The 72,089-nt window shown below is 25.8% G+C and overlaps 3 protein-coding genes and 1 non-coding gene across 4 annotated transcripts; 1 reads left to right on the forward strand and 3 right to left on the reverse strand.

Annotated features, from left to right (window-relative positions):
* Positions 1-1,342: 1,342 nt before the first annotated feature.
* Trnad-guc (transfer RNA aspartic acid (anticodon GUC)) lies at positions 1,343-1,414 on the reverse strand. The gene has a single exon. It is a non-coding gene; the product is annotated as a tRNA-Asp (tRNA).
* Positions 1,415-3,684: 2,270 nt separating this feature from the next.
* On the reverse strand, positions 3,685-18,139 carry LOC132926743 (solute carrier family 22 member 4-like). Its single transcript, XM_060991132.1, has 11 exons — positions 17,869-18,139; positions 13,537-13,710; positions 11,293-11,542; positions 11,100-11,206; positions 9,656-9,810; positions 7,891-8,059; positions 7,615-7,777; positions 7,403-7,497; positions 7,063-7,277; positions 4,303-4,484; positions 3,685-4,205 (listed from the first exon to the last, which is right to left on the reverse strand). The coding sequence occupies exons 2-11, from the start codon at positions 13,674-13,676 to the stop codon at positions 4,059-4,061; spliced, it is 1,623 nt and encodes a 540-aa protein (XP_060847115.1). The 5' UTR covers positions 13,677-13,710; positions 17,869-18,139; the 3' UTR covers positions 3,685-4,058.
* Positions 18,140-26,757: 8,618 nt separating this feature from the next.
* On the forward strand, positions 26,758-32,479 carry LOC132924101 (translation factor GUF1 homolog, mitochondrial). The gene is made up of 10 exons (XM_060988202.1): positions 26,758-27,216; positions 27,699-28,053; positions 28,125-28,393; positions 28,452-28,691; positions 28,759-28,886; positions 28,949-29,086; positions 29,153-29,367; positions 31,048-31,176; positions 31,245-31,328; positions 32,231-32,479. Exons 1-10 carry the CDS (start codon positions 26,942-26,944, stop codon positions 32,363-32,365), a joined length of 1,968 nt encoding a protein of 655 aa, XP_060844185.1. The 5' UTR covers positions 26,758-26,941; the 3' UTR covers positions 32,366-32,479.
* LOC132924102 (uncharacterized) lies at positions 32,399-52,605 on the reverse strand. The gene is made up of 4 exons (XM_060988204.1): positions 52,293-52,605; positions 38,830-38,992; positions 35,210-36,282; positions 32,399-34,442 (listed from the first exon to the last, which is right to left on the reverse strand). Exons 1-4 carry the CDS (start codon positions 52,441-52,443, stop codon positions 34,399-34,401), a joined length of 1,431 nt encoding a protein of 476 aa, XP_060844187.1. The 5' UTR covers positions 52,444-52,605; the 3' UTR covers positions 32,399-34,398.
* Between the last annotated feature and the right edge of the window lie 19,484 nt (positions 52,606-72,089).

The following is a 72,089-nucleotide window of genomic DNA, read 5'->3' on the forward strand; positions in this document are numbered from 1 at the left end:
ATGAATAAAATACAAAATGTACATAATATACCTTAACATAAATATGGCAATGAGATACCTAGGTAGTATTAATATAATTTAATAATTAGGTACTAATTTGAAAATAACTATTTCACCTATCTAGGGTTATATTTTGGATAGGTATTTAATGTTTATAATGTTTTAATCGTTGGCAGTGCGCCAGTACAACGATATGAGTAGAGTACTAGAGTATAGAATACAAGTAACGTCTTTATAGATGCTCTCACTGCTCTAAGCATTGAAAATATTTGAAATCATTAAATCAAGATTCCACACGTCTGTTTTTGCTGTTAAAATCTTAAGACTGATCCCTACTCCTATGAACTACACTAGCGATTATTGCGGTACACGCCATAAGTAAACACCGCGCGGAGCGCTACATAGCGGTACTCGCCATTTAGCGCGTAGCGTATTTTGTACTGCAGTGAGCTATCTATAGTATTTATAATCAATGGTATTATGTACAAAATATATAGAATGTATATGCTAACATTGCTAACACAAAAAAAGTATAGAAAACCAGCAACCATCGTACTGTTAATAATAATAAAATGGCCAGTTTATATTATTAAGAAATAATATCCTGGAATGTTATTAGAAACTGTATGGCTGTATTAACAATTGAATGTTGATATATTGTAAGATGAGTTTACTGTACATATTACTGGTTTGTATTATTGTAGGATATTTCTACCGGACACAGTTAAATACCATGTTTATAATCAGAGCCGTAGCAATGTTCATTTGAGCTCCTGGCCATTTAACATCTTTCCGCCCTTGTAAAAATGATTTCATTCGATCTGCCTATACTCGGAGCAAAAGTCTATAGTAAATAGTTCAGAACTTCATGGTTGTCGAACCTGTCGAGGTGTTGGGTACTCAAAATTATAGATTTTTTATACATTTTTTGTGTTAGCATGAATTCTATGTATTTTTTAAATAATATATAATAACAGTGAGAAATTAAAATGTCTCTAAATATAACAATTTTGACTATACTCTACTCTTTAAATGCTCAAAAGGACCAATCAGACAATTAAAATACGATATTTCCTTAAGTTTATCAGTAGATACCTATAAAAACTATAATCATATATTTTGTAAAAACTGTATTATTAAAAAATACGATATTTCCTTGTGTATAAGTAGATAACTTTATCTACATTTGATAAACTTGTAAAATAAGTAATATTTTAAAATTACAAATAGTGTATTGAAAAATTAAAAATTGTATAAAACTTAATGATAAACTTTTTTTTTAATTTCATTAAAATAACAATTTTATATTACGAGAAAAGTCTTCAAATATAAAAAAATTCTCCTCCCCGGCGGGGAATCGAACCCCGGTCTCCCGCGTGACAGGCGGGGATACTTACCACTATACTACCGAGGACTGTAACAAGATGAATAAATTTAATGTTATTTATATTTGTTATATTTCGTAATAATGCATAGGTACAATATATGCGTAATATATTTTATTATATTATTTAATAATATTATAATTCTATGATTCTAAATTTCTAAATAGACCTTACTGTCACAATGAATCTTTTGGATTTTTTAATTAGTAATTACTAATTACCGACAGGAAATTAATAATAATATTAATAACATATAAATATAATTACATTATAGGTAGGTGTGGTAAAATCAAAATACATTCAATGCTCCGTTCAGATTCAGAATCTAAAACTTTGTATACAAATTCTAGTTCCATTATTAACGTTTCATAGAATTAATAATTAATAATATTCTATTAAAAAATATCCGTCAATTCAATGATGGATATAAATATAAAATATTGATGATTATTGATGAGCTATGAATTTTGATTTTATTATTTCCTAGACAAATAAAAATGTAGATGATAATAAATAACAATAAGTTGAGTACAATAATATCAATACTATTTCTGTTGCAGGTTATTTTAATATACTTAAATACATATATATGCAGAAACTAATACTTAGAAATAAAGAATGCTTTATGATCTGCTTTTTAATTATAATTTATAATTCATTATTGCGCATTGTTAAAATGAATAGTAATTTGAATCGTACAGAACTTGTAGACATAATTTTGAATTTTCTCTTATTCCTGTACGGTGATGGTACCAACGAGACTTAAATTAAATACCTGCATCAAAAGTCATTAATCTTTTGTGCTCGTTTTGTAAAACTTATCAAAATGAATAAAACTGTGTAAACTTTAATATTAATTCTTATTTACATATTATGATAAAAATTTAAATTAAAGTTGTTATTTTACTGATAATGGTTATAAAATATTTCAACACGCGGAAATGAAAATTGAAAATATGAAAGTACTATACCGCTTCTGCGGTGTTAAAGGCAGAACCGTGCAAAGGGTGAGGTGATTTACAAAAGGCGACAAAAAAGCTCTTGTAGTCTTACTTTTGAATGTGGTACGATACCGGACACGATTTGTTCGTGTCGAATCTATTAAATTTGATCGACGAATAAGCATTTTGAGCAGTACCGTCAGCTAGTTTGCTTAGTTTGTTAAAATTGAATTGATCTTTTTTTAATATTCAAGTTGGAATACCTAAAATGTTCGAACCAATAAATCAGAAAACGATCGATCGGTGACGAACTTATACAATCGTCAATCACGAAAGACACGACGCTGCAAGACGAACGCTATGGAAGAATATTATTATTATATTTGTATATTTACGGTTTAACACCAAATTCCATGCAATTATTAATTATTTACGTAGGAAAGGCCCTGTTTCATCACTTAAAAATGTATATACAATCGGAAAATATAATATTACACGTTAATGCAGAATACATCGGGTGACACATTGATACACTGTAATATATAATACTGTTTGTCTATTCTAAATCAACTCGTCATTAATTTGTTTAGTAAAGGTAGGCTGGAGCTTAAAAAATTGGCAAGCGACTGTCCAGATGTCATTCAACATATTTCTATCGAAAACCAAGTCATGAAGTCGTCATTTGACACGAAAGATAACTTATTCGATTGAAATCTTAGGTCTACATTGGGACCCAGTAGTTATTATGAGTTTCTTTACAATGTAAGATACAACCTAATAATGTGAAGAAGACTCTCAAAAAGGTAAAACGTTACAAATTACGTAGAATTTAAAGTTACATTTATTTCTAAAGTAATAAAAAATAAAAATTGTAAAATAATTGTTTTATCAATTTTTTACAACAATAATTGTAATACATCAAATTTGTAAACAGATGATTTTCAAAAAAAAAGACAGAATGTTGACTAAAATAAAACAAAAATTGTCATTTCTTAAATTAATTCGTACATTTATATATTCTTATATTTATTTAAGTATTCCCTGTATTATAATTATAATGATTAATCAAAATTATTGCTGAAGATAACAATGCAAATTACTTATGTTTAAAGTATTCGTATACTATTAGTACTTGAATATATATTAACAATAAATATTATATTATATTATACACCATATAGTAATACACAACAAACAACGTTGTATTGCGTTTCAAAAACGTGTAATTAATTAATATTTAGTATCACAGAAATTTCAATTTAATCAAAAAAGAACACATGGAAAATGGCAATGAAATTAAATTTTTTGAGATAATATCTTTTACTATTACACAATTCATTCATATAATATGTAATACGTATACATTGAGTTTAATCCATTATTGTAAAATGTGTATGTTTATTGTATATTACCTACATACATAGTTGGTACACAAGAATGATGTGAAATTATAAATTATAATATAAACTTATTTCAATCACTTAAAGTTTATGAAATAAAATTTGCTTAGCACCTTAGCAATAAATTATTAAAATGAGTAATAATAATAATAAATTAAGTTATGAAAAATAAAACTAGTACACCTACTTAATGTCATAAGACATGATTGCAACTGGTGGTTTCTCGTAGTGTATTTTTGTTAAACCATTTAAACTATTTATTTTTAAACTATTACTATTAAATGAATTTTTTTTAATTAAAAATAAAGAATAATTAAAAATTATTAATTCACTCAGATATCTACGACGAATTCAGCTTGTTTTACTGTATCGGGTAATTTTTTATCTTTTGTTTCCGGGAAAAAGAAAGACAACGCCCCAGCCGTAATTGATAAGATTCCAAATAATAAGATTGGTACGTATTGTCCATAATAGGCGCCCTGTGAAAAAGTATTTAAATCATTTTAAATTTCTGACGTTTTATGAGCGTTTTTAATTTTATTAAATTTAGGCATTGAAAATGTATTAAGTACATACCACCAATGTCATCTGTGGAGCAAACATTACACCCAATCGGCCAAACATGCTAGTTATACCGAACAATGTCATACGCATTTCGGTGGGAAACATTTCTGCGGTGTACACGTACATGGCGTTAAATGACATGGTGATTGCAAACTTGCTGCACAAGAACAAAAATAGTTGCATCCACATATAATCTATAAAAATTAATGATACATGAATTATATTGCAAAGGCTACATAAAAATACACAATTTAGTACATTTATAATTTATATATTAATATAATAGACGTTTATAATAATATTATGTTACGCACAAAGTCTGAAATTGTACATATCGCAATGTTTACTGTGGTCAGTGATTTTTCTACACATTTCGAAGGATGCTATTCACAAGTCACAACATGTTGCTGTTCAAAAAAGATAAATTATACAATTTGTCACGAGTACGAAGTACGACAAAATACTATCACAGTATCACCGTATTAATCACAAAATGTTAAAATGCATAGGTACTTTTTACACAAAAAGGTGTATTTACATTTCACAATTTGATTCTTTTAAATGGTTTTTTTTAACAAAAAATAAATAAACGAAAACGATTTTGAGCGGAAATGGTCTGTCAGCTTGTATCACTAAGTATGTTTCATGTTATATTTTTTTATATAGGTACTTATTAGCTATTAAAGTCTTAATTTTATTTTGATAAATATAATATAATAATATTATTTTATTTTCATGATTTTGATAAATTTAGTAAAAATTTGAAGTTGTAGGATAAAATTAAGCTTAAGTTTTTTTTTATACAGATTTAACATGAACTTAAACAGAATTTTGTGTTTGATTTTCAAGAATTTTTAACCAGTGAATAATTTTTTATCGATATTTTTGGAAAAAAAACTAAAAATAAATTAAAACAGTTTTACTATTAAAATAGTAGAAACTATTTATTTTTGTTGTAGGAAACACTAATGAGTAGGGCTCGGATTTTGTAGCAAAAAAATCCTAAAAAAGCAATTATTAAATTTATTTAAAAAAAAACAAATTTAAATTACTCATAAAATTAAATATTAAAAAAGGAATTTACGAGCATAATATATTTGGTCAAGTTACATTCATTAAAACTCATCTTATTGGGTGTTAATATATTTTTATACATAGAAAAAGACCTTTCCACATCATAAGTAATAAGGAATATTGCATTAAATTTTCAAGCAGCCTAGGATAGAAAAATAAAATTTTTTATGAATTCCTAATCACAAAATAATTTTAAAATGTTAGAGATTATACGAGTTTAGTCAAAATTATAAATTTTAACATTTACAAAACAATATTAAGACTATATATTTTTGATATTTTTATTAATCATTAGATTTGTTATCATCCTTTATTAAAAAAAAACTAAAATAAAATGACAAATGTCTATAAATTGCTCCAAAAGATTAAAAATATTTAGAAAATAATAATATATGTAGGAAACGCTAATATAAATATTCTGAGAAAATTTAAAGTATTTAAGCTTAGGTATTAATTTTCGAATTAAAAAATTAAAACAAAAAACCAAATTTGTCGAAATTTAGTTTTGCGTAAAAATTAATGTTTTTCTTTAATGTTTTGTTTCTTTTTCCTAATTATTTAAAAAAATACTATTAATATTTAATTTTAATCTCCAAGTACAAACTAGATTCAATTTTCTATCCAAAACTCCCTTCAAAGTTAAAGATTGAATCACTTTTTCGACTACTTATCGTGTATACACTATACATACTTACACAAAAAATCAAAAAGCACATTGTTTTAATATCAATGGGTATATTAAAATAATATTTCTTCACTCAGAATCTAAAATGTTTTTTTTTATATATAAATGAATTGAACTGTATGAACGTAGTTAAACTAAGATTTTTATACTACGATTTTACATTTTGTGTTAATATGTATTATCTATCTTATTTATATTTCTCAGTAATATGTACTAAGTACAAATATCACTCTACATAATGCGATATATATACGATTTCGAACTATGTACCTACGTGGCTACGTAACAATTTAACTTTTTGTTTTTTAACTCATTAACTTTATTTAAAGTAGAATCATTTTTAATTTATTTTATTAAAAATATATGTTGATGATAATTAAAATACTGGATATGGTTGTAAACAAAAATTGTATTTTTACAAATAACTTATATGTAGGAGGTAGGCGGCGGAGTACGATTGCGTGCGTTTTACCTTTTTAGGTATATTGTATACATATGTATTTGTATATATATATATATATTTATACATATATATTGTATATATATTTAGATGCAGTGAATATCAAAGAACATGATTTTAACTATTCAAAGGCATACGATTGCGCGTGAAATTGGGTGAAATTATATATGAAATTATAAAATTGGGATTTAATTATATAAACAAATAATTTTTTAAACAGAGTTACTTAATTTAAAAACATAAAAAGTTTGTTTTAAATATAAAACCAATTGGTTTATAACTAAATAAATAAAATGTATTATAAAATTAATAAATTAATATATAACATTTTACGTATATTATAATAATCAGAGTAAGTCATAATATTTTCTTGAATTCATTTTTATACGTTTTAGATAAGATAATATTTTTTACTTTATGATTCGATCAATAATATGTAACAAATATTTGTTTTAATATAAAAACAATTATTATTATTATTATTTTTTTTATAAAACCCGTATTAATAAAATGAAGAGAAAATAACTATTTAAAATATTAAATGTTTGCTTACTCGCAGATATTAAATTGACCATAATACATCCAAATCCGCTGAAGAAGAACGAATAAGCTTGAGTCTTACGTCGCGAAAAATTTTCCATGACGTACCACAATGTTAAACTAGCTGGTATTTCTACAGCGTTTACAAGCATAAAATTAAAATGTTTGTTACCGGATAATTCCACAGAAGTCAAGGAAAGGCCGTAATAAACTAATGTAATCGTAAACCTGTATAATTATACAATAAATTATATTAAGATATAATACATTTTAATCACATCGAAACAATAATGTTGAAAGCATTAAATGATGTATAGGTTATATTGTAAAACAAATATTTACTATATACTAACCAGCAAAATGAACAATTCATTATACGCAGTGTAATCGTTTTTGAACTAAATACATCACTCAATAATTTTTTACAAGACAATTGGTTTTTCTTGGGCTGGAAAATCCATTAGGAAAATATTTCATTATACAATTGAGCTTCATAATGTTTAAATGGAATTATAATTTATTAATTATGTATTTATGTATATATATATTATAATATTATCATTACCGTGTCCGTTACATTGGCTTCAGCTATAATGTTGGCGACCAATGCTTCTTTGACGCAATCCGGTAGTATTTTGCCATTGGATTTAGCAACTTTAGATAGAACATTGGCTACTTCTTCAATTCGATTTTCGGTTTGAAGCCATCTTAAAGACTCTGGCACGTACCTTTGTAAAAATATCATTTAGACAAATGCATTTGAATCTTTACGTATATAATAAATTTGTGTAGATATGATTTGTGTACAACCTTAGTGATAATTAATGAAAATCGCATTTACCAAGCAGCTCCTATTACAAGTAGTCCAGGTAAGTAGAGTATCCTAAGGATTATACGCCAATCCTGAATCATGTAAGCCGTGAAGCCCATGATAACTGCACCCATAGGATAAAAACAGCCCACAACAGTACTGATGATAACCCGCGACTTTGGACTGACGAATTCTATAGCTGAAAATAAATACAAATTTTGTTATAAATAATGATTTAATAATAATAATGAATAATTATTTGGTAGTTTAAAATTATTTACATAATAATATTAATATTTTAAAGTTACACTGTATTTAAACATTGATTTTTTTTAAATAATTTAATCTAAACCTTATTCAAAACCTCTATATATTTTTATTTTTAAATTTAAAAAACTCAACCAAATTTAACTCATAATTTTCGAGATGGTCAAATTCCCCTTTTTATCTAAAATAAATGATCGAATGCACTTGGGTTAAAAAAAAAAGGTAATGGTCGAACTACAATCGAGTAAAAAGTAGGTAATTGTCAAAATTCAGTTGTGCAAAAAAATGTTTCAATAAAAGTATTTGAAAAATATACGTATAGCGTTAAAAATCTTCAAATTTTATTTACGAGCACGTAAACGATTTACGTTACGATTCACGTTCATGAATACCATTTAAATAATACGGATAGTTTTTCGATGAAAGGTAATACGAAAAAACTAACAGAACTAAGTTTTTTACTTTAATCAGTAGGGCTAGAATTAAATACGTAATATTAGTATTAAAGTATAAATATTAATTACGATATATATTAAACATGCGTTTTTCGCAATAATATTCATTTTATTCAATAAAATAAATACAATAATATGCATTTTATCCAAAATATGCAAACACGTGCAAAATAAAAACACCACCGTTTACATATCGTACAAAACGTCCACGATCGAATTTTACCAAATTATTATCACCGTACAAAGTGTCCGCGATATACAACTTAAACAATAGATAGTACAAACTGTTCGTTTACCAAATTCGTTCATACCCATAACACCGCCGAACTTGAAAAATATTCATAATACCCATAACACTTATAAAATTATCAGCCTTAATAATTATTTCATTTTATTTTTTTATCGTTCTTTATTTAAGTCATTGTTAAATTATATTCATTGGTTTGACTTTTGAACTAAACACTTATAGCTTGGGTAAACATGATAGATTAAAATTAATTTTTGGTATGTTGTTCAATTGTTCAATATAATTGTTAACACTATATTGTCAATATATTGTACTTTGTACCTATAGGCTATAATTTAAAAACACGATAATACGAGTCGAGGTCATAGGTAATATATGTGTAATAAAATCAGGAAAATGGGCTAAAACTGTGAAAATATGTCCTTAAAAATACACATTTAAACCATTAACCTGCGTAATGAGTTCAATATACAATTTTTTTGTGTACAAGTAAAAAATCAGAATCCGCCTGTTTCAGTTTAATAAGTTGAAGAGTCAATTAATATTATTATATGAGTCTATCAATAAATGAAAAGTATCAACTTATCTATATGAAAAAGTGATACAAATTTATAATTCAGAATTTTTTTTTTATTCAATAATGCGGAAAACTGCTTAAAGCGGAATTGTTGGTTGGTCCCATGCTATTCCGCATTAGACAGTTTTCTCTGTAATATATGTTTACAACCTACAGTTTAAGAAATGTTAAAATTTGTAAAATTTAGTAATTAAAAATATATATTTATTTTATAACATATTTTTTGATTTCAATGGTTTGATTTCTTACCTAATACAAAGGTTGCTGCATACACTCCACTAGAAGCCATGGAATCCAAAAATTCAAAAACGAGGAATGAATAATAATTGGTAGCGAAGGATTTGATCGTGCCAAATATGGCCGACATGAGTGTTCCTGTTATACAGATATATTTGCGTCCATACCTTTATATACATAAAAATAAAAGTATGTATTTAATTATTATATATATAAACTAAATAAAAATTATAGAATTTTTTTTATAAAACTCACATATTATGTTAATAACAACAGTTTTGTTTTCATATAGGTGGATAATAAATTTAAAATTAAAAACATATATCTACTTTAATCATACATTATTATTATTTATTATAAATAATTTTGTTTTTTTTTTTATTAAATTTGTTTGTGGTATTAATATGCGCGAAATTATGTATATAAATTTCGTATAATACAGACAAGTGATGACTTCAGCTGATTAATCTAGAAATTTATAATAAAATAAAAATAAAAAATATGGTATAAACCACTTTCAGATGATTATTTTGGCATAGAACTATTTTAAAATACATCTGTTGTGTAAAATGTAATTTAAACAAATTTACGATTTAGATTTATTATGTGGGTATAATACTATAATACTTAATAAAATTTTTTTTTTTATACAAAAATATCTACTACCCAAATTATCTAATTATCAGTTACTACTTATCTACTTTTTTTATAACTAAGAATAATAACTAGGATAATATTACTGTAAGCCATAGATTAATGTGTTAATTAATATAAGTTTAATAAGTAATATCATTATATCAATATGTTGTAAACACCAAATTTCATTTTTTGTTCAAATATTATTACAATTTACTAGCAAAAATATAAGATCATTACTTTTAACTATTATCAAACATATAATACAAAACAGTGTTTCCTAACCTTTTTTTTACCCAACACCCCTTTTAGGTTTTAAAAAACTCCAATTAATTTAATAAAATTACAGTTTAATTTTTATAATCAGCAATTTAATTTAAGTAAAAAACAAAATTCTACTAACTATTTTTATTTTTATATAGTATAAATTCTATGTAGTGTGTATATATTATATGCATACGCCAAACTTACATAATTCTGTATATTACTTATAACATATTATCTTAAATTGTTTTTCATTGTACGTAGATGCCTAACCTAACCTAACATAACGTGCCCCTAGTCTCCCTCAGCTTTGGCACTGTCTCGAGCCATATGAATAACAATTATATAAAGATCCAAAATGCTTTTAAACACATTCGATTTAATTTGATACATTTTTAAATGTATACAACAAAAATTAAAATTTATAATAACATTAAGAAAATTTTGATTTTATAAATAAGACGCGAGTCACATCTAATTTTGACGAGATTTGCAAGTTTGTGACCGTTGCTATAATACTTATGTAGGTACTTAAATACTTAATAGTTACACTCACTTGTCGGAAATGTATCCTGATAAAGGAATACCGAATAATTGACCAACGCTGTTGATGGTTCCGACCATGCTGAGTTTCCATTTGTTTTCCTCGCACATAATACCAAACTAAGTGTAAAATAATTGGTGTGGTTAGAAAGGTATTGCAAGTAAGTATTACGAAACAATTTATTTAATAAAGGCCGCCGACTTACATCGTTTACTATTGTCCTTTCCACGTCTTCAAACACCCATTTGTCGCATTTTTCTCTACGATTGACATTGAATGCTTCTGGCATACATGTACCATTGGTCGAGATATTAGCCCCTTTAACAGTACGTGGTATATAGTGGTACTTTAGACATTTGTAAGGCTCATTGGACCTTTTGTTGAAAGGTATCGTCATGTTCAACCAGTCCACGTTGAAGGATGGGTTGTCAATGTCACACTGCGGGATTTCGCACCTAAAAGAATTATAGTTGAAAAAATACCTATTCATTCAATGCATTCGATAACAAAGTATTAAATTAAAATATTTATTGTAAAAATTCACACAATGTGGACAATCAGGATTTTGCAAGTAGTATTTCACTTTTAAATTAGTTTATATTTTATTTAGTTTATTTATTGGTAACTTTTCTAATTTTATAATATACTAAATTAAAATAATATAGACATGTACTAGTGGATGTTGACATTTACATTAGGATTTTGGTCAATGTTGGCATACACAACACAGTTTTGGTTAATGTTGACATAGGTTACGTATTCACGCATAATATTATAGTATAGTACTATAGAGCAGGGGTGGCCAACTTTAATAGACTTGCGATCGACCTTCGAGATTTTCTAGGTTGTCGCGATCGACCAAAAAAAAAAAAAAAGGTTGTCAATGTATGTTACAGTTCTTTTATTCGATATCTATGTATAATCACGTTTTATTTATAGCTTTTTTCTAATAATTTTTATATTCTTGAGATATACAAAAATATACAAATTTACAAAAAAAAATAATATATTTTAATTGTTTTCTGAAAAAAATTCAAAATTTTATGAAAATGGGAAAAGGTGTCGCGATCGACTGGTTGGTCACCCCTGTTATAGAGTATAGACAATAATATAAAATGGAAATCATATGTTTAGTTATAAATATTAACAATTACTTTTATTAATTATGATTATTATTATTGAACAATATTATACCTATATTATTAATTTAAATTATAAAACTATTGAATGAAACTATTGGAAATGATACTGATGTTAACATTAAAATAAATGTATAATTATCAACTAAAAGCATCAAACAAGAACTTTAGTTAAAGTTATTAGAAATTATCACAACATTTGATTTCTTCGCAAATAATCAAATTGAGTCTTAAATTATCGATTACTTCAAATATTTTCAAATGTTAAATTTAATTACTGATATAATTCTACGTTTGGTTAAATTTTACTTTAATTTTAAAAGTTTTTAATAGTTCATATTAAATTAGACATTTTAAATTCAATTTAAAATATAATTTACACATACATCTATAACAGATTTAGGATCGTCCGATTTATTGTTATAATATAAGTACCCATTAATAATTACGATATTATAAACTATTTAAATTAATTAATTAAAAACCCTTTTAAAAATGAACCAACAAACTTACTCCTTAATTGTTTTGTAGTTAAGAGGACGTCATACCCGCTTGTGTTGTCTCTGTCTTACGAACGTAAGACATAGTAAATTTGCGTTCAGCAGATTCAATTTTATGCTGTTAGCTTTAATATTAGAGTCAATTTACCTATTATCAAACTTGATGGTATTAATATTATCTTGGGCTTAGCATAGGCTGTTATTGATATTTTAATTTTTAAGCGAGTTACGAGCATTTTAAAGTTTTAATATTTTACATAACCATAACTCACTTAAAAATTAAGATTTCAATAAAAGCCTATGGTATGCCCAAGATAATATTAATACCATCAAGTTTGATAATGGGTAAATTGACTCTAATATTAAAGCTAACAGCATAAAATTGAATCTGCTGAACGCAAATTTACTATGTCTTACGTTCGTAAGACAGAAACAACACATGCGGGTATGACGTCCTCTTAAAAAAAATTATTTATTTATTTATTATTAAGTAGTGCTGGGATAAATGACAGTTTATATTGTGTATATAAAATAATGTAACATTGGTAATAATGGTAGGTAATATAATACAAAATAAGTCATATTATAATATTAAAATTAAACATTTATGTTATATATTATAATAAAATATACTATATCTATATGCATTTAGGTGATTATTTAGTATTTCCAATATAACATTTTCATGTTAGTTCTAAAATTCTAATTTAAAGTTAGTTTGTATAATACAATTATTGTGTTTAGCTCGCGTAAAATTGAATATTATAACTATATATTATAATTAGATCAAATTACTCCAAGTTTACTTACCTGTATTTAAGATCACTGGCTGTAATAGCGTAGCTGAGTGGAGATATGTTTGAGTACATTAGAATGAATCCAATAATGGCACATATGGACACTTGATATGGGCCCAATCCCAATTCACCAAGGACCTCGTCTAAATCCATTCTTTAACCGGAGCACACTCCTTAGTTCTTGAGACTATACATAAAAAGAAGTAATTAAAAACAACGTCATGGTCATTTAAATAATACAATATGATAGGTACATGATTATATGGTGTTAGTGATGAGTGTGATAAATATTTTCTGCCGCGCTAAAATTTTTGACCGTTTAAATACGTAAAACAAAGTGAATAGGAGAGCGACGCGCCAACGACTGACAGAATTATTGGATGCTCCGTTTTCAATAGATACCTACCCTCGTTGCCTCTTTCGTTTTTATGGCGATGGCCGCCGGAAGTGCGGAAGTGCGGAATAACTAAACACGCATTGTTATGCTTACATGAGACATGTTTCGATATTATCAGTGGCTATTATTCCACCATTAATTTTGTATTAAGTACATTATTCATTCCGTGTCAACTAACTCGCATTTTTCGTAAAACGTATTATTGTGAACATCTCTCATGATGACTCCAGTATATTCATTATACTTTATAGTATTTATATCTATACAGGGTCAGCCATCTATCACAAAAATGTTGTACATTAACGTGACCTATAAATACTCAATAAAAGCAATTTAAAACGATAAAATGATAAAACTCAGTTAGTAATTCGAGTTGATTATCCTATAAAAAAGCTTTTCTGTTTAAAATAATAACAATAATATTTTTATTGGCCAAGAGAAAGATACAATTTCGGTAAGTAATTAATGATTATATATATAATATGGTTAGATGTCCCATCTCACCACTGAGGATAACCTCTTATCGGTGATGATGGAGTACTATTAAAACGGGCACGATACGATTGCGCGCGGTCCTTATCGGTGGTATCTTTTTAGGCGTACGATTGCGCGCACTATATTATTTTTACTTTTAAGCAATGTAGCCAAATATATAGGTTTGTGGTAAATCCGTTTACTCAAACATAATAATAAAACACCAGAAAATGTACATATTCGACTATAGTTGGACATAGGTATCGGGGCTTTAAAATTGAATTTAAATATTATATTAAATGTAATTTGTCCACTTTTTTGAATTATTAACTTTTTTTATTTTGTGTTATTTAGATAAATTCAACGAAATATTTTTAACGATACTTTTTTTTAAATAATAATTTTTTTTCTTTTATGACGGTATGATAACATTTTTTTAATATTATATCTTTCTTAGTTTCTGAATGAATGTATTTTATCTGTATTTAAGTATTAAAAATAATTATGATGTACCTAACTTCAGTTTTGTTTAATAAAAATTTGGCAACGTTGCACCCAATTTCATGCACAATCGTACGCCTTTGAATATTTAAAATCATATTCTTTGTTATTCTGGCACTGCGCGGAATCGTATACCTAAAAAGGTAAAACGCGCGCAATCGTACTCCGCCGATTAAAACGTTAGAAAACATTTTTAATAGTTCAATGCAACCACAAACGTAAAAATTGTATTAATGACAACACATTGTTAGTAAATATATAATATATTGCCTATATTATATATTCAGAATATTTAAAAACCAATTTTTAAGAATCTTGATTTATAAATTTATAATACTATAAGAATGTCCAATAATAATAATAAATTTATTTTCATATCTAACAAATCCTTTTTATTAATTATATTTTTTTCAAATGCTTTTTTTCATTTTTATGTTAATTGGGTCATATATTATAAGCGCATATTTTAGTGTATTATAGTAGTACAAGTTCCAAACCCTGCTTATAACTCATAAAATACTCGTTAAAATTTTTATATTTTTATACATCGAAATATTCCAAAAAATATTCTGTTTCAGAAAATAAAATTAAAAAATAGATGAAAAAATTATAGCAATATAAATAAATTTAAGTATAGAAAAACTTATAAAATTTGCCAGAAAAAAAATATTGGTTTATAAATTCTAATAACCAATCTATCATTATTTATGTATATTAATGCATCACAGGACATATGTCAATTGCGCCAGAAATTACGGGTAAGGAAAAAAAATATGAGATTCAAAAAGGTTATCAATTGCGCCGGTCGATATTGAGGTCCAAAAAAGATTACACATTAATTGCGCCGGTGATACTGAAGTTAAAAAATAAGCTGATTACACACTAGGCGATTCGAACGCGCTCGTCTACTTTTTTAATACATACAGACGATTTAAAATCGCGATGTTTTAAACCATGGACGCGCATTTGTGAATATACGTTATCTATCTACATACAAGTTACAAGAAATGAAATTTCTTTTTTGACAAATTTTAATACTTTTCGACAATTTATTTTAGAATATGTATTTTAAAATTTTAATTTTTTTAATTTTTTATATTTTTGAAATCACACTTTATTTTATGTTTGATTGTAATTAAGACTTAATAATTTAATTTAATTTATTATGTACTTTTTAATTAAATTAAACTACTAATATAGTAGTATAGTAATATAACATACCTATTATAGTATATATTAAACAGGGCAATTCTTTTATCATAAATTCATAAAACACTCATTATTTCAAAAAGTATTCATGTTAGATGTTTGAAAACATTTTTTTACATAGTTTCAAATTGTTTGTTTACTACTCCGATACTAAATTTAAAATACGTATAACTCATAACTATATATTAACTATATTATCCTGGCGCGATCGATATATACCAAATTAATTTGTGATAAATCAACCGGCGCAAAAGATGTATACATTTCAGGTAGTCTAGAAAAATCAGCGCAATTGACAAACACTCAATGCACAAGTAGCTTTTTGGCCTATAGATAGTATATTGGAAATATATATATATTATATATATGTATCATTGGAAAGGTGTTGTTGAGTAAATTGCACAAAAAAAAATTTAAAAGTATTATTTCTCAAATTCTAGACTCACCCCATTGATCAAATCACTTGAGTTTTTGCATTAATATAATGTATTGATTCTGACATTTCCATATTGAAAATTTAGTGAAACAAAATTTGGATAGAAGCCAATAAATACTATAGAATATTTGAAAAGATCTAAGTTGGTTTTGTCTCATATAGATCAAAAATTGATTGGGCACTTAAACGACCACTGTCTTAGAATGATTTATGTATTGTTCTTCAAATTACTATTGATAATGTATGTGTTTACTGTTTGTTGGGTATTATATTTTACATTTACACCTGCATTTTTATAGGTAGACAACCTAACATACAACAACAATGATGAGTAACGGCAACTGTATACACACAAATGACTTTGATGCAGTTTAGTAGTGGGTCTCTGTGGTTTGATCGGTTTTGTGCAACGACCACAGAGAGAAATTACAATTAGGGACAATTTGATGTTATTTTAAAAACTACAATGAAAATTAGACGATGGTGTGTTTGACTGGACGGACTACCGGTTGTCTCCGAATCTAGACGTCCTCGGCGGCCACTCAAACAACGTAATGTTGCTGGCAAGCTTGTGCTATCACCTCTGGCACCCGTTCCGCGATCAGGAAAGTTGACGGAGGTGAGCAATTCTAAATAACTGTAAAAGCTTACAGTAAAAGACGTAAAGGTTGAGTCGTATACTTTTAGTACGCTGTACGACCAGTAATACAAGGCAATTTACATAAAAAAAATGTTAGACTGATAATGATCATACAAGATGAAAATCGTGGAGTCTCAGTTATTAGCTGATGACAACAAGGATAAAAAAAATGAGTACAATTATTTTAATAAAAAGCAACTATAGCGGATAAGTGTTCACTTCACTAGCGAAACGAAAAGTACGCCAAAATCATGAAGAATATATGGGGAATGCGAAATATGAGTAAAGAGAATATAATAATGAAATTAATGATAAGTGCGTCTTGTTAAGGTATGACTTATGGTATTAGACATACGGTATATGAAAAATAGTGATAATAATAATATAAAGTGCATTGGCAATTACGATTATCTAACCTAACCAAACTAAAAAAAAGCCCGGGAAGAGCGAGGCGCACCGCGTCATCATAAGTCAGTCGTTATTTATTTTTGATTATAATAATCATAATAGACAGCGGACTGCATCATATAGAACAATGGTAAATCAATTAAAATATGCACCTGGTTAAGAGGGGACAAGCCTAAGTAGATGCGCAAAAATAACGATCGACATGTAAAACAAAAACAGATTAATAATGATGATACAAAATAACTGCAGATATCATATGATTAAAAAGAATACTTCTCACCTTGAAAAATATAAAACAACTTGTAACTCGGGCTCTTCGGCGTGGACTCTTACGACTGAATGGCGGTAACAAGAACGCGATCTCACTAAACGACAGATCGAAAACACGATACGATAGCGTATTACAATATGATTGAACCGGTTATGGTTGACGCTCAAACACGATAGTAAACGGTGTCGGAGAGTATACAACGCGAACGCGAATAACCTAACTATTCTCGATCTTAAACGAATTATAAGCTCGACAACAGCATTGAGAGCAATGTCGGCGAAATCACTACGGCAAATGTGAAGAAAACCTGTAGAGCATGTTACCTTCTTTTATCTACGTTTATGATTAACACTATTAACTACGACGTATACAAATGACCGCGGGTCAGTGGCTTCGCGTAGTACGCAGTGTAGCCAACGCCACTCGCGCGGTGTGATGATGATATCACAATCTAGAAGAAACAAAGAAATCTAGTCTAGAGAACAAACGGTCTAGTCACTGTCAATTAAACGCAGGAGGAAATATGTAGTTGAATACCGTTTGGCGGCAAATGGGTTACACAATTGTCCACCAGGTAGCGCTGTCGGTGTTTTACGAATACCGCCATTCGTAAAATATGAAAATATTTAAAAATTCCTACTTGGATAATATAGTAATAGATATCAGAAGTGTGGTTTAAACGTAAACAAGACACAGTGAAGTTATGGTTTATAAAATATTATAGTCTAAACTTCGATATCCACTAATTGTTATAATACGTTTGTATAATACGTTATATGAGTTTAATGATATTATATTATACTGTTGACAAAAATTGTTACGAAATGAAATGTTACAATTTTGATAAAGTATTATTAACTACACATTATAAAAAAAAGCCTATTCGAATGTTTTATCTTTTATCAATGTAAGGAGATGATTATTTTATCTAGATTTTAAAGGTGTATGTAATACTTATATTATAGCATTGGAAAATAATAAATAATGTAAAAAATATTGCTTAACTTAGATGAGTTTTTAAAAATCAAGTTTTCTTGTAATTTTACTTATAAATGGTTAGCTTTTGCTAGTAAAACTGACTGTTTAAGCAGCATATTTATTGTGAAATTTGATGAAAAAGTTTGTTAATATAAGATACAACCATAAGTAATTATTTTACTTTAAAGAAATAGGCATCTGAAAAGATAAAGTCTTATGAATTGATGTCTACAAGTTAACAAATGATACATGATTTAGGAATTAAAGTAAAATAAATGCCTGGAAATGATATTTTAGATATAGATTCACATCAATTTGACGAATGGATACTTATCACGCACTTGGCACCCCGGATAATTATTATTGTTATGAAAATTGTAGTTAATATATATATTATTAATACTAGCTGTACCCGTGCACTTCGTCGTCCGTACAAAAGGACAGCGGTCGTTTGGGCGAAGGTAATAATTTTGACCAAAAATAATAGTCGTTTGAGTAACTATCATTTGTACCGTTTGGGCGAGTGAAATTATTTTTACCTATATGCAAGATAAAAACCTGGTGACAGATACGGATGATATTATTGCTAATCATTATTAATCATTATTATCGAACATTTAAATAATTAATTGTTGAGTGTATATTATTATGAGCATTTTCATACAAAGCCAATAGATTACTTTAAAATGTACTTATTATATTATATGTAATTTTATTTATAACTCTTTGACTGTAGATTACACTATCTATCTACTTGTATAATATTATTAATATCTATAGGTACCAATATTTTTATTTTTATATAGGACTTGATTAATTATTTATATTTTGTATGACTTTGTTTAATTAATTGTCGAGTGTATATTATAAGCATTTCCATACCACCCAAACAATATTTTAGTTGAATAATCCTCGCTCAAACAGTATACCTATATTTATTCACCCAAACAGACCATAATCTAGGTCGATTCGCCCAAACGGTCTACGCCCGTACAAAATGCACCCGTCTTAAGTTTGGTATTTGGTAACCTATAATACTAACGATGATAACATTTAGCGCATAAGGATAAAAACTATTTTTGGTTTTCTGATTTGGTGTATAGATGATATCTCTGACATATCAATTTTACATAACTGTTCCGTCTAAATTCAATCTAGATTAATCGATTATGTATCATTCGTTAAAAATAATCTATTATTCGAATAATCGATTAAATAATCTCACAGCCTTTAAACATAATAAAGAGGTAATATAATTGAGCTAGTCGGTGTATTACGCCTCAGAACAATTCATATCTACACGGCACACGCCGATAAAATACACACATAAAAAATATTCTAGTAGCCGTGGTAACGCGTGATTATTATTATTATTTTTACTGACTTCAACCCTTTAAAATCAAAATTTTGAAAAATCCTTTCTTAGTGTACGGTGAAATTATAATATTAATCTATCCTCAAAATTTCAATTCGATTACTTAAATAAACTTTAAATTCCTTTGTATATAGAGAAAAAAATAAAAATATTTGTGGTGAGCCACCCTTTACATCTAGTTGTATGAAAAATAGTTTACATTACTATCTGCGACCTACTTAATATACCTACACACAAAATTTCAAAAAAATAGGTCCAACCGTTTCGGAAGTGTTTGGTAGGTTACAAACATTTTCCATTGTGACACGAGATTTTTATATATTAGATATTTAGTTTAGTATAAAAGTAATATAAATTATAAATACTACAAATAACAAACGAGAATTTAGCGTCTCCATTCCGCTGAAGTATTGGTAAGGAATTTTTGAAATTAAAAAAATATGTATATATTTAATCATAAATCTAAGAATAGGATTTATATATTGACTATAAGTAATACTAATCACTAAAGTAAATGTATTCAGTGTTAAAATCGAACCGTTAAGAACAACTGAATTAGTTTACCTTACTAAAATTGAATAAAAAATATCTCATATTAGTGTGCACGATAATGAAAGATTAAAACTTAAATGAAAATCACGGAAAAGGAAAAAAAGTTTACTTATACTGTTCAGATCATTTTGTACTTACGTCACTTACTACTTGCGAGTACTAGGAACTTTTAAAAGTAGTCTAAAATTCTATTATGTACAATGTACGTGTATGATAATTTTAACTCAACTTTTAGTAAAACAATTTCACATTATTGTATAATATATTAATATAATTTGTACATACGTCATTTCAAAAGTCAAAAATCATATTATTATAATATAGAGCTCAATCTGATACCAAGTCCTATTATAATATTCGTGTCATAAGCACCAATATACTGTTTATAGATAGGTACCTACTAGTGGTACTACAAAATAAAATGATACAGATACTGCTTTAACTATCGACATTAATAATTATTAATGATAGAAATTGAAGTGATCGAAAACCTTTAGATGAGGTGTATCTGCCTGTAGTATACTTATTCATGACCATATAATTATATGTCTTTCTAACTAGGTAAGTAAGAAAACATGACTAAGAAATTGTGTTACCTGCATTATTAATAACCACTTAAAAAATTAAAAATAAAATGTTTTACCCAAAAAATCTATGTATTTATTATACACAGTACACACATACATATTTTATTTTCTGCAAACTTTGTGCATGTTTACGCAGTGAATCAGTAAATAATTGACAGCAGACTGCCCCTTCTAAAAACTATGTGCCTACAAGGAAGCAATTTCGAGGGGTAATTCCGGTTTGTTATGAGGAAATTCAAGCCAAGTCCGCGTAAACATAATAATTCTAAATAAATAGTTTTTGATTTCTCACAGACACCAAAGTGTTTCAAGAAAGAAATTCTCCCTTAAACTATTTTTGATTACTCTGTAATACTAAAAAAAATGCTTATTTACTTACACTCTCTATGCTTACTTATAACTAAAATTAACAATTAAAATTAAATTTTATTTTAATACAATTTATTCGAATTTAATAGGCAAACTTTAAAATCAATTAGACAGTTCCATTTTTTGACTATTACATTCCAAATTGTATCAGAATAATCAGATAGAAGTTTAATTTAACAAGTAGTCCATAATTGATTTTGTAATACTTAAAAATTTAAAAATATCGTCATTAATTTAGAATGACTTATACAGGTGAAGTTAACAATGTTAAGCTACATTTATCTATTTTAATAACTAACAAATCATATGAAAAAGTTTATATTTAATATAAATACCATTACTTTATAATAGCATTTAGTAAAAATTTTACCTTGAAAAAATTCTACAGCAAGGTTAATAAACTTTCGGTATAAATTGAATAAGTATTCAAATTTATTCAACATAAAATACAAGTTCGCAAATTTAGTAGCAATTTTATCGGATTATTAGAACTATTTACTCAACAATTAAACAATTCATCATAGCAGATCTAATTCCCTGCATTTTATAAGTAGACTTCCTAACACACTTCAATTTACAAATTAAATTGATTTATTACAACACAAAGAATTTCTTGAAGATAGTGTTACATATTTTACAATATCACTCCATTTAAAATGTAAAATATATAATATAGCATAATTAAGTACCTATTGTTGTGAATAAAGTTAAGTAAATCCAGATTTGAATTATTAACAAATGTTTTTGCAAATGTGTATTTCATTTTTTTTTTTTTTTTTTTTTTTTACTAATCTTATAATACTTTACTATATATTATGATATTATAATTTATAATTAAATATACAAAAAAAAGATAACTATTAAGTATAAATATATTTGCTTCTAGGTAATAGTTATTAATTTAATATTTAATTTTTAATTGATTTAAAATATCATTTTTTTTTTTATAATTTAGTTAAATTTATGTTTAAAGTAATGTCACAAAAATAACATGCTTAACAGTTTAATACAGGACAAACAATTTTATTTGGTATCTTATAAAATAATCTAAAAATCATAGCCATTACATAATTTAGGATTTTCATTTAATAGTTGTTCTAATTTAGGCTAAATCTGTGAAAATTAAATTGATCGCTTCTATCATTTTGATTATAGATACTATTGGATATTTTTTTTCAGGAATTGGGTACACAATCCATTTTAAAATTATTCTTAAGCTATTGAATATTCAAAAATAAATTTTCTAGAAAATTCTCCACTAAAGAAATTACTTAGTTTTGATAATATTTTCATATTTAGAACTAGGATAACTAGTAGAACTTAGCTAATTATTATATTTTATCAAATTAAAAACTAATAAATCCTTAAATACTGTTGTTAAGTAAAATACTAATTGTTATTTGATATTTATATTAAAATGATTTTGCTTTTTCACTTGAAAAATAATCTACACATTTTTGAATTCATGAACCCATGTATAGGTCCCCACATAAACTACTGGTGCTAATATGCACCCACTCAATTTTTCTTCAGTTATAATTTTTAAAACGATCTATATTTGAAGGATTGTAATAGGTAATAAAACAACGATAAAATCAAATCAGTTGATCAACAGTTTAAGTTAATAATAAAGAATTTATAACAATTGACTTAACATTCAAGATACAATAATTTTTAATTTTTATAAAAAATTATGTAGAATCACAGTAGATCATTATAGCACTGATTGTCTTTACTCTAGCAATTAAAAGCTTTTTGTAAACATGCTGCATTGAACTTTGTTGCCATAATACCAAATGTATTCTCTATTAATGTGTCTTGTTTTAAAAATCCTGTATTTAAAAACATTTTATATAATACCTAGCATATTATTACAAAACAATATCAATTTATAATAGCATGTTTAGTGATTACTAGTTTATTAGTTGCATACAGAGGTCCAAGAGTATAAAAAGTATTTAAGGCGTGTACTAATATTACATCTATAAATAGTGTATTGTTGTGCTATGATAATTATGATGATCTATTTGATTTTATAATGTTGATACACATGACACTATTCATGTACTATGCTAATTGTGATGACCCTATTTTGAGTTGTTTATTCAATATTGTGATTAACTTGTTGACTTAAAACAAGATAATTAAAAAAAATTATTGAATTTTTGTCAATTAATTTTGTAAATAATGTTTAGTAGCTACAGAACATAGTTTTTACAGGTAAATTATTAATGATATATTAACATAAATTACTAATAAGATATTAAATACAATTTGAAATAAAACATGTGTACTCATGTGTAATATTAATTATTCCATAAATGTTTTTATAACTGTACATAGTAAATAAACATTAAGATCTCTTAATTTAGCAGTAGCTAAATATTATATTTTTATTAATTAATAAATCTTGTTCTTCAATATCATCCACACCAATAGTACTACTTTTCAAAGTTAAAAATCCTAAACCTATTCTGGATTATTTGAAATATCACTTAACATTTAATGAATTTATATTGAGTTAATAGTCTCTTAAATATGATTTAGTGGTTGGTTCATAAAAATATAAAATGTTATTGAAATTATTATATTACTCAATTTTTCATGTAATTCAGAATTAATCCAAATTATATTTCATGAACACTTCATTAACATTACTAAATGTCTTGAGAGATTGTAATTGAACTTTTTTTTGAAAATATCTTAACATTATGTGTCTATGTCTATAAAACAAGTCATTATTTACAATATATTTTCTGAACCTAATAATTTTAAAAAAACCATCTTCGGAACTCTGATATTACTCTCTAATTCAGTTAAATGTTCATTGAGGACTTTACATTTTGCAATTAAGTAATAATTGTGTTTTAAAAAGTATTTTAGAAATGTCTACTAAGATACTTGATACAGTAGAACTTCGATTAACCGGATGATTGACATATGACAATATATATATTATTAATATGTATATAATATAATTTGAAATTTGTAACAATAAACATATAATGTTATTATAATATTTAACTGGAAAAGAATAAGCTATAAAGTATAAATACAATAACATATTTAAAAAAAAAATAGACATTTTTAAGTCGTTAATCAATTTTCTCGTGCGGTTGATAGGCATTCGAATAACCGGAGTTCTTCTTTATATTGTATCTAAGATACAATTACAAATTATTTTTTTTATATCTAGATACGGATACAAGATAAAAGTATCTAGATATATTACAACACTGACTAAAGTAAATAGTATATTATTATTAATTACACTTTTTTTTTGTACCTGCGATGAACTACTCAATTTTTTTTTAGCTCACAAAACATGACTGGATTAGGCCAGCGGTATGGTTAACCAGTTGGCAGTTTCAAGTAGGACCTATATGGCTATATGGTAGAGCTATATGCTCTACCTGATATTGCCACTTGGTTAATATGTAGCTCATTATATTTATACTTCATATTATACATTTATAAGTATTTTTTAAAAATTATTTAATATATTATTTAAATTATTTATTTTTGTCTTATTTTTTTGACATAAACAATGTAGGTGTGTATTTCATTAACTTCTCAATCCTATTTAAATAGTTATATTACCTTGAATAAAATAATGTTACTATTATAGTGTTTACTATTGAAACTTTATAAAACATCATAAACATATTTTAAATTATTTAAATTCTTTATTTTGTTTAAAATGAATCAAAATACAACTTTTTTTTTTCAAATAAATGATATAATTAGGTGCTTTTAAATGTTTCAACATAAAATAAAAAATAAATTAATAACAATTAATTTTACAGAAATTGGATTTATTGATGACACAGAAAATGTTTGATAATTGATTGATCCAATGATTATTATTTTTTATATGTTAACACTAATAACACTTTACTAAGAAACGCGTAATTTTGATTTTTTTTTAACCCATTGAGAAATTCTGGCTTAGCCAATGTTATTTTGTGGTTCAAGATGTACATATAGGTACATTATAATATTATAATTGTTTATGGTTGGTTTTGTTAGTTAGTTTTCTACTATTTAAATTACATTTATTTAATTATATTATTATATATTAAGGTATTCAAAATATTTAAATAAATAATAAAATTTCTAATTTTGTTGTATCATAATTAAAAATATAATATTGAATACTTTTACGTCCTACATACTCGTAAAATCTCAATAGTATAAAAGCAGTTATGGGTACCTACTATTATGGAACACTTTGATATAATTAAGAACTGCATAGCCTTGATTTTTGTTATAATTGACAAACATTCCAACATCATAATTCTACAATCTACAAACTATGACTGTAGTGATCGACTCTAAAAATAATTAATAAAATAGGTAAGTAGTTTTGATTCATTAAATAATGGTTAAATAGGTACATTGTAATATCACAGATAAAAAATGTTTCAGCATCGAGAATTAACAATATTATGTTTCCTATATAATTTAATGGCGTCCGGAAGACGTACTACCCACTCTGTTATAATATTATGTTTCTGTGTAGTTACTTGCACCTAACGTTTTGCGTTGTCCTTACATGAAATGCATTATACCAAAGGTCACACTTTATATTGTCACTCATTATTTATAATAAATGACTTTTTTGTGATTTATGCACTATTGATGCTGCGCATATCAAATCTACCTAGTTAATTACACATTGATGTACGTTTCTTTTGGTATTATGTACCTATTATTGAAATGGAATGTGTAAGCCGACGTCGCAATAGTACCTACCCATAACATTGTAATATACATAGGATATCAGAGCACATAGCAGATTACGGAAAACACGAACAAATGTTAGCTTCGACCTGTACACCGTTGCAGAGTTACACTGCGCTTATGAACTTTTTAACTTCTTAACATCTTTTCGGAACTGAATGAACTGATAATTAAAATATAGTTATCGTTTTGTAAACACCACAATTAAAGATATTTCTTTAATCGTGGTAAACACTTTCATGCTAGGCATATCACGGCCCACGGGACCGCCTTATCACGAACTGTCCGAATGATAAGCGGCAAATAGTACTACGGCAACTGCAAGTCGGCGAAATGATGAACGTGAACGTTGATTTCCAAAATCCGGAGTTAATAATTCAAATCACTCATGTTAACCATAACTTATTATAATAATTAGTCTTTTGTAATTGTACGGTTTCGTTCTCCCGTGTCGGGTAGACAATCCGTTTTTAAGAATATGAAAGTGATATTTAGGATATTGAGACCCTATGGACGGTTTAAAAAATACGAGGGCAGTTCATCGTTTCTGTTCACGAGCTATCGACGTTATTCAGAGAACACTGAAGGAAAATCAGAAACGCCACTCAAGTATCAGAATATACCAAGTGAAAACATTCGTAACTTTAGCATCATAGCTCATGTAGATCACGGCAAAAGCACATTGGCCGATCGGCTATTGGAACTGACAAATACCATCTGCATCGAAGAAGGAAAAGCACAAGTGTTGGACAGGTAAAAATCATTTTAATTTATGAAATAATAAATCACTTTTGAATTGAAATGTATATTGAAGAAGGTGTTAATGTAGTGTATTAATGATTATACTTGGAGAAATAAATTATTAAAATATTTAATAGATAGGTATATTATTTTTATATCTTATGTTTTGAGCTATCAACATTATACTTACTGTAAGTATAAAGTATGGGTATGGTAAATATTATCTATATTAAATATCAGATAAAACAGTAATCAATAAAAATATGTTTTCTACATCTCAAAAATTATTTATTATACTTGAAAAAAATAACTTTTTGCTAAAGAAATAAATATTTAAAAATTATCACTATTTATTATTATTAATTTTTTTATTTTTGAGCTAATAAATTATGTATGATAAAATTTATTGTGAATAAGAAATTTATGTAGATACCTACATTAAATTTTATATTTTTATTAGAAGCAATAATTTATTATTTATTTATTCATTTCAGGTTACAAGTAGAAAAAGAAAGAGGTATAACAGTGAAAGCTCAAACAGCTTCATTGTTTTATAAAAGCAAAATAGATGACCAAATATACCTGTTAAATTTAATCGATACACCAGGTCATGTTGATTTTTCCAATGAAGTTTCTCGATCGTTATCAGCATGTCAAGGTGTTATACTTTTAGTGGATGCTAACCAAGGTGTTCAAGCTCAAACAGTGGCTAATTTTTATTTGGCCTTTTGTCAGAATCTAATTATTGTACCCGTATTAAATAAAGTTGATTTAAAAAATGCCAATCCAGAAAAAGTAGAAGAACAATTGCGTGTATTATTTGATATTGAGCCAGAAACCGTCTTAAGGGTAAATTTTATGTCAATTAATTATTATAAAATAATTATTTTTTAATCACAAAAATTATAATATATTTATAGATATCAGCCAAGCAAGGGACTGGTGTAGAAGATTTATTAGAATCTATTGTCACACGATTACCACCTCCAGTTGCTAATCGTCAAGCACCATTCAAAGCTTTGATTTTTGATAGTTGGTTTGATAAATACCGCGGTGCTGTAGTTCTAATTTATGTTCAAGATGGGTGTGTTAAAGAAGGTGATATAATAACAACTGTATACTCTCAAACTACGTATACAGTGAAAAATGTTGGAATACTACGACCAACAGAATTTAATACCGGAACATTGTAAGAGTATAATAATTTTTATAAAATATATTTTTAATTATCATTTTTAATTTTATAGAGTGGGTGGCCAAGTTGGATTTCTCACTTGTAATATAAGATCAGCAAAAGAAGCCCATATTGGAGATACTATACATTTGAAAGATGAACCAGTTGAACCATTTCCTGGGTTTAAACCTGCTCAACCAATGGTGTTTGCTGGGTTATTTCCTATGGATCAATCATTACACATGGAAATGAGAAGTGCTTTAGAACGACTGACACTCAATGATTCGGCTGTTAGTATTACAACTGAGTCAAGGTACAAAAAAATAAATAAATTATAAACAATTATTTTTTTTTTTACATAACCTATTTATTTATTCTAGTCCAGCGCTAGGTCTTGGTTGGAGATTAGGTTTCCTCGGTCTGCTCCATTTAGATGTATTTAATCAAAGATTGGAACAGGAATACAATGCTCAAGCCATCATGACAGCGCCTAGTGTAACATATAGAGGTTTTTTTTTATCTAACCTTTTAAAAATATTGATTACATTTTTAATATGTAAAATATTTCAGCTAAAGTAACATCAAAAAAATTAATTGAAAAGTATGGTAGTGATGAATTTTGTTTTTCTAATCCAATGGATTTCCCTGATCCAACCTTTACTGTAGCACTTTATGAACCGTTCATTCTTGGCACTATCATAACTCCTGGTAACAATAAACCGAAATTAATTTATAATATATTTTGTTTTATTATTAATACAATTTAAACATTAGATGAATATTTGGGAGGAGTCTTGTCATTATGTATGGAAAAAAGAGGTGTACAAAAATCATCAACTAATATTGACAACACCAGAATAATGATACAGTGTTATTTCCCATTAAATGAAATTGTCATAGACTTTCATGATACACTTAAATCAATTACATCAGGTTTTGGAAGTTTTAGTTATGAAGATCATGGATATGAACTCTCAAATCTAGTAAAAGTATGATAAATTACAAATATTATATAATAAATTTGAATTGTATAATAATACATTGGTATATTAAATTCAGTGTTATAATATATTAAATATTATCAATTAAAATGTATTTGAGTACATTTTAAATACTATCATACTGTATTAAATATATTCCTTCAAATACTTTTTTTTATTCAATCTAAATTATTTAGAAATGTTTTTAATATAAATATCACCAAAACCTTATCTCTTTACATAATATGCTGCTCCTTATATAACTTATGTTAATTTTGAACAATGTTTTTGAAATGTAACCATATTTTATAATGTTTATTTAATAAAATTGATTAATGATGCATAAGAATTTAAATTTATCTTAAATAATAAAAAATTCATCAGTAGAATATGTTTATCTCGATAATTATCTAAAATTTAAATATATCAATCAGTATCTTTCCAAAACTCATTTTTGGTGAAAATATGTTACACTAAAAATAAAGATTAAAAGATTTTTTTAATTGTTATTTTTAAATTTAACCTTGTGTACTAGTGCATGATGGTTCCAACTTAAAACTTATATTAAATAATTTTATTGGAAGAATTATAAACTAACATTAGTAGCAAAACTTATAAATGAAAAAACTATTAGTGGTTTAATTATACAGTGAGTTATGCTTAATGTGATCACATTGGTTCAGATAATTTTTTATTCTATTAACTGGTTGATTCCATAAAACATTTTTTGATTGTACTTGAGAATCTAATAATTTCATTTTCATATTAACCTGATATTCAGTTAATATAATATATACATGATTTTTAATTATTTAAAATTAAATAAATAATAATGTATGTACATTGTATCTATAACTTTTGGAACAACTGAAAAGTATGATTTTTGACATATTTTTAAATAGCTTTTTTTTAACTTTTTCAAAACAATACTTGTTTCTTTTTAGTGTAAGTTTGAAATACTATTAAAACGATAAGAATGTTCTCAAAAATGATTCAATTATCCGGTACTTGGTGATTCTAATAAAAAGTCACTTTAACATTAGTAACAAAATATCTGGTTTGAGATTTTCAATTTTGATTCCAATCAACAGTTTATTCTATAAACCAATGATCAGTGATCACATTAAGCGGAACTCACTGTATTATTATTATTATTATTTTTTTTTTCATCGTAAAACTTAATAATCAACAACATTTTATTATTTAAATAATAAATATTATGATATTACAAATAAGTTGCCATATAATACTACTATTACCTGTTAATAATTATTTTTAACTGCTATTATTTAAAATTATGTAGCTAGACAACCCCTTTACTCAAGCAAACACACCTAATGTTTAACTTAACCTTTATTTATTTTGTTGTATAGATACAGATTGTTAATATATTCTCTTATAATAAAATAATATAAAAAAAACTTACTAATTTCAATTTGATTTAATTTTAGCTGTCAAAATCCTTAAATAAAATTTTACTGATATTTAAAATTAGGAAATTTATAATTATATATATGTTTATATAAAAAAAAAAAAAGTATTCAAGATTAATAACCGTAATAATAATATTTAAATGTATAAAGTAAAAAAGTAATTGTCGAGTAGTATTTTAAAAAGAATATTAAATATTTTTAACACTTTTTAATATCAGTTTTTATTTATAACATTAAAATATTCATATTTTCTTAGTTGAATATTTTGCTTAATGGAAATGTTGTTGAAGAACTTGGAACAATAGTTCATTCAAGTAAAGCTGTAAGTCTCGGGCGTAAAATGGTATTGAAATTAGTAGACATGGTGCCTAGACAAATGTTTCAGGTAACACTTTAAAATACTAATTAATCATTGAAATGTTTATAAACTAACTTAAAATTGAAATAATATAGATTGCAATTCAAGCTTCAGTCAAAGGGAAAATAATTGCAAGAGAAACGTTAAAAGCTTATCGCAAAGATGTAACATCAAAACTTGTAAGTTCATGATCACAATATTGTACTTAAATAATTATTTCAATACAAATTATAAGATAAAAATTATTAGACTTAAAATTAAATTATTCTATTTTTGTTTTTGTTTTTCATTTACTATGTTAAGTTAATCAAGGATAATGAAATTGTATAAGAATTCATTATTTAACAATTAAATATTTATTATATTGATATTAAATATTGACATTGGTTAAATTCACACATTCACACATGATAATAATATTAATTGTCTTATACTTTATTGATCTAATATTCTAATATAATATTGATGTATTACATACTATCTAACTCTATATTATATTTATTATCTAAATAATTTTTGTTAATACTCTGATTGAACTTAAATGGTTACTTTATATAACTACTGTTTTTTCACACTTTTTTTTATAAGTATTAATTAGAGTTGGGCATCATTCGAATACAATTTTTTTTTTATGATTATTTAGATAATATTTTATTCAAATAATTTTCAGTAATTTTATCTTAGTTAACATATGGTTGGTATTTTTATAATTAAAACATTTATGCATTAAAAAACAATAGTAAGCATTGTATTTTAAGTTCACGATTGTAAATAATCTTCTTTTATTTAAAATATAAATAGAAAAATACTATAAATAAAACAAATAGAACTATTTAAAGAAGAAACTAGAGAGTAAAGAATTTGAATATATTTGTATTTTGTATTAGCATTATGTTTGAATATTATTTAATTAAATTTTTATTTGAATTATTATATTTTAAAATTATTAAATTACATTTTTATTTGAATAATCATATTTTAAAATTATTTAATCAATTATGTAGATAATATTTTGCTCAACTCTGGTACTAATAATTAATGATATTAATGACTTATAATAACTTGTTGCTTTATTTTATAGTGTGGAAAACGTGGTGGTGATATTACGAGAAAAATGAAACTTTTAAAACAACAGTCGGATGCTAAAAAGAAAATGAAAATGGTTGGAAACATAGAAATTCCTAGAGATACATTCATTAATGTTCTCAAACGATGACAATTCTCTATGTATTATTCTATGAACTGTCAATTTGAACTTGTATGAAGTGTTTATTATTGTTATAATTTGCAATTATAAATAGTAGTCAATAAATTTTGTTAAACAATTTAATTTAATTTTTAATTTTCAATCCGAGCATTATATATATATGCTAATGTATATTGGTTGCGCGATAGGTTTTTTTTCTTTCTGTGTAGTTCAAATTACTTTTTAGGATTGAAATGTATAACGTAATATTATAAAAACAGCAATGTTCAAACTTGCTTCTGTTAAAACTTTAAAAGCAAGTTCATTATTTATTTTTAACTACAGTAGAACTCCGATTATCCAGACTAATTAATATCAAGGGTAGTCTGGTAGTCTGTATAAGTAAATATCCAGATGATTGATATATGACATATCAAAAGTTATATAATTGTATGAATATATTGTATGTATGTATTTATTATTAAAATGTGTGTAATATAATTTGAAATTTGTAACAATAAGTAAATAATTTTATTATAATATTTAACTGAAAAAAAAATAAGCTATAAATACAATAACATATTTTAAAAGAAAAAAAGAAATAGCCGACTTGGCACATTATTATGATATTTTAGTTTGCTTCATAGTTCTTTTTTCTCGTCCTGTTAATTGGACGTCTGGTTGATAGGCATTTGGATAATCAGAGTTCTACTGTCTTTAAAATTGTGCAAAATATAATTGTTGTATAGACATTGGACATGCAAAGGACTAATATAACAGATTTCTATTTCTTTTATACATTAGCATATTTTACAATATTATAAGTAATAAATTAAATGTTTACAGATATATTATGCTACCTAACCAATTCACACTGAATTTCATGAATATAATTACATACAAACAATGATAAAAGTGTGATTTATAAGTATAACGTGCAGTATAATAGTGTAAATCCTTGCCTCAGTTACATTTTTCTTTAGTCATTAATAATGAGTAATGACAATCATAATTTAAAAAATAACAATAGAATACCAATTAACAAATTAATAATTTAATACATCACACAAAAAAAATATGCGTATGTAGTATGTTTGAATAACAGCATTACTTAAACATTTAACACATATATTTACTAATACATAATTCAATTAAATATAAATATTATAGTAATTATAATAATATTATAAGTTTAAATAATTTGTATATTATGAGATTGAATATTTTTGTACTGTCGTCTTATTAACTCAGAATTGTCCAATTAATAGTATATTTTGTGAGCACAGTACAACAGCACTATATGGGTTTGGGTATATATCAACCATTACAGCAACACCTACCCAGGCAGACAAACAGACAAGGCATTGCATTAAAATATACTTAAAAATTATTACTTATAATTGCTATTTGCTATTTGCTGGTTATTAATTATAAATTAAGTATTATTGATGAATTTTTTTTTAGTAATATAGATATTGCAATATGTTTATCCAAAATGTCAGCAGCTTGTATAATAATTTTTTTAACTTGATTGATTACTGTAACGATAGTGATGAGGTATTTTTAACAAATGAATAAAAAAAAAATTTTATAGCAAAATCGACATTCAGATATGAAAATACCTATTAAATTATTATTTTTTATTAATAGTATTCTCTTAAACCGTCAAAATTAAACAAAACTAGGTAGATGATAATGTTGTATACTTGGATGGCTAAATTACCCTTTGTTTTAGAGGGAAAAAATTCTAGTTTTGGAACTGGTATCAAAGCATAATTCAACTTAATTTAAACTTATAGCTATTTATTTTATAAATTAATATTTTTTTTTTTTTTTGTTTTGTTTTATGTTCCAATATGTTGTTATAGTAAATAATATAACGAATAAAGCAATTGATGTATAATAATACCGCATAAATACGTGAATAATAAATGAGTAAACTCTAAAACAATATTCTATAATAATGATGAAAACTTTGATCTTCGATGATGGAATGTTGTAGGAGCGTTTTCCGTAAAAATACTTCCAATCCGTCAACCTCTGAACGAAATAAAACGATTTGTTTAATAGCGTGAAGTGTAAATAGGCCGGTGAGGTTGTCTGGTGGCTGAAAAAAATATTGCAAAATAAACATTAGAGTAGCCTAATTCACTAAAATTATTTCATGTTAAGTAATATTGCTATTAAGTAAATTAATTAATCTTACTATTAATAATACAGCAGGTTAGTAGGCTAAATTAATTTTTGCCGAAAACCTAAAAAAATTGAATTCGAAAACACCATTGAAAGTACAAAATATAATAATATACCTACGTAAAAATTTTATTTCCCTCTCAAATAATGTTTTTGAACTAAAACAAAATAGTGAATACTTATCGTTATGCATAGGTAGTTTAAATATGTAATTTCGTCCAAATTTGAACTTAAAATGTCTACAGAATTGTACCTATTTATTTTAATCCTTTTTACAAATGTCAAATCCATAAGGAAATTTGTATCGTTATTTATAGAAATAAAACTAACAAAATGTCTATTAATAGGTAGTTAAAAAGAGGTATAAATATTTTTTAAACCAAAGTATGTATAGAAAATGATCATATTATAAATATTTGATGACAGTTTTAAGTATCTACGACCATTCGTTTTCAAGTTACACTAAACGTTTTTTCGAAATTATTGTTTTTTTAACGACTTAATCGTGTTAAAATGATACTTTTTAAAAGCACATACATTTAACTAGGAAATTAAAAGCTAAGTATGTATTAAATAAGAGTAGCTAGGTAGATAATCTGTACATTTGCATTTGTGTAATATATAGTGCACCTTGGTGGTGTAGTACGTAGACATGCAAGTATAACATAAAAATAAAATAACCAGCAAAAAACTCGTCGTCCAAATCTTCGAACTCGGCCTCGGACATGATTTTGTTGATTTGCATTTTAATTGTCGCTTGTCGTTTGGGCGTAAATGTACTCATCGTCTTAGCCCAAGCCAGAAATATGTGCTCTTGTGCACTAAAATCCGACGGTCCTCTCTTGACCGCCGGCTTGGGTTGTGGCAGATCGGGTAGAACATCCTCCCGACCATCACGTTCGTCGTTTCCTGTGCGGCTTGTATCACCACCGACTCTTTTGCGACCTTTGTCACTGTCTTCATCGGACTGGTCCTGTCGACGCCTCTTCTTAGAACTAGACGGTCCATCATCTCCAGTATCCACCGCACCTTCGTTCGTCGCTACTTCGTCGTCTACCGCGTCATCGCCGTCGTCATCGTCATCATCGGTGTCGTCGTCGTCATCTTCGGTGTCGTCGTCATCATCATCGTCGTCATCGTCATCATTGTTGCCTGAATCATCGCCGGAGAACTGGCCCATGGTTATCATCCTTCGAATGTCTTGAATCATGGTGGCAGTGATACTCCTCCCTAACTGGTCGAAACCATCATCCCGATCAATGGAATTGCGGGACGACGATGACGACCCGGTACTGCTTAAGTTTTCCAAAATCTGCGGCAGTCGCGACGCCGGTATTGCCCGTATGAACTCGGGACCCATGAACCCAATGTTAGACATCGGGATCTCCAAGATTTCGATCGGTCTTGGTTGCGGGAGCTCGATACTGGGTTCCGGAATTGGGTGCACGAATTGTGAGTCTGCGGGTCTCGAAGTGACTGGCGTCTCGTTCGCGGTCGAAGGACTTTCGAAGGTCGACGTAGGTACACAGTGAAGTGCCGGGTTTTGTACGACATGATCATTACCCTGCAGTTCACGTCCCTGCCCAGTGGACCGCGGGTATGGAAATTCGATGCCAGACGCCGCGTCGTCGTTAGACGGTCCATCTACAGCGGATATAGTATGCAAAGGCCGTACAGCCGAAATTGGGATATGTGGCACGTCCGGTTGCATTCCGGCTATCAGCTGTACCGCGGGTTGAAATTCCGGTATTTCGCTGTTAAAAAAACAATTTGAACATTATTATTGTAATGAGTTATTTTTTTAAAATAAATACATTTTTATTAATGTTTAATCATCTCACAATAGTATTTGATAATTTAGAAATAGTTATAAACCGTTAAAAAAGCACAATAATTTTTTCTTATATTCGTGAACATAAAATTTATTTAATCTATATTGATTATAAATAAACCATCAAAAAGAAATATTATTTAAAAAAAAAAGATCATTGAAGGTTATTTATTTTCCTATACTTCCATGTGATTTTTACTGAATATAGCCTGTTATTAATTATCCTTGTCGCTTTATTAGTGATGAAATAGATCAATACAAAACATATAAACATAATAAAAAATACATTTTATAAAACATGTAACAAATATCTACAAACAGGGCTGTACCCAGAACAATTTTCAAAGAGGGGTGAGGCCAAGTTTGAACCCAAAAAATCTCTCTAGGTCCTAGGTGTGGCCTTGCCTATAAATTAAGCCTTCTCTTCTCCTCTCTTAGTTGTGCAGTTGTGCTTATGAATTTATTACATACAAATCAAAACATTTCTACAGACTAACAAATGGTTTATTTGTTTATATTTATGTACAGTGGTTGAAGACCATTATTTTTAATATTGTGTTCAATTTCAGATCATAAAACCAAATAGGTACTTAATAAACCTCAATAATTTAACAAAGAGTCAAATTTTAAGGAACTCTTCGTCCCTTCCATTTTAGATAAAATTATATATTTCCAATTATCGTTAATTTTGACAATACTAGATCATATTTTTTAGATTTAAAATAAAAATCCGAAATAGATTCGACCATTTTATAATTAATTAGTAAACTGATAAATATGAAAATTCATATCAATGGTGAAAATCATTGGTTTATGGCATTTTAAATTCTGTCATTTCACTTTCGACAAAATTACGGTCCGGGATGTTATTGAATATTACAGCTCATGGTATTACTATCCGTGATATTACATTCCACATTTTTGTATTTTCGTAATTTTACGTTCCACAAAATTACATTCCATCATTTTACTTTCCATATCCGTATTATTTTGTCATTCCGGGCATTATTTTCTATATAATTACGGCCCACGGACTTCCATTTAAGTGAAACAATTGTTAGATATAAATTAATAGAGAATTAATGAAATAATTTAATAAAAATTATAACTCAAAATATTTATTTTTATTAACCTACGGACCATGACAAACCAAATTATATATTTAACATTTAAGGACTGTTAGATACGCTTTTTAAATAGTCAATAAAAACGTTAACTATTCCATTAAAGACAATAATAATTTATCGATGAATAACACAAATAAATACATAAAAAAAATTAAATTTATTTAAATAATTATTTGGTAACCTAACTTCTTAACGTAGCAAAATCTTTAAAATGTGCAAAAAAAAATTCTAAAATATGCAAATTAAAATTTTCTATTTGAATTTATTGTAATTAGTGTAATTTGAAATGTATTAATTGTTTATTACTCAGTTATGTTGTACTACTTCCAATATAACAATGTACAATTGCAACTAAGTCCCGCAGATCCGTGATAATTAAGTACATTATATGTGCGTCTATAATTCCACTATTTTTGTTTGTACTCCTCCAATTAAAATGCGGTATTTAAACAGATATTTTTGTCAATTGATAAAAAAAACAGAGTTTCCCATAAATTCGCGATAAAGATAAAAGAAATAAAAAACTATATTATAATTTTATAATAGGTATATATTTTAAAAAAGTGTTTAAAATAAATTGATCGATAAATAATTACATTTTACTGTGGTTGAATTTGGGGTTAAGTTCTGGGTAAATTCTTAACACAATTTTTTATAAATACCGGTCGTAATTGTTTATTTATTTCGTTTAAAATAAAATTTAAATCACACAAAGTGCAATCAATTCCGCTCCCAAATTAGTTTCCAAGGAAATAAACGTTGATTAAAAAATATACATAATTCCATTTGCAGACAGTCTGACCCATTCTCCTAAGCAGGTTATTCTGACAAAAACTTTATAAAATACAATGTCAGTAACTCCAAAGTATATTTTTAATATTGTGAATTCATGTTTGAGTTTAATTTCACCGAACTTTTTGGCAATATCGGTCCTACCAGTGGGGAGTTGGACCATGGGTGGTTCGCCCGCCTCCCCGGAATTTGTTAAGGACAGACGACTGCCTTTTGGTCTACTCAATTTGGGAGAATAAATTAAATATCGTTGTGTCGGAGAATTTCTGTCGATAGTTTTAATTTATTCTTAATATTGCTTTTGCAGATCAACATCGGTACCTATATATATATATATATAATTATTTGAGATTCTATTTTAAACTTTTCAAGAATTTATTAAAACTTTAAATATGAACGTTCGTTAGGTATTTAAAAACTAAAACAACATATACAAGACTCGAATTAAAACAAAAAATAATCTATACATCATGTGTCCATTGTTTTTTATAAATAATGAGTTTTACTATTCTATATAATATTATAATTTATAATGGTACATATATACTTACAATTGTTTGCGAACATATGGTTTAAAGATACGCATGGGTTTTGTCCACGGCCATTTCATGAATCGTTCCAAAATTTTTTCAGACGAATCGTCGTTGCTCAGTTTTCTAATGAAATTAGCATACTTGTTTAATATTTGGTCCCACTTGCGCTGCAGAATTTCACCTGAAAATGAAAATTGTTCGTGCAATATGATATAATATGTATAATGTTTTACAATACATATAATAAGGTGATCAGATTCTCAAAGTTATATGTTAATACAGACAATTTATTTTCAATATTGGTTATATATTCCAATACTTAATAAACAATCAAAATATTTCTCTAGTTTTAACTTAAATTTGCACAAGTTTTATCTAATGCTGAATTTATTTTATTTCTAATTATGTTAACTGGACATAATAATAAGCGAATGAATTATAAAATATATTAAATTAAAATTATTATAAATATATATTCATACATGTATTATTAATCCATGGAAGCTTTTTAAATAGGCAATAGCATCCATGATCGACAATCGTTTAGTTTAAAGATGGATAGACAATTAATTATTTTAACAATTATAAAATACTAAAATAGATAGATACAAGATGTTTAAATAGGACGCTAAACATTTGTAAGTAGCTAATGTTTTTTTAATTATTACCTTAATACCATAAAATATTAAAATGACTTAAAACCAGGATGATAAATGATGCGTTTAATAATTATAATAAAGGACGCGTCTATCTGTCTGAGCAGTGATATACGATATATTTACAGTTGTGATTATTTTGTATAAGCATAAAGCTATAGCTGAAGCTGTAATTGTAAGTCCGAATAGTTTGACCAGAACACCTCACAATTCGAATCTTCAATTTTTTAAATTTTTAAATTTTAAATTACTAGTTGATTTCGAAATTACACAAGAAAAAAATTTAACAATGCCAATGGATAACCAGGTCTTAAAATCTGTTGAATGTAAACTATACACAATTTTTTAACAAAGAAAAGAAATGTCAATAATTTCACCAAAAGTATAAAATATAAGCCTAAAATTATAGTCTATAATTATAATTATGATAATGTTAAGGTAAATTACCGGTAAATTTACCAATTATTTTTTTACAGGTAAATATTTATTTACCGAAAAAAAATAGCTTGTGACACCTCAAATTAAACATCTTAACGAGGTGAATGTTCATAACAATCATAACATATCAATAGAATGGAATAGTTGATAATATAAACTTAAAACTTAAAAGTTCAATATTCCCACAACTAATGATAGTGTATTACCATAATATATAATATATATCTACAACTACATGATATTAATAATTTATTTTCATTATTAAATTATAATTGTAACTATTTATATAGGTATATCTAAAGAAAAAGACACATAAAACTAAAAACTAGAATTTATTTTGAATTTTGATTTTTGGTGTTAATGTTATAGATACCTAATAAATCTGATTTAATTTATTTGCAATGTAGTTTATAGGTACATTTTTAATATTTATGTACATATACAAAATAACTTAAAATATAAATATAAAAGTCAATAATACATTGCAAGGTACATATATAAAACCATTCATTAAATGTGTAGTACCGTGAACATCTTACTATTCAGTAAATAATAAAAATAAGCGTTACAATAATTATAAGTTCATTAAAGAGGTAGTTAAGAGTTTCTGGGGGTGTCCCTATGGTGATATACAAGAATTATCAAAATTTACCAAATTTACAGAATTTACAGTAAATTTACGTAAACTTTTCTCGGTAAATTACCCCAAAAATATGTACGTAAATTTTACATCTCTAAGTAAAACGTGTTGCGCTTAAGTGTTTCCCCAAACGTAACATTATATAGTTAGTGGATATAAAGGAGACAAAAGTCTATGCAGTTGTAGGGCGAAAATGGCTGATTCAGTTTCCGTATTATAACTAAGAGTGAAAGATAACGAATAAAATGAAGAAGATTTATATTTTTTGTATTTTCAATTTTCATTAAATGCACACACTCTATACATAGTAATAATATACTAATATGCGTAGATAAATTAGTGACAATTAAAAATTATTTTTTACAATATTATACTCGTAAATTTTTTATTATACATTATATTAATTGTTGTTCTTTTTATTTAAAGTATATTTATGTGTTGAAATGTAATAATCAAAGCAAAAAGTAGCTAGTAGATAATATTCATCGGCTCATCGCCATATGGTATTGAGAATAACGACCAATGTAATACATAAAAAAAAATTATACTTGCGAACAGCCTCTATTAACTACCTACCTTTATCATAACTCATAAGCTATGCTTAAAGAACGAAATATAAATCTAAGAGAGATTATTGTATTGTATTAATTTACAAATTGCATTATTGTACCTATCTATTTATAATATGTGCAAACTTATTTTTGATTTAAAAATAAATTATAACAAAAAAAAATTGTGTGAGCAAATCTAAACCTATAGATTTAATTAAAAACTATAAACTGTTATAAAAAGTACCGAAAATAAAATATGTGATTTGAGATGTTAACAAGATTGTTCAAAAAATTATAAATTATAATATGAAGTAAGTACCTTAATAAAAAACACAACATGAGAGTATGAGACTAACACATTTTATTTACACTTTTGTGAGCTGTTCCTGTTCGTATTATAACACTTTTTATTGTATATTGGTTATTATAAATATTATAATTTATAGTTTAATACAGAGCTTGCGTTAAAGAAATATTAGAGCTGCACAGTGCACAGAAGTAAAACAATTTGATTCTCGCTTCGCTCGCATATAATAAATAACACGTACTATCAGAAATATTATATATACATATTATACACCATAATTCATAATCTATAGATATTAACGATTTAAATAACAAAATTCCTTAAATATCACTATTTTACATTTGGTGATGGTGATGGTTAATTTGAGCATAAATGCACAATCACAATATTTGACTGCATAACACAATGGTGATGACTAGGACTCAGGAGTTGATGACCTTAAAAACATTAAAAAAAAATGCAAATAAGACATAAAAATGTCCTTAAAAAATGACCTAAAATAATTACAAATATTTGTTTTAAATTAATAAAAATATATTTTTTTTTTAAATTGTACTCTATTTTACTATAAAATTCTATATACATTTATCAAAGCTTACAAATTACCCAAAATATGAGATAAAAATGACAAAAAATGTCTTTAAAAATTAAATATAGTAGACGTGGACGAGCACTAACCGACATTTTAATTATCGGCATTTCCAAGACACTACGAAAATATAATACAATTTAGGTACAATAATATTCACTACAACACAACAACGAGAACTGTAATCGGTGAGATAAAATCTAATAGGTACTAATCTTAGTTCGTTGTAATTTTGAAGTTTTAAGTAAGTTATCGGCACAATGGTCGACAAGAAACAATAATAAGAAGTGACTAATATGAAATCAGTAAAAATGTGAAAAAATTACTTAAAAAGTAATAAACACAAAAAAATGCAAAATGCATTAACTACTGAGCCTTAGTGATATTTAGATTTTAGATTTAATCTCTTGATATTCATAGATTAATGATCAATGTTTCAATCATAATTACTTATAAATTTGGTAAATAAAATAATGTCAAATGATACCTGTGTTAGAAGCTCATAGACATATAGAATTAATTATTACAAATTCAAAATATATTATTTTTTATGAACTATACAACATTTAAATAAGAACTGCACATTTTTTGCACAACTGCGCGTTAGCGCAAGCTCTGGTTTAATATATTCATATGACATTACAAATATTGAAACAAATAGGCACATCTTCTGTTTCTCCGTTTAAAAACGATTTTGGGAAATGTCAAAGACGGAAAATCATTTAAAAGTCTCTTTAAGTTACATTTGTTTGTGTATGTACCATGTACAGGAAATATCTAGGAATATCTTTTATTTTTGTCTCAATAAAAGTATTTATTTTGGTTTATATTTAAGTTCATAAAACCAAAACACATGAAAAGCAAAATACCTATGTCATAAAGACATAATATTACTTAATACATTAATTTGTAATATTGTGTGTATCAAACAGAATAAGTCACCGAGTCAGTTAAGAAATCTTCCTTTTATCTGTTTCAAAATAAAATGAATAATATATCAAAGTTAAATGCCATGGTTAATTATATATATATACAAAATAACGACGTGCGATGGGTTAAGTTATGTTAACTTATTAGTTACTTATATAGTTACTACCTACCTCGGTATGTGTACAACTGCCAAACACTGGCAATTTTTAACTATTTAACGATTTTATATTGCTCATATAATTATATAAAACCTAAATGAATATGTATTTTAACGAATTGTTGGCAATTCGAAAATAATTATGACCATAAATATTTGATGAATATTTAAAATAATTCTATTTGCAAGCTCTAAATTTGTATAAAGCAAATATTTGACTTACAATTTTTGATAATTACGCGATTTCCATAAAAATAAATTACCCAAGGGGTATTTCATTATATTTTGTTTAAATATTCTAAAAAATTCATTCTTCGCAGTAACTTGTAAGGTGATTACGATATAGAGGAATTCCCCTCCATGCACTGAATAAATTATATTTACTCGTATATAGCTATACATATTATTTTCATGAACTTTTTAAAAAATATACTAAAATAATGATGATAACATTTTTTTGAAGAATATTTTTTAATCTTATGTGTATAATAAAAATTAAAAATAACTTTGGTTAATATCAAGTATAATTTAAACTATATCAAGATCCATTATTTTTGGCTTTATGCCTTTATCTCAATCTCTTTGGTACACACGGGTGATTTTAGTCGGGCGTTGTGTGATTAGTATTATATACTTACTAATTGTCATGTTTATTTTTCGTATTTTATGCAGGCTTATAAAATTATTCCTAATATTAATTAAAAAAAAAAAAAAAAAAAATTGTAAAAACGACACTGATTTTTTGTGTCATAAAATATACTGCACGTTCATTATATTGTATAGACCAGTGGTTTTCAAACTGGGTGCCGCGGCACACCAGTGTGCCGCGAGTATCCACTAAGTGTGCCGCGGTTTTTCCATAAATTATCGATTGCACTGAATTATGATATAAGAAAATGCGGGTATGTGTCAACTATTCGTCCAAGAATTAAAAATATTTGTTAGCCCATCAATCACATATTTCTTATTAAATGTATATATAATTATAAACAAATTTGTTCATCTAAAAAAAAGGTCAGTGTGCCGTGAAAATTTTTTGAAGTTTACGGTGTGCCGTGTATAAAAAAAGTTTGAAAACCACTGGTATAGACGTATAGTTATATATTATAATCATAATAATATAGCTACAAGCTACATAATATAACATAAGTTATAGTATATGGGTACATACTACGGGATAAAGTGTACCTACGGTTCACGAAGGTGTAACTATTTAACTTAATATTTTTACTCAATTTTATGTGTACCTATACAGAAAAAATATAAAAGTATTTTATTTAAAATTTATTATTGTATGAACAATCATATAAGTATTATATATATATGGTAGGTAAATATACCTTTTTTGCTGTTTGAAATGACGACGCCCCGCGAGGATTTCTTTTGTATTATTACTTCCGCGACGTCGCCATCGTTTATTAAAATAAATGTACGTACATAATATTGTTATTAAATGTAATATGCTGCGATTATGTCCCTTATGGGCGCACATTCAAATTTATTTGTTACATTTTATGTAAGAAAAAATAAATTTTTGACTTAAGGCCCAATTACTTTCATCCACTTCAAGTGCTTCGGGCTGGTATTCGGATATGGTTTATACAATGCGATTCTTTTATCATTAAATACTCATTATTTTGTCAATTAATGACTTTTTTTTCATTTTTTTTTCAAAATATTTTTATGTCATGCTTTTCTCAAGTTCTATAAAATTATTATTTTTTTCACCCTTTTATTTAATAGTGAATCAATCTTTTATTTTCAAATTGCAACCTATATTAATTAAAATATACTGAACTAACAGAGCTATTTTTTTTATGAATTAGATAGAACTTTTCAAAATTGAGTGGTTTTTGGTTTTTATAATACTTCTTGTTTCTGAAGACCAATAGTTAATAGTTAAGGGTAATAGATAATAAAAGGTACACTTTATTTTCATATTATGTAATAAACTCGTTATCAACTATCAACGCAGTGATGAACTTTGTACCTGTACTTTATAGTTACCAACGCCTCACAGTTCTTAACAACCTATAGGACGAACACCTAAAAACCTCAAACCATCCAACTTTGATCCGCTATAATTCACTAACTTTAACTTTTAACTTTAAAATTCATTAAAGCCTTACTATTCTATGACATTTTAAATATAGGTTGCCATTTGAAAATCAAAAGTTGATTGTGTTTTTACTATTAAATAGAAGGGCGAAAATAATAAAAATGCTATATTGTTCTAGCCTTCTAAGAACGCATGAAACAAAAAGTTTTGAAAAAAAAAAATTGAAAAAAGTTTACACTTTAATGATAAGAGAATCACTCTGCGTTGCACATACATATATGTGTATCGAACAATGCACATACAAAAAGCCTACATAATAATATATTCATAATCTTCTGTCATTTATTATAGTGGACTTGATTGATTTATTAATTTATTTATACAAGCTATAATATGTAAACAACTATAATATTATGTTACTTATTATAAGTTATAAAATAACTTGTTTATATAAATACAATGAAGTTAAATACAATTTTTAGGTGACACTCCACCTTCTACGAGAAAATCATGATTATATGCTTGATTCCTATTGCTATATATTATTGGGTTAAATTTTAAAATCGTATCGAAATTATAATTATAATTTATGTACATCACTTAATTTTTGTAATTTAAAAATAAAACGTGAAATTGAGTAATGAACTGATATATTATGCAATAAATTATATTATTTATATTATTATGATAATATAGTTTTAGGATAGTAGGTCGAATGGCACAAATCAAAAACTTGGAACATATTTATTTAATATATTTCACAAAAGCCCCTTAAGATCCAATTTATTTTGTCCAACTGATTTATGTCCAAATTTAATTGAAGTCGGATTTAAATAAGGTCCAAAAACTTTTTGTTTAAATAAATGATGTCCAACATGTAATATAGCATCTAGTTTAAATAAAGTCTTTTATACAAATACTACTAATATAATAATTAAAATAAAGCCCTATACGTACATGAATTTCACCAACTAGCATACTATTTATAAAAGTGAAAATAGATACTTTTCTATCTCTCTCTAATGTCTTATCCATATAAAATCGAGGAGATAAATTTGTATTAATGCCTTATGCTGTTGGTTTTTGTAAGAATTTAAATTTTTATGAAATTGTATATTGTTTAAATTATAGAGTTTTATTATAAATATGATACAATAATTGTGCAAATAAAAATTTAAATACAATTTCCAATCCATATTTTAATAATTTTTGCGTAGTAATTATAGTAATGATTTTAAGAAAATACATCAAATACTGTTAATATAGTATAAAATGCAATTATAACTAAATTAGAACAAATAATTTAAATTAATTAATTAATTTATATACACTACACAAACTAAATTATTCAGTAGGTAACTACAATATTAATACCTATAGTGCATATTATTTAGTTACTACCTAGATTGCTTACAGGAAAAAAAATGTCATTATAATTGAATACGTTAATGATTTCGATTTATTAAAAATGCTCAAATTAATTTTAATATTCCAGATTTTCAATATGACAATATATTTCAAATTTAAATTTAATAAATTATTAAGTTTATAACTTATAAATGTTGCTGTTATTGTCCTAGTTACTGCAGCCTTAGATAATAATATTGTTAGAAACGAAATTTATAGTAAACGGTTAAACGTTATTAGGTACATTTTTTATATTATCTCTTTTTAAGATAAAAATGTATTTATTTTTCCAATATAACCAGAATTATAACTATCAAACTGTAGTTATTAAAAAACTTTACACTCAGTTTACGGGGATGGATGCCTGACATTAAATAAGTGCTTTTAAGTTTAAGATTTTCTCCGTATTTCTATGTATTATTATTCTGTCCAAAAATATCGTAACACTTGTGTCTTTATGCTATATAAAATAGGTAGTAAAAGTATAAAAACAAAGGTATCACACTGGCAGTAGATGTCGATTGGATCACTATAAATAGATGTCTTAATCCGAATAGTCTAGTTATACCTACGCCCACACGACCCAGTCTCATTATTACACCCCCACGTAGACCAACTATTTTCGGTTAAACCTACACGATTAGATACTTCATACAGTTTCAATAGTATTAATTAGACTACAGGCTATATCAATATATAAATAAATGTGTTCATTAAGAATTTATTAATAACTCTTAACTTAAAATAATCTAGACATTATTATCAAATAAGTCGTCGAGAGATGAACGTTTAAAAACACTGATATTATGTGATTAATTAGCACTAATTTTTCAACAAAAATCATCTAATTCTATGCAGTACTTCTAAACTGTTTTATTACCGATGCATTTTATAAATATACTGACTATAGAGGAATACAGTTGTCCCGCCTTACTTCATCTTACTCCACGTTGAGTAATAAGTATGTATGTTTCCCTATAGTTTCTAGTGTGGAGGCCTCCATATACAGCAGTAATGTAAAATAAATTCTTATCAAATATTTTAATTAATTTTTCTTTAAAATAACCAAAAAAAGATGCAAACTCATTTAATTCATAGCTCTGGTAGGTACTAAAAATACGTCATAAAATGTATTAATACAAAAACTAAATTAATATTTTTTTTATCCAAATATATACAAGTTTTTATAACAAGTAAAAAATGTTGTAAATTTCTATATAAAAATGGATTTTTATGATATAATATAAAAATAACAATTATTTTGGATGCATATTATGAGAAAATATCCATACAAGTGTTATTAACATTTTAAAAGTAAAAATAAAAATCTTTGACTAAAATACAAAGCGGGAAGGGGTATTTTATAAAAAGTATTAATAATTTGTATTTAATGAAAACTTTTCAACTAAAAATTTTATAAGTATATTTTACAGCAACGTACCATCAGCACTTGAATAATGTATAAATAAAAACATTTTTCACATTTTCATTATTCATAGAACTTTATTTGCTTTATATTATAAAATATTCGTAATTTACATACTAAACGAATATGAAATAATTAATTATAAACATGAATTAATTAATAATATAAAATAAATCAAGGTACAAGGTGGTATATTTGATTCAACAATAATTTTACTTTATGATGTAGATAATACTTATTTTTTTGTATATTAAATTCAGTACAAGAAAATCCTTCTAAATCGTATTTTATTTTTTTTATCAAAGAATGTAGAAACATGATATTATTTTTCTAAATTAAAAAGTTTAAAAATGCAATAGAAATTCCTTATATATATAATGTAAATTTATGTTGTTTTTACAGCAATAAAAAAAAAATCAAAAAAACAGAGCTAGCTTTTTTGTTTTTGTTTTTTATAAGTATTTGAAATTAAAATATTGATGAACTTAGATATTCAAACGTATATTTTACGAAATTCTGTTTTAACGATTTTTGATATTTTGTTGAAATAGAAAAAAATGAATAGTAGAAACTTCAAATATTCCACTGTTACTTTTTATTATCAATTGTCTATACCTATACCGGATAATATTTTCGAAATCTCTCTCTTGTGACCTGTGTAAATATGTATAGTAGCTAACTCTATAGGATTTAAAAATTCCCAGGAACACATGGAAATTTACAGAAATCATAAAGAAGCTACATTTTATTGAATTATTGCAAAAAATTACTTAAATGTAAGTAATTTGTATGTTTTATCATGTTATAATTTGTTAATTAAAAGAAGATAACATTTTTTTTTAACTTTTAAACAATTTTCATTTATTAATTGATCAGTTAGATTTTAGTATTAAAGAATCCTGATCATGGATGAATTAATTAGTGTAATATTAATATTGTATAGCCCAAGAGCACCAAATTTTTAAATACGGCCCTGTATTGAGTGTACAATATAGATTATAAGTATTGTCCTAGGAAATTAACACCGAGGCAAACATTAAAAAATCTGTACGTCTAGGTATCCTAGTTCATAATTTAGCCACGTCTAAAATATTATACACAATTTTAAATACAATTTAGAATTACACGTCTGAATTTATGCGGTAAACTGATAACCAAAAAATTAATAAAATTAATGGGGAGCTGATAACTAAGCCTAGGTGTAGTATGTCATATGTATTTTTTGTGGCCATCTCTAGTGTTAACAACAAAACATTTGATTTTTTTCTAGTGTTTTCACCCACTCCTCTCAGAATCTAAATACTAAATAAAAATATTTTACCAGCGGTTGAGAGTAATATATATTATATATATAATATATAGGAACTTAAGTATTCTGAACACAATTACTCTCTTTTCTGTTAATAATATTAATTGTATCGAGTGCATATCGTCTGTATCTAATGATTAATAATATTATCATGCACTATAATACAAGATTTTATATTACATTTCAAAATTATTATTTATATACATATAATAATATAATATTATAAACTAATGTTTCTTAGTTTGTTTTCTATTGACTCATAAACTACTGGACAACTTTCGGTAAACGTTATATCAATACATTTCTTTAGAATTTGAGGGTATTTAAGTACAGCTTATTTTTTGAATCTCTATAGTTTGGTATAGGGTTTTACATACATTAATTTAGTTTTGGCTCACAAACATTGAATATTTTTTTGTTGATTTTAATAATTGTTATAGGTATATAGGAATATAAGAACTTTTAAAAATATAATAAAAACTAATCTTAAAATCAAATATTTAAGAAGGGAAAACTTGAATTGGATCCCGATAGATATTTGATCGTTTAAAATAAACACGAGTAACGAGTTGGGTCCATAGTAATATTTAATAATACTTGAGTTGGGTTCATGGTAGGTAATATTTTATCTTAATGTTATCTTAATTACACAACTCAAGCTTAATGTCGTCCCATAACGACATGACCGGACAGTTGTCATCGGATAACATATTGAAACTAGCTAGTATAGTCAGTAGACCGGTACGTGTCAAGGCTAGAAGTTTGAATTATAGTCGTTTGTAGTGTTTGAGTGTGTTTTGTAGTGTTAAAAACTTAAGTATGGATTTTGTGTCAAACGAAAATTTCGTTTCCATAAATTGTTGATGATATACAACGTTGGAAGTGTTTTCGAAATACGTGCAAGTGTTTTTTTTTTTAATTATCGTGTATTTAAAACATAATTGAGAAATGTGAGCATTGTGGCGAAAAATGTGATAGCAAGGTTCTAGATAGGCAACTCGGTGAAAAGAAAAGCGCAAGAAGATATTTCTACACGGCCTTCGAAGCTCATTAGGTCTGAGTTGAAAAATGTTGATACACCAACAATAAATACGAATGATTTGAAATTAATAAGACATACTCGTAAAGTACTGTATCAAAAATTACCTAAAATCAAACAAAAAACACATAATTTTTCAAATACAATGAACATAACAATCAATAGAGACGAACAATTTTTATTTTGTAAATATTTGGTAGACAATATCATAGGTTTTTCTACTGATACTAACTTGAAAGCTTTGTGTGATTTTATGAGAATATACATGGTTAAAGACGTATACAAGTCCAATAATGATACAAGTGACTAACTTAAGTGTGTTTTTGGTTTGTCGTTTTTTAAACCAGAGAAAGTATTTAATTGTTTTATTGATGATTTAATGGCCATCAAATCAGTAAATGTAACAGTCAAAAAATTTTGAGATTATCTCCTAGAATCATATATTGAGCAATATGTAATATTTCTTTTTAATACTTGGTCTGAGTTTGCAGCGACCCCAAATCGTACCACAAATAGTTGTGAAAGTTTTCATGCAAAACTAAATTTTAGTTTCGGCGCAGCACACTACACACCCCAACATTTTTGTACAAATATATTTTACTTGGAATTTAGAATGAAATTTACATTTTACTTCGGAGCTCAGCATCACGACCGAGCAAAAAAACATCAAAAAAAGAACAATTTTTATAAGAAAAGATGGTTTGTTTTGTCAGTGGAAAACTGACCCGGTTAAATTTTGTGAAAGATGTGTGTTTTAATTTTCTTCCTTAATTTGAAATATATTATAAATAAACTATTAACGATGAAAATAATAAAACAATACATTTTGAGCTAATTTTATGATAATTGTATAAAAAGGTAACAAAAAAAAAAAAATATTGCTAATTGATTAACAATTTTATATTTTAATATTTTTTACATCAACTGACTATATTACCTTTATGTAACAAAAAAAAAAATAATTTAGTATTTCCGAGAATATTTTCATTTTCCGTACGAAATTTCCAGGAAATTTCCAAGAGTGTCAACCCTAATTAACCTAGCGTGATCATAAAACATTTATATTTTTACTTATAAAAATTATTTCATTCTTAGGTAGGTATAATAATGCGTAGGCATAGAACATAAAGTCACTTCACTATCATCGTATTGTAGAATTAGTTACAGTGACTTACTGAATGATGAGATACACTAAAGTCACACTTATACAGAAAATTCAGTTTCCTGGTTTTTTTTCTGTTGTAATTTTGGTCAAAATACATTGTAAGTGATTAGAATGAAAACTATAACTGCGTATTAGATAAAAAAAAAATGTTTTTAACACCGTAATACATGTTGTATGAATCTTATAATATTAGAAATACTTCATTGAATAATTTTTAATGAAAATACTATTATATTTTTGTACTAAAATTATATAGATAGGTAATAATTGCAATTTTATTTGACGTGTAATATGGAAAAATATATAAACAATTAGTTTATAGATTAAAGTCGGACAATTATAATACTTACATCAATAAAGATACTACGAAATCAATTTAAATTAATTATGATATTCTAAAGGTACCTCTGTATTATATATTTAATATTTGATTTAAATAGTTTAAAAAATTACACATTAGTATATTTTTCTGAATGATTAAAAAAAGATCAGATTAGGTACATTTAAACACATCTTAATTAATTATGTCAGATAAAATATTTCAACTTAAAAGTCATGAAAAATACAGATATGCGTAGCATTTAAATTTTTTTACAATATTAATAAAGCGTCTATTATTAAATATTGTATCCAAACAATATTTCCACAAGAAAAAAAATTTTAAATGTTAGAAATAATTGTTTTTGACACTTTATTTGAAGATCAGGAATGCGTGCATATTTTAATAGATTTAAATTATAAACTCCTGAACCTTTTAATTATATAATATAGTTGACTATTACGTTAAAGAATAAAGTTTATTACTCACCTGTTACACCATCCATATCTTTATTGATGATGGTATTAAAAATATTGTTTCTTATTTCTTTATTAGCAAAGTTTGCATGATCTGGATTGTAGATCTCTGGATGTTTGCTGACTTCGTGTATTAATTTCGCTACATCTATTTTCGTGGCCATTTTCCCGTTAAGACTTAGACGAGTGAAGAAAAAATCGAAAAATTCAAAGTACGTATTTGTTGTTACGTAATGTTATTTATCGAAAATTTTACGTAGACTTTATGTTCACAGGAGGTCTGCCGATCAGCGTGTCTGGGAGTATACTGAACGCCAAAAATGTGCGAACTTCAGATGGGGTACCTACTATAATGTAAACGTTTGGATTTGACGCACGCAACTACGCATTTTATTGATTATTTTTGTTCTATCTAACGGGAACTTGATGAACTGTTCGAGCAACAAGCTCGTACAAGAAACCCACCACGAATTGTACAAAAATATAGATGTGTGTTATAATTATTACAATCATTATTGGATAAGTATTATAACATTAAACATTTAAACCAATAATATTATTTCAAATCAATACAATAAAAACTATGATTGTATACCTAAATTTTTTCGTTCTATTTTATATTATTTAATTTGGAAAATGTAATCAAGGTTAGACATTAAAATCAAAAGTACGATAAACATTGTAGTTCGTATAATATAATATATTGTAACAAAAATTATTACCTAGTCAAACTGCAGATTGTTATTGACACGAAATGGATTCATATTATTTTTACAGTGGTACTAAATAAAATTGTTTAATATATATATATATACATAATATAATTATTATATCTATTTGATTATGCAAATTTAATAAGTTCTGACTTTATATTATGTTAGTATATACTATATTTATAAAAAATAGTATTAACGTGTCACATAATTTCATTAGTTATAATAAAAATAATATCTATATCATAGAAGATTTATTATTTTCCCAATTTTATTATTCGTTGATAGAATAAACAATTAGATGTATTTTTACAAGAAAAATACAATTTATCGTATATATGCTGCAATTGTTTTCTTTTCAGGAAATCAAACTTTCATATAGATTTCTTCCACTATATTATGTTTTAAATTCACTTTAAAGGTTCAATATGAAATAAAACTAGAAAGTAAATATATTGGTTTTTAGTTTCGTAACATAGGTTTTGATATTTTAAACTTTTATTTATTTGTACTTATGTATGTTTTCCATCATAAAAACCGTACGTTTTATATCCCCAATAGAATATAAAAAAACTATTGCCTCAACTATTTATTATGATGCGTTATTTTTCAGAACTCTTTTATTGTGTAGTTAAACTGCTTGTGTAATAAATTGATAAAAGTTGGATAAAGATACCTAGAAATTGAAATATTCTATAGTCTATACCCGTATTACATAGTGACGGTTACAACAATAACCAAAATTAAAATGTGATTAAATTACAAAAAAGCCCAATTTTTATTTTAATTTGATCAGGTAAATTTATTTATATCTATTATCATATTTTTTTTTGATTTTAAAAAATGTACTAAGTATACCTATAACCTACCACGCTGATTTGAAAATATTTATAATTTTAGAAAATTAATATATTTATTTTAACTTTTTATGTTAAATTAGTAAAGATAAATGTAAGTTAAACTAAAGTTAAATTTACTTGTATTTTTACTAACTTGAAATATCGCTCAGCTGTATAGTAGAAATGGAGAGTAGGTCACTATAATGGATGTGTTAAATTTAAATACAATGACAGGTATCATTGTATACGAAAAACGATTCTGAACGGAGATGATTTGTGTCTAGGATATGTATTATTATCTATATTTAAATCGTAACATATCGTTATTTTACGTGATTTCGTAAAAATTAAATTTCATACGCTCATCATTTTTTTCTATATTGACGCTAGAATTTTTTTTTACAGTTATTTGAAGAAAAATTTATGGAAAAACTTGTATTGGGTTTTTTATTGGTATAAATCATAAAAATTTTATGAATTTTCAACTTCAATAATTGTTATGATATAAACTATACCACGCATAGGAAATGATAAAATAAACAATTTTAATTAATTGTAATAAATATTTAGTGAAAATTTCAAGTTTTAATGGATATTAATTACACCAAAAAAATAAAATCGTTTTTCCTAGTGATCTTTTTAGTTTTCCGGTGATTTTGAATAGTATTAATAATTCATACTTTTAACTCTTTTATAAAACAAACTAGATCTAATTTTTTATCAGAAACCGATTTGAAAATCATTTCGTGTATAGAGCATAATATTATTATCCATTTATACGTAATAGTGAATAGTTTCCAGATAAAATATGAATTTTATTTGCTATATAAAAAACTTATGAAGCGGAAACTTAAATTTTAAATGTAAAATAATAATATATTATATACATAAGCTATTATTATAATATTTATCAAGTGTCATTAACGTATAAATGCTTTATATATACTGACCTGCAAAATCTGTTACAATAATACAAAATGCTATATTATTATTATGAATAATATTTTTATATTTTTTTAATAAAACCATTGTAGTTATCTGTAAATATCGTAAGAAAGTATTGCTATGAATAAATATCAAAGGATAATTGGTTATAAATCTTACTGTATTTAAATAACTTAAATTGAACCTTTTAATTCCTAGATAGGTACTTTAAATTTATAGTATTTACTTACTTGTATTAGTTGTATTATATAGTTAGTAATTATTAGGTTTATAACTATTTAAATTATTTATTAAATATAATTGTACTAATTGTAATAAACAATAATATGACTGTTATAACAAAATGTTATAACATTGAATGATGGAATGTTTGATATGATATAAAATAAACATTAATTGTTTTATTAACATATAAGTTGCGATTCCATAATTTGATTTGTTATATCAATAACAAATTAAAATGTATACCTATCACTCAAGTATAATAGACAAGTCTGAGTATTTATAGTATTGTTCTAAATATTCACATATAATATAATATATATATAAATATATTCCTTAATTCACGAATCAATAATTAATTACAATTACAGCACCACTCTATTTTATGGTCTTCAGCTTAACCAATATAATAAAAATTTAATATTAAATAGATGTGTTGAAAGGAATAATAGAGGTAGTACACCAGTACTTACGATAGATTCATAGAACCGAAAAAAAAAATCAGAGAACAAATTTTGGTTTTGTTTGTTTTTGCCTATATCTAAATTCTATAGGACAATGAGAAAATGTGAAAAACATCTCCATAGACCACAAGTATAAAGAACTATCAACACTACATACATAGTACATAATTACAATTTCCAATAATATATTATACACGAGCCAGAAATTTTACTTTATAATATTTACTTTACCAACAAACAAAAAACCATATGAACTTATTAATGCTAAATCAATAGTTATATAATTCTCCGTTAACTATTAACTATTTATGGTCTTAAAAACCTTGTTTAGGAGCTATACATTATAAAATACAATTTTCTAAAATATTTTGCCGAAAAATTTCATTTCATAAATATTTCTGCCCTAAACACGAAAATAACAATAATAAAATTATTATACGGATATCTTATAGTATTATTACTATTATTATTTTATTAAATTATAATAAAATATGTATCTAATTATTATTTGTATGATTTATATTGTATACCTACTTTAATTTTGAAAATATTTTAACGGTTTTTACTTTTCTTAATTTATTACAATTATTATATACATATTGTTATGAAAACTTATGAAGTGTTTAAATGAAATTTATAATAAATTTATTTTTTTTTAAATAATAATTAACTTATTTTTAATTTTTATTAGCTCAAACTCAAGCGTATAAAAAAAACATCCAAATAGAATATTATTGAATAGGCGTATATCACACAAAACTGAACCAATAAACTGTACCTACAACATGGTTGTTCATTGATGTGAATTAAATTTTAGAATCATCATTGTCACAATATTATTACGTTTAATCGTCCTTTGGCTTTGGTTGCACAAATCAATTTACCTCATGAATGCGCAAATCCCAATGTTTGATTTTAATTAAATGTCACCGTTCAGTATGAAATATGAAAACAGCTATAATATATCACTCCATGTGTTGAATAGAATGTTGATATAAAACTTATTTTGATTATACCTATTAAAACGTATTTTAAGTATATGAAATAGTTTATAATTTCACTCCAAAAAAAATTGTAATAATGCATTAAGTTTGGTTGTATTAATTTTGAAATTTGTATAATGTTTTTTTTTTTTTATATATATATTTAAGCTAATATAAAGTTTTTGTAAATAAAAATTTGTTATTAGTTTAGTGGTACATTAAATTAATTTATTATTACTTTGAGTTGAAGTATAGTTATACTGTAAGGGATCAAAATTATATATGTTTATATTTTATAAAAGCACTTCACATATTAGTATTATATTATATTACTATATTAAATAAAGAAGCTAAAAGCTGTAACTTGTGAAAATGATCAAATTATATCCTTTTACTGGAATTCAGTCATAATCCAATAGTATCTGTATCATATTTCTAATCGATAGGCAATTTATTTGAAACGCTAAAAGCACTTAATTATCACAAAAACTGTTTACATATAAATATAATGTAGGTACCTACATTGTAAAAATAAATGTCTTCATTTTAAACTACGTCACGCCAACACTCCGAGTTGTAAATTTTTGTGTGATACCTCAATAAAACTATTAAAATATATAAATTCTAATATAAAATATTTATCTAAAAATGTTGATATACATGATATTAACAGATAATTAAAATATGATGTTTAGTTTACAGCGTTTAATTTAATTTGACACAATTATAACACTTTAGTATTTAAGCTATGCTATGTATATATTATAATACGAACCTGTGACCACCCTATACTACCCTTTTTAAACCTTATTTCCAAGCACTACCTTACAGGAAATTTATTGATGTTAAGAGGTTTTATTATCAACTTAACAACGATAAAGAAAAATTTGCATTTTCTGAACATGTCGAACACGAGTTACATTTTAATTTTACTTAGGTACCTAAGTATTATTAAATATAAAGAATAAATTACAGTTCGACAGAATAAGAGACATACCTTGTTTATTAAAATGCAATTTAAAATGATTATAATTAACGCAATAATAAATGATCAATTGACCTAAGCTAGTTTACGTAAGCAAAATACCTACATAGGACTATAATAATGAATTATATTTTATTAATTAAAACGAAATAAATCATAAAATATACGACATATTATATTGCTGTTAAAATATCATAAAATTTCGTTGATTTTTTTTTTTTTTATCTAACTTTTTGATAGAAAATAATTTAAAATTTTTTATCAGTTTAACGAATTTAACGAACTTATAAAACGATTATATATAAAAAAAAAATCATGCTTATATGTAGGTTTTTCGGATAATTTTTAATATCTATAAGCACAACTAACGTGTAATCTTATATTCGTATTCTTTGGTCTTTTATTCTGGTAACCAATTCAATGACAAGATAAACACAAAATAGTTGAAAATGCGTGTTATATAGTGTAGAAGTATAATATCGGGTATAACATATAAATATGCTTTTATTTTCAATACGAGTTCAAAAGTAAATTTGGTTTACTTATCAAAATGTTTTTGACGACATAGAAATAACGTTGATACATTATAAATGCGTATAACTGTATATATATATATATATATATTTGTATGTAATCCGATTTCATACATCAGCGCTAATGTGTATACATATATTTGTTGTATTTATGATGTATATAAAATACGTGAATATGAAAAAGCGTAGGACTAAAGTGCTCTAAAATAATATAAAACCCATTAATTGTATAATATTGTGTATACCACGCGCGTGCTCTGGCGTGGTGCATACACAGGTTCAAAGGGACGGGGCCACGGTAGAGCAATCCCATTCAAAGCCCGTCGTCGGAGATACTATAAAGATATTCCTATGTTTTAAGATATCCCCGCAAGCCCCGCGAACAACCGCATCCCGCAGCATCGCTGGTCGATCTTCTCCGCGGCTGCAGAGCATGGCCGAATTTATAAGCAGCTGCCTTTCTCTTTCAGCTTTTTCCTTTGCCCTACCCTCTGCCCATCCACTTGGCTGCTGTTCCTACCAGTCGCGTGAACACACCCCACCGCCGACTAGACCCACCCGACGATTCGGCGCGCCCCCGCAACCCCGTCTATAATTGTTACCAGGGCTCGTCGTTTTTTTTCTTCTCCCGGGCACGCGCGTACCGGCAAAATAATAATACAAAACGACACGAGTGTGGGCCGACGCTATACGTATATACAATGTTTCTTAGATTTTCTGTTTACACTTTGAGAACGACGTTAGCGACTGAAATGAGAAAACTATTTTAAGCCTTGTGAGTATAACTATGGAATTTTAAGCGTGGCTTTAAATAGACGCCGTTTACGACTATATTATAATATTGATTAGTCCTTACATTTGTAATTTATTTAAAATACACATCAATATATTAAACTCTCTGTCCACTCGTCGACAGAAAGTAGTGTCAATGAACGCGTGTGACGTATAAAAATAAGGGTTTGAATGATAACGATTGCACGCGTACGTTTTAATATTGCAATATATGCGGTCGGTAATTATTTTGCCCGCGTTTTGTTTATCCGCTTCGTACACAATATTTTTGAATATTTTACTACGGGTTATTGGGCCAAAAACGAGAAATCAATACATTCATCGTTCCGCTCGGAATCTAAAATATGGACTTTTTAATGTTACTTAAACGAAATACCTATCTTGACTTTTTTTGAATATTTCGTGTTTACGATGTACAAAAATATGTATATGTTTTCGATTCCACTCTCTATAATAACAGCCCGACATGACATCGTTCTCAAAGCTTGTACGGGAAACTCTGAAACACCCTGTGTGTATATATCATATGCTGGTCTTATAATAGTAATACGATATAGCCGTAAAAAAAACTCATATGGGAAAACAACTTCTAATAAAAATAAAGCGCACTCCACACACACACACACACACATGAAACATACATATATACACATAGGTGTATAATACGGGTGGTGGATTTAGAGTTCAAATATATATATATATATATATGAATACATATAGAACAAACACAATACAATGTATATTGTGTAGGTGGTACTACGTGCGACGAACAAAATAAATAGCACAGAAGACAGAACTATGTGCGATGGCGGGACGACGGAACATTGGATTTATTACATCATTATATTGGCGTTACATATTAATAGTTTACTACCACTATAGTTTGACAATTTGTAGTATAAACCGAATTTATTGTTTAAGGGATTTTTAAAGCTTAAGGACACTCGAAGGAGAACTGTGACCAAATTAATGAATACAATCAAAATCGAATTCATTTCGTCAACGATTCTCTTTATTTTAAATGTAAAAATAAAATAAAAACTTATCGCACACTACATAATATCATTATAGTTATAGCCTAAAGATTTTAAAAAGAAAGTGATTTTATAGATAGCAAAACACTGCGAATTCTTTTTGCGGTTAAATTAAAATAAACAGTAAACATAGTAGCTAATATTATAATTAAATATCAAAACAATATTCGATAAGTACGTATACATAGTATTATAATATAGTATGTAATATTTATGATCAGTATATCCTCACAATTCTACCTACACAGCGGTCGACGTCCGTGTGGCGGTCAACAGACGTTTTTTTAGCTTCATTTGACAGAATATTATATTTTATATAATATATTTTTTTTAATACCCTTCTTTTCATTATACGAGTACACGGAACCAAATACGGCCAACAGCGGAAAGAACATGGCTTCTTTGCAAGGGGTTACTCTCCTCGGCTACGTGCTATACTGTACGTCTGTACATTTTACATTTTACTGCAAATAACCTTTTTATACCCTCAACCCTGTCAAACGCGCGTGATGCATAAATATAATTTTATATAAAACATCGCCAGTAAACCTGTGCACGGTTTTTGTTATTTTATCTAGTGGCTATAATGTCATAGTTATGTGGTTCGTCTGATTTTTTCGTCGCACTCGCGTGAGAATATTATAATTTACACCACGTACCTAAACAAACAGCTCATCCCCATGTTCGTCGTATGATAAAGTTGTAAACAGTTTTTTGCTTTTATAACAGTTATAAATATCATAATATAATATAGTGGTTGTCAGAATTTACATAATATGTCTTGTGTTTTATATATGCGCACGTGTATATATCCGATTGGATTAGTTGCAAATGAAAAACAATCTCTCACTAATTGACAAAATAAAATAATATTTCGTAAATCAAAACAAGTATAATATATAATAATGTATAATTTTTTATAAGCTGCTTATATAACATTATATGACGTGCTCATCGCACTATGCAATATGATTATAATATTTGAATATGATTTAATTATTTTTATATTCTTGTTGAGAATGTCACAATATACGTCTGTTATAACTATATATTATATAGCCTTATAGATTATATGTATATAGTTTTTCCCCTTTTATTGTCGCTGAAAATGTACGCGTATAGTGTCGGATATCGGATACGTGATGTATATAACTAAACTGTTTGACAGTATATCACGTAATATTAAACAAACAACGGACCCACTGACAAAAATCGTTTCTTTTTTATAGTTGATTCTGAAATTCGATATCAATACTTTTATTGTATATAACGTATTTTATAAGTTTGTTCCTATATAGAACCATCTAAAATACTTGAAATTTATTTTATATGACTGTACACTATGTTTATAGTGTTTGCAGGCACTATACAAAATAAGTCACAAACACTTTTTTGGCAATAGTTTTATATATGTATATACTATATAAATATAATATATAACTGACGTTAACGGATTCGATTCGTGTTGTAATATACTTATAAATTGATGCATTTCAATCGATCGAAAACGATAATAACATTTTTCAAGTATATAACTATAAGTTCTTTTTAGTCTAATTATATTATATTAAATACTACCCTATGTGAACGTGAGTACTTTTGTCATGAATAGGGCAGAGGACTTGTAGCATTTGCATATTTGTTTTGCACAGTCGCAAAAATAGCTGAGTACGAAATAAATACGTTTCATGCTTTCATAGAGCTAGTTTTGAAATTTAATTTTGCATATAAATGCATATTTTGATACTTTTTAATTTTTAAGGTATATTTTATACTTTTATATGCTATTTTATACTTTTTGAGACATATTTAACTTAATTGAAACTTAATGTAATTTTCAAGGTAAAAGTAGTATTAGTATTAATTAAATATTTATTAGCTAAAATGGTTTTTACTAAAATATAAAAATTATTTTTTTTTTTTTTTAGTGTCAGAAGAAGATATATAAAATTTAAAAAAGTAAAGCGATAAGAATAAAAGTTACAGTTAAATTAAAATTTGACAATAGTATATTGTAATTGAAATAAAGTGTATTAAAATTGTTTTGACTTATTTTAAAGCCTATTTATTTTATTAATATTTTTAAATTAAACTGTAAAAAAATAATTTTAGTGCATATTTTAAGTGCATATTATAGGATTTTTAAGCGCATAAGTGCTTAGTATATTTAGTGTTTTTTTAGAGCTACAAGTCCTCTGCCCTAGTCATAAAATACTAGCTTTTAGCAATTTCAATAATGAATAATTAAGAATGTTACCAGCGTTAACATTATTGTAACAATATATAATATGTAAGATACATTTAATAAATATAATGGTTTTAAATGAAAATAATTATCATACAGAAAATGAAAAAAATTTAGAACCCTTTTTAGATTATTCCGAAAATATATGGTTAGGTAAATTAGGCAGACGAAGTGCAACCAACAATTTAAACTTAAATTAACAACTGCATTTTAAGAACAGATTAATACTTAGCAACAACGCCAACGACAAATGATTCCGTTGAAGACTGACAAAATACAATAATTTTAACTATTTTTTAATGTAAAATGAACAACAAGCTTCTCGAAACTCGAAAATAACACACAACTATTATATAATGTTAATAATAAATATCAACGCGTATAGAATCAACAACACATTTCTAATTCTATAAATTTTATAAAAATAAAAACGTCCCGTTGAAACTTTAAAGAAAGAAGAAAACTTCTATCTGCTAAAAATTTAACAATATAATTTGGCAAACGAACTTCAATTGCCAAGATAAAGTTTAAAGAAATGTACATACTGAATTAATAATTGTAACGTTGACGATTACATCCATGGAATATCAATAGTCTATTGTAATTTTTAACCGCAAATTTTAATTAATTGGTATTTATTTATGATAAGTGATTGTATTGGTTTACACAATAGGTTTTGTAATTTTTTTTATCACCAAACGTTTATATGATTATATTCTATACATGACATTTTAAAAATATTATTACTCTTTTTGAATTAGGTATGTATGTATAAACATTTTAAATTTAAAATTTTTTAGTTTTATTTCTATAAATGTGAATAAAAATGTTTGTACACCACAAAAGAGCTTAAAAATTGAATACAAAATTGAATATAATTTTTTCTTATAAATATGTAAAAACATTTAAAATACATAGGCGCAATTAAATGTTATATACATTTGGAGTTTAAATTTTGACAAAATTCTTTAAAATAACGAAAATGTTCAAATAGTTTCTCGATTGAAAATTTAATAAAAAGTAGTTCATATTGAAACTAAAATATCTAAATATATATATATATATATATTATAAATACTATATTTTTATTTATAGACATTTAATATTTATTTTATACATTTTAGTTAGTTAATAAATGTTTTAGATGTATATTTGAGTTTTATAAAGGTGCGTTAGATATTATAGTTAATAAATAGCTTATCATAAATTTCATATAACATTATATATTTAGTAACTACATGTCTTTCATGCATAGTCAATTCTAAATTAATGTAGACTATTTATTGTGTCCTAGATTCTAAATGCACAAATTAACCTAAGAGTTTTTAATGAAAATGGCTGATAGTTATATTTAAATTTTTAAATTACTAATGAATACTATACACACTAATAACAGCAGATATAATGGTTGTACACGTACAGCTTAAGTAGAACTTAGCCTTTGTAAATTGTTAAAATATTTGCATTGCCAAGACCGTCTGTTCAAATATTTCAATAATTATAATTTTATGATTACACGGTCGCCTCTTGCAAGGTATTTTCGTTCATTATTGATTTTAACGAAAACCGGGGAAATAGCAGAGCTATGTTGTAGGTTTCAAGTTAACCACGTCATCGAGAAGGTCAGTATAATGGATGTGTATAATTTTAATTCAATAATAAATCATTCGTAGGTTAGATACCTACGCAAAACGATTCTGAGCGGATACAGTTTTCCAGTCTCTATTTCTATAGGGATATTAAATTTTCTATATACCTTTTTTTATACCTTTTGGTACCTAGACACCAAATTTTATTTTTCTATCGGCAACGTCAACACAGTATTTTGTATTAATATTTTCAAAAATACCATCTATATTATATGTATTACTAACTATTATAATATTATATAATGATATAATATTTATTTATTTATTACTGAAATTAACATATAAATCTAGTAGAATGGTGTAAAAAGGACTAAGGTTCACAGTATTGTTCTAACTATTTTGAAAATATACATAGAAAAAATAATATACGTAATTCCCTACAACCAATATTTTTTTAATTACAACAATAACTAAGATCGTTGGTTTTTACTTAAATATACAATTTCATAATAATTAGTACTTCAGTTGTTTTAAAAATAAATTGTATTTGTATAATTTGACATTTTTAGATTTCCAAAAGAAACCCTTATGAAGAGCATTGTATTCAATTTTCATTTATTAGGTATTGGCATTTAAAATTGTTTAATATTTTAACTATACCTACTAAATAATATGCAAATCTGAATTTTGGTTATACATTTTTTATACTTTTAGAATGCTGTAGAACTAACTTAAGAAGAAATTTATACTATAGTTCTAAGCTTAAATATTTTCTTTATTTTTGAGCCAATTTATAAATATGAGAAATTATCATTTTTTTAATTTTTTTTTTTATAATTGTTGATTAAAAAATATTTGCTGAGTAGAAATACTTGAAAATGTAGTGCGAAGCTTCTCATAAGTTGTTAATTTCTATATTAAAAAATATCAAAAATCTGTTTTCACAATATTTTTTTTATAAATGTTTAAAATTAAAATTTTGACAAAATTCATAAAAATTGAAAAAATAAGTAGATTATATTTTTTACTTTCTTGATTTTAAAAAGTCGGAATTTTTTAAAACTTCAAGAATTTGTATTAAATAGGAAAATTACAAAAATGTAACTCAGTTGTAATGAGTAGGTGGATAATTAAGATAGCTTTAACATAAAATATTAATGAGAGAAATCCGATATCACACCCAAGCGGAATAACGATTTGAATCCACAAAAACGTCGGTGTGAACACGCAGTCCCAAAATTTCTATTTTTTAACTTTTCTCCAAAACTATTATAACTAAAAAGTTGGTTGATAGCTCATTAAAATTTAAAAAGGAATTAATAAGTAGATAACAAATGTGAGATTAAAAATTTTCAAAAAAAATTATTTAATTTTTCACAGTTAAAAAAATAGTTATTTTTTACTAGATTTTCATTTAGCGTGGTAGATTACCGAAACCGAAGAGCGGATTTTGTTCTTTGAGGTTTTTTTCGATTTACATTGGCTAGGAGAAGTGCAGTAAAGATTTTCAGAACTTTATATTTTATAGTTAATTCACTTACAGAGCTTCAAAAAAAAATTAAAACACATTTTATTCGGAGTTTTTTTATGTTTTTCAGCTTTATAGCTTTGTAGTGAGTTAACGATTTAAGATAAAGTTCTGAAAATCTTTACTGCACTTCTCCTAGCCAATGTAAATCGTTAACTCACTACAAAGCTATAAAGCTGAAAAACATAAAAAACTCCCAATAAAATGTGTTTTAATTTTTTTTTGAAGCTCTGTAAGTGAATTAACTATAAAATATAAAGTTCTGAAAATCTTTACTGCACTTCTCCTAGCCAATGTAAATCCGCCCTCCGGTTTCCAAAATCTATCTCACTAAATGAAATTGAAAATAAAATACGTTATACATACCTACATATTGCATACGATTAATAAATTTCTAAAAATTGAAAATCAAGAAAGTTTACAGCCGATCACTGACTTGGTAAGCGTTTTTAGTTAGAAATTCATAAACAATTTTGTTTTTATACTTATAGTGTTTGAAAAGTCAATACAAGGTTCTTTATAAGTTTTTAACATGTTAAAGAACGCATGTTAAATTGTATATCCTTCTATAAAACCGCAGAATAAATTCTAACTTGCATTTTATAATTTTGTAAATTTAATAAAATGCATAGACGCCGTAAAGCCAAATTAATTTTTATAAATATTTCAAGTTTTAATGTTTTTGACATTCGATATTCAACCGTAAAACTCCTCGAATAATTTTTGATATTTTTTATATTCCAAAAATATAATATATTAGTTATATTTAAATTATTTATAATTCTTTTGAGTTATTTATAGGCATGACAAATTTTAAATTTTCTTAGATTTTTCTATAATTTTATAATCTTATAAAATGTGAAAAAATATTCACAATAAAATTTAACACACCTATAAATTACAATCATAGTGACCCAATAAACGAGTAGTCGTCGAGTACAGCAGAGTGGTGCCCACTGGCCAACCTTTTTAATAGTTTAAATTGTAGTAAGTATACCTACTCAGTATAATAAATTGCGGGAGGTGGACAATCGACCGACAACCAAAATACCGACAAGACAACGGATTGGCAATAATATTATAAGTAGTAATTTAATTTTACTTTTAATTTATAGTCTTATTTTAAAAAGATTTTTATAATATTGTATAGTAATATTATTTAATAATACAATCTTGATTTTGGTGTGAAAAGTTTACTCTTGGATTGCTCTTTAACATCTTTATGGTTTTAAAAATTTTAGTTTTATCTAAGTACATTTTTTTATTTTTTTTTATTTTTGTTCCAAGTTGTACGCAGGGTGCTACAACTTGGACCAGTCTACTAAGAAATAAGAATGCTTAAAAATCATGTTTCCAATACTAAAGTATGCTTACAATATAAACTTTTAAAAAAAGTTGTTTTGTAGTATTAGGAAAAAAAAATTTCAAAAAATGTTAAATTTTACTAATTTCTTATACATTTATAGAAAAAAAACAAAAGAACAAACTCAATTTAATTTTACCTAATGTCATCAACATTAGGAAATATAAATTTTTCTGTTTGACCTTTATAATTTCTCATACATTTACTTTCATAAAAACTGTCAGATGATTTTTCTTTAATGAAACAAGGAAAAATTTTGAAATGTTCCTCTTCTCTGACATTTCTAAAAAAAAAAAAATCTATTGTGTTCCTATGTCCCAAGTTGTATTACATGTATAAATCATACGCTACAAGGTTCAATATTTAATACAATTGAATTTTGTTTTTTTAACTTAAAACTACACACATTTATCTAAGAAAAATAAAGAATACAAATTTGTGATTTAAAGCATAGTTAATGACTTATCGATAAAGTTTTTGAGGACTATTTACTATTTAGAAATAGTGTAAACCGTGGTGACGGTTCTCCTTCGTTATTATTTGTGTTTTGGGTTGTATTATCACATTGAGTACATAGATAATCATGTGTAGATAATTATATTTAATAAAAAAAGTAGATAATCTCAAATACAGAGTAGCCACAGAGAATAAAACTAAAATGACTTTTCCTGTCCTAAGTTGTAGCATTTGACGGTACCTATATAATACTGTATTTAATAATTTCCAATTATTTATAAAGTTATTTTCTAATGAATATTATCATAATTTTATAGATAATGGTATTCCTAGGACTTCTAATCACGCGGAGGCATGGCATCGAATTATTTTTTTAATTATTTAATTATTATACTTAACTAGCCATTACTATTTTTTATAAAAATAATATTATCAATATTATTATTATAATAACACAATATCATAAAAAAATTTATTATTAAAATATTTTTAAAATAAGAATATAAATTAAAGGTAAAATTGTCTTGTCGGTCGAATGGTTGTCGGTCGATTGACCCAGAACCATAAATTGCAAGTACAAATAAACTTAATATGAGAAATTTTGTAAAAAATTTAAAATAATTATTAAATCTCTAAACATTTTGACCAAGTGCAAAATATGTTATCAATATCTATAAAAAATTAATTTTTTAAATATTTTTAAAAATTTTAAATAAGTATGAATAGCTTGGTAAAATAGTTAGTCCTAATATTTTGAAAATCGAATTAGTATGTATAAAAAAATATTACTTTAAGTAATATCTAGTGGAATATAGTTTCAATTTTTTTTAATATTATTAAAATAACAAAAAATGTTCGAATATGAGTAAGGTATAATATAAATATAAATAGTTATTGTTGAAATTATAAACAAATTATCCTGTATTATGTAGTTTATAAGTAAACGTAGCCAATTACAATGTAGTTTACATTGTAGTACAATAGACGCTGAATAGACATTTTTATTATTATAAAAAGCACTGTATTAAGTAAAGTATTTTTCTTGTACATAGTATCCATCATAAGGTTAGTTACTTTGTTGTTTTATATCACACCTCGTAACACTATTTTATGTCGTATCCTACTTATCATTCCGATTTTATTGTGTTAAAACTTTAACTTCTATACATACGAGTATCATATATGCACTTCAATAATTGTACGTTTTAATGTCCAATGTCGTCAAAATTTAATATCAAATGGTTATAAAAATAATTGTGATTATATGATAGGTATTATTTGATAGGTATTTTTGAATTTCTGTAAGAAAAATTTATGAGGAACGTAGTATTACATTTTTAATCCCTTTGACTTAAAAACAAAGACTTCATCAGACAATATTATGTAAATAAATACAACTAATAGAAGTAGTTTATCCCTCTACTGTAGGAATCAAATGTGTCATTTATTAGGTAACTGTATAATATTGAATGTGGTAAATTTAAATTCAATTCAATTATAGATATAATATATAAAAAACCGATTCTGAGCAGAGACGGTCAAACTTTTTGGTAATCATTTTTATCAAACAAATATTCGTATATTTCTCTCATATCCGATTATTTTGAAAAGTTTTGAAAGTGTTCTGTACCAAAATACACTGGATCCAATTTGTTCATAGACCTGAAGACCTCCTTTAAAGGTAATGATCAAAGCATTTTTTCTACTGAAAAAAGTTCCTTCTAACACAAAAAAAACATTTATCATTATTATAAAATAAAATAAAAAGAAGTGAAAATAAAACGAAAAAAGTATTTAGGAATTTTTAACTCATTCACTTTTAACCTTTTAAACTTTAAAGTAAATATTATTAGATACAATTTTCTAAGAGAAACCACCTTCAAAGCTTAAAACTTCGCTACACTTAGTCAATTTTTCACAATTTTATTTTATAGTTTATTTTATAGTTAATTTTTAATAGTCGGTCCGTGAAACAAAAATAACTGGACCGCCAAAAATATATTTTTTTAATTTCAGTTTTCCGCACAAAATAGATCTATTTTTATGATGTATTTGGAGATTACGATTGCGTTCGTCGTTTATCGCTGTTTACAATAATAATCACGATCTTACGAAAATTATTAACTAATATTTAAGTTTTTTCTGGCCCTCGAAATTATTTTTTTCAAATTATCTGGACCGCCACAGAATTAATAACCACTGCTATAATAACATATTATTGACATTGACGTAGAACTACGATCTTATTTTCATGCCTAAATTATGATAAATAATATCATCGATTTTCAGTAACACTAAACTGATTGTTAATTGCTAGGCAACCAAAAAGTAATTTAACAAAAATAGGTAGTTTTTCATAATTTTGCTATATACCTCGAACTGTTCATTTGATGATTATCGTTATTTTTTTATGCTGCAGTATTCTTAATTTTTGTTAAATAAGAATTATAATATTTAAATTTATTCACAACATTATTTACACGTGTTGATAAATGATAAGTACTACAATTTACTTATTATTACTTCGAAGTGTATATTGAACTCCACACATTCGTTGATTCGTTGAGTTTTCAAAGAAATTGCAAATTGGCAAATGTTAATGTCGATATAAGTACCAGACAAAACTGTACATGAAATATTATTGAATATATTTTTTCGATGGTATACTCAATATTTGTTTAGTCTGCTTATGAATTATGATAAATATTAAATAAACGTTAAAAATAAATACAAATTGTTTCACAAAACGCTGTAAATAATGCATTTCTATTATTTTTATTATCTATAGGTATATTCACGAAATTCCGATGTATATACTTTAAAATAAATTAAATTAGTGAATTATGATTAGAAGAAATACAGATTTGATATTTTGATACAAATATTTATCAATTGAAATAATTGTTTCAAAGATCTGAATGAGTAGGTATTCTTTATATTTTGTGACTGTGTAAGTACTACGATTTAAAGTACGTGTGCTCGGAAATGTATTTGGGCAAGTCCAACTGTAAAAACATGTGGTTTAATTGCAAGTATACGGTTACACGCACATTTGATTGGATTTCGTGAAACACAAAAACAAACAAATGTTTACCTAGCCTACTACATGTCAGTTTCAAGTCTGCAAAAGTGGGAAGAATATTTATTTTAGTATCAAAATCTTGTCATTTGTATGTAGGAATATATTTTTATGGGTAAAAAATAATATAGTTTAAGTTATTTTTATTTATGTAAGAACTATTACGACTTACGTACTATGAATGATTTTTTTATCCGTTATAGAATATTTTGTTTTGAAACCAATATTAATTTTCCAACAGGAAACAACATAATATAACTTCAACGTGGATGAATTCATATACAATTTCCGTAATATTACGCAAGAAACGTTTTTTATTTTAAAATACATTTTCCTAAAATAATTAAACGCCGTGGGCCAATAACAAATCTGCGTTATCCATAGGGACGGTATAAACAAATTATGTTGTTGAGCGTTGAACAAAATTTAAGGTCGTAACACTCGTAACTCGTGATTATCTCTAGATTATGTAAATGTAATAGATCAAACTTACCAGGAGTGGGTATTCAATTTTTGGGAAATTTTAAAATCCTCTTTCTTCTCTTTCAAAAAAAAAAAAAAAAAAAACTTGCAAATTAATGACTATTGACTACTTAATTAAATGTCATATTAACCAATAACTACTAAATATAACAAAACAAAATTTATTTTAAATTTAATTTTAATTTAAATTTTAAAACAATAATATATTAATTTTTACTTATTCTTTAATAATGAACTATTAACTAACCTAACCTAACTATAGTTCCTAATGGATTTCTCGAAAATCAATATTTCAAAATGTCTTTTTCGACATACAATAACAATTATTATATAATATTATGAAAAAAAAACTTTGTTATACATTTTTACCGAAAATATTCCTTAAATATATTTTGACATATTTTAATTTAAAGAAAAAATTTAATTTAATTTAATTTAATTTAATTTAATTTAATTTACACATTTAACCCAAGTGATGGATATTGTAAGAATAAAAGTGAAGGCAATTTAGCATATATTTTTGTAAAAAAAAAATATAATTATAAAAAATAAAAATGTGTCTATGAACACAATTTAACAATTCAACAAAAAAAACAAGACACATGAGTACGCACACGAGTAATTTTGCAAGTTCATATATTATATTAAGGTTGTTCTGCAGTTTTATAATATTTATGAAATAGTTTTGACTCAAAATTAATTGTTAAGTCTAATAAAATCAACTTCAAAGTTTATTAATAATTCATTCAAAAATTGTTACGTTTTAAATTAATATACAATTAATTTAATATTACACGTATGTAATACCATATAAATATAACGTTATTGACGGTAACAAACCTTCTATGTGCAAAACGTACGTTTTTGAGGTATTGATAGTCCTGGATTCATAAAAAAAATATGATACAATATGATAAAAACTACGATAAGCTACGTTCGTGGAAAAACAAATGAAAAATGATAAACTTAATCTCCTATGTGTAGATAGTAGATGATTTTAAAATGATTTTGGAAAAGCTTCTATGTACCAAGAATATTTTTGAGAACACATGGGTGGTTTTATCGTTCATAGATATTATATTAATAAATTTGTTTGGGAAACGTGCACACGAAAGTATTATCACATTTTTTAATTCGTTAAATTGTAACTTGGACACATCTTGACAGTAACACCGACGATCTAAAGTTAAATGTATTTTATATTATTATAATTCAATTTTTCACGTATTAAATGTTGATGTAATATTTTTTTAGATCATGAAACGTAATCATAAATTGTTAGCTTTAGCTAACAGCAATTATACGCCATTGAAAAAATCTTTGACTGAAACTAAAACTTCAAAATCCACAACAAAACCTTTTGTAAGTAATAAAGTCTCAAATACTAACGAATGTTATCTTGAAAATTGGTCTATAAATAATAATAACGTAGACGTTGATTTGAAAGCGATTAATCAAATCAGACCAAATTTAGATTTACACAAAGACAAACTAAATGGTGATTTTGATATTGTATTTGAAGAAACTATTACCAATCAAAAATATCATAATCACAAT

This window comes from Rhopalosiphum padi, chromosome 3 (assembly GCF_020882245.1).
Source record: "Rhopalosiphum padi isolate XX-2018 chromosome 3, ASM2088224v1, whole genome shotgun sequence".
Taxonomy (NCBI): Eukaryota; Metazoa; Arthropoda; class Insecta; order Hemiptera; family Aphididae; genus Rhopalosiphum; species Rhopalosiphum padi.

Bases quoted from the DNA above. Each gene is read 5' to 3' on its own strand.
- LOC132926743 (XM_060991132.1), bottom strand. From the start codon at position 13,676: ATGGATTTAGACGAGGTCCTTGGTGAATTGGGATTGGGCCCATATCAA. The intron at 11,207-11,292 runs GTAAGTCGGCGG...TTTTACACTTAG, and splicing joins AAAGGACAATAGTAAACGAT to TTTGGTATTATGTGCGAGGA. The intron at 8,060-9,655 runs GTAAGAAATCAA...ATTTATTTTCAG, and splicing joins TGCAGCAACCTTTGTATTAG to CTATAGAATTCGTCAGTCCA.
- LOC132924101 (XM_060988202.1), top strand. From the start codon at position 26,942: ATGAAAGTGATATTTAGGATATTGAGACCCTATGGACGGTTTAAAAAA. The intron at 27,217-27,698 runs GTAAAAATCATT...TATTCATTTCAG, and splicing joins AAAGCACAAGTGTTGGACAG to GTTACAAGTAGAAAAAGAAA. The intron at 28,394-28,451 runs GTAAGAGTATAA...TTAATTTTATAG, and splicing joins GAATTTAATACCGGAACATT to AGTGGGTGGCCAAGTTGGAT.
- LOC132924102 (XM_060988204.1), bottom strand. From the start codon at position 52,443: ATGGCCACGAAAATAGATGTAGCGAAATTAATACACGAAGTCAGCAAA. The intron at 36,283-38,829 runs GTAAGTATATAT...TTTTTTTAACAG, and splicing joins CCATATGTTCGCAAACAATT to CGAAATACCGGAATTTCAAC. The intron at 34,443-35,209 runs GTTATTTTATTT...TATTTTTTTCAG, and splicing joins GGACGACGAGTTTTTTGCTG to CCACCAGACAACCTCACCGG.